The sequence below is a fragment of the Gossypium hirsutum genome, chromosome D09, assembly GCF_007990345.1.
Source record: "Gossypium hirsutum isolate 1008001.06 chromosome D09, Gossypium_hirsutum_v2.1, whole genome shotgun sequence".
NCBI classification, from domain to species: Eukaryota; Viridiplantae; Streptophyta; class Magnoliopsida; order Malvales; family Malvaceae; genus Gossypium; species Gossypium hirsutum.
This window is the reverse complement of record NC_053445.1, coordinates 44,224,385-44,279,311: the sequence shown is the minus strand read 5'-3', so window position 1 is coordinate 44,279,311 and position 54,927 is coordinate 44,224,385. Positions and strand designations below refer to the sequence as shown.

At 31.5% G+C, this 54,927-nt stretch overlaps 5 protein-coding genes and 2 pseudogenes across 10 annotated transcripts; 3 read left to right on the top strand and 4 right to left on the bottom strand.

Annotated features, from left to right (window-relative positions):
- Positions 1–4,428: 4,428 nt before the first annotated feature.
- Positions 4,429–6,311, bottom strand: LOC121220927 (uncharacterized). Its single transcript, XM_041100816.1, has 2 exons — positions 5,633–6,311; positions 4,429–4,511 (listed from the first exon to the last, which is right to left on the bottom strand). Exons 1-2 carry the CDS (start codon positions 6,249–6,251, stop codon positions 4,465–4,467), a joined length of 666 nt encoding a protein of 221 aa, XP_040956750.1. The 5' UTR covers positions 6,252–6,311; the 3' UTR covers positions 4,429–4,464.
- Positions 6,312–13,684: 7,373 nt separating this feature from the next.
- LOC107908726 (F-box protein PP2-A15) lies at positions 13,685–18,414 on the bottom strand. The gene is made up of 3 exons (XM_016835983.2): positions 17,809–18,414; positions 17,169–17,287; positions 13,685–14,472 (listed from the first exon to the last, which is right to left on the bottom strand). Exons 1-3 carry the CDS (start codon positions 18,118–18,120, stop codon positions 14,010–14,012), a joined length of 894 nt encoding a protein of 297 aa, XP_016691472.1. The 5' UTR covers positions 18,121–18,414; the 3' UTR covers positions 13,685–14,009.
- Positions 18,415–25,633: 7,219 nt separating this feature from the next.
- Positions 25,634–26,309, top strand: LOC121220776 (ATP synthase subunit a, chloroplastic-like; annotated as a pseudogene).
- Positions 26,310–27,582: 1,273 nt separating this feature from the next.
- LOC121202877 (G-patch domain-containing protein 1) lies at positions 27,583–29,691 on the top strand. Of its 2 annotated transcripts, none has more exons than XM_041100814.1 (2): positions 27,583–27,941; positions 28,027–29,691. In XM_041100814.1, the coding sequence occupies exon 2, from the start codon at positions 28,124–28,126 to the stop codon at positions 29,570–29,572; it is 1,449 nt and encodes a 482-aa protein (XP_040956748.1). In that variant the 5' UTR covers positions 27,583–27,941; positions 28,027–28,123; the 3' UTR covers positions 29,573–29,691. The 2 variants fall into 2 exon arrangements, with proteins under 2 accessions (XP_040956748.1, XP_040956749.1); XM_041100815.1 differs by having other exon boundaries at positions 27,607–27,941; positions 28,069–29,691.
- A 2,000-nt stretch (positions 29,692–31,691) lies between these two features.
- Positions 31,692–37,105, bottom strand: LOC121220926 (pyruvate kinase 1, cytosolic). Of its 2 annotated transcripts, none has more exons than XM_041100812.1 (16): positions 36,544–37,105; positions 36,331–36,427; positions 36,145–36,242; positions 35,751–35,906; positions 35,440–35,517; positions 35,143–35,274; positions 34,931–35,011; positions 34,778–34,849; positions 34,599–34,688; positions 34,224–34,368; positions 33,881–33,969; positions 33,142–33,237; positions 32,874–32,941; positions 32,645–32,744; positions 32,143–32,205; positions 31,692–32,045 (listed from the first exon to the last, which is right to left on the bottom strand). In XM_041100812.1, the coding sequence occupies exons 1-16, from the start codon at positions 36,610–36,612 to the stop codon at positions 31,893–31,895; spliced, it is 1,587 nt and encodes a 528-aa protein (XP_040956746.1). In that variant the 5' UTR covers positions 36,613–37,105; the 3' UTR covers positions 31,692–31,892. The 2 variants fall into 2 exon arrangements, with proteins under 2 accessions (XP_040956746.1, XP_040956747.1); XM_041100813.1 differs by having other exon boundaries at positions 32,143–32,202; positions 36,544–37,093.
- Positions 37,106–45,080: 7,975 nt separating this feature from the next.
- Positions 45,081–46,891, top strand: LOC107908723 (iridoid oxidase-like; annotated as a pseudogene).
- Positions 46,892–46,930: 39 nt separating this feature from the next.
- LOC107908722 (protein PSK SIMULATOR 1) lies at positions 46,931–52,292 on the bottom strand. Of its 4 annotated transcripts, XM_041100809.1 has the most exons (4): positions 52,186–52,245; positions 50,179–50,245; positions 49,167–49,254; positions 46,931–48,935 (listed from the first exon to the last, which is right to left on the bottom strand). In XM_041100809.1, the coding sequence occupies exon 4, from the start codon at positions 48,868–48,870 to the stop codon at positions 47,254–47,256; it is 1,617 nt and encodes a 538-aa protein (XP_040956743.1). In that variant the 5' UTR covers positions 48,871–48,935; positions 49,167–49,254; positions 50,179–50,245; positions 52,186–52,245; the 3' UTR covers positions 46,931–47,253. The 4 variants fall into 4 exon arrangements, with proteins under 4 accessions (XP_040956743.1, XP_040956744.1, XP_016691469.1 ...); XM_041100810.1 differs by lacking the exon at positions 49,167–49,254 and having other exon boundaries at positions 52,186–52,236; XM_016835980.2 differs by lacking the exon at positions 52,186–52,245 and having other exon boundaries at positions 50,179–50,897.
- Positions 52,293–54,927: the final 2,635 nt, after the last annotated feature.

The window sequence follows — 54,927 nt, the reverse complement described above, 5'->3', positions numbered from 1 at the left end:
AGATCCGTTAATTTTCCCTGAAACTAGACTCACATATCTTCATACCATAAAATTTTCATAATTTTTGGTTCAGCCAAATAGTACAGTTTATTCTTTAAAGTTTCCCCTGTTTCGCTGTCTGACAGTTCCGACCACTCTTCACTAAAAATTAATTATCTCATTGTACAGAATTCGGATGATGTTTTAGCTTGTTTCTTCTAAAAATAGACTCATTAAGGATTCTAACCATATAAACTATAACTCATAATCATTTCTGTACAATTTTTAATGATTTTCCAAAGTCAGAACAGGGGAACCCGAATTCATTCTGACCTTGTTTCACAAAATCTATTATATCTCATGATTTACAATTCCATTGCTCACATCATTTCTTTTATAAGAAACTAGACTCAATAAGATTTAATTTCATATTTTATTCATCCTCTAATTCAATCTATACAATTTTTGGTGATTTTTCAAAGTTACACTACTGCTGCTGTCCAAAACTGCTTTAGTGCAAAATGTTGATTTCCATTTTGCCCCAAATTTCACAGTTTATACAATTCGGTCCTTTCTCAATTAACCCCTCAATTAATCTAATTTTCTCAATTAGTACTTTACTAGACATTATAAGTTGTTACACAACTATTGAAATTCAGAATTGCCACATATAACTTTATCTTCAAACTCTTTTACTATTAGGTCCCAAACATTCACTTTCTATTCAATTCTTTCAATAAAATCAGCATATGAACAATTTAAAGCTCTAATTTCATGCTAAATCATCATATACTTCCAGCACATATTCATATCAACTTTCAACTTCTTTCATAAAATCAAAAACTAATAAATTTAACAAGTGGGCCTAGTTGTAAAAGTCATAAAAATACAAAAATTTCAAGAAATAGTCAAGAATTGAACTTACTTGTAATAAAAATATGAAGAACCAGCTTGAAGAAGCCCTTCCATGGTGTTTTAGCTGATGAGAATTCAGAAAAATGAAGAGAAATCTAGATAATTCCACTTGGGTCCTAACTTTATTAAGCAAATTTTGCAATTTTGCAATTTTGCCCTTAATTCTCCTTACTTTCTTGCTGATTTCATGCCTCTGCCGTCCAGCCCAAATAGACCTTGGGTCTATTTTCTTTTAAGCCCTCTTCCTTTTATCATTTAAGCTATTTAATCATTTCCCAAAATTTTGCATTTGTTACAATTTAGTCCTTTTTGTTCAATTCTTGACTATTTCTTGAAATTTTTGTATTTTTATGACTTTTACAACTAGGCCCACTTGTTAAATCCATTAGTTTTTGATTTTATGAAAGAAGTTGAAAGTTGATATGAATATGTGCTGGAAGTATATGATGATTTAGCATGAAATTAGAGCTTTAAATTGTTCATATGCTGATTTTATTAAAAGAATTGAATAGAAAGTGAATGTTTGGGACCTAATAGTAAAAGAGTTTGAAGATAGAGTTATATGTGGAAATTCTGAATTTCAATAGTTGTGTAACAACTTATAATGTCTAGTAAAGTACTAATTGAGAAAATTAGATTAATTGAGGGGTTAATTGAGAAAGGACCGAATTGTATAAACTGTGAAATTTGGGGCAAAATGGAAATCAACATTTTGCACTAAAGCAGTTTTGGACAGCAGCAGTAGTGTAACTTTGAAAAATCACCAAAAATTGTAGAGATTGAATTAGAGGATGAATAAAATATGAAACTAAAGCTTATTGAGTATAGTTTCTTATAAAAGAAATGGTGTGAGCAATGGAATTGTAAATCATGAGATATAATAGATTTTGTGAGACAAGGTCAGAATGAATTCAGGTTCCCCTGTTCTGACTTTGGAAAATCATTAAAAATTGTACAAAAATGATTATGAGTTATAGTTTATATGGTTAGAATCCTTAATGAGTCTATTTTTATAAGAAACAAGCTAAAACATCATCCGAATTCTGTACAATGAGATAATTAATTTTTAGTGAAGAGTGGTCGGAACTGTCAGACAGCGAAACAGGGGAAACTTTAAAGAATAAACTGTACTATTTGGCTGAACCAAAAATTATGAAAATTTTATGGTATGAAGATATGTGAGTCTAGTTTCAGGGAAAATTAACGGATCTTAATTTGGAGCTCTGTAGCTCCAGATAAAAATAATTTAGTGACTCTGAATCGGATAAACAGCTTTGAATATACATGTTAGTTAATATTGAAATTATGGTTAATGTTGTTTAAGTGTGTTATACACGTTAAGGATGTGGAATGGAGAGGAGGAGGAGGAAAATTGGGAAATATATGAATGATTCGTGTATAAATGGTCATATGTTTGATTATAACTCATAAACGATGAAATATGAATGATGCTTATTTTTGTGCATTATTGGTCATGGTTTAAGCTCATGTGTGAAAATAAAGTTTCATAGTATGTGTGTATGGTATATTCAGTATATGATTTGGCATGAAATAATACCATGAATGGTTTATGAATTAACACATGTTGGTAAGCCTGATATATGAATAAATGATCAAATTGAGCGGAACGCCGGATTTGAGTACTTCTGATCAAGTGACAAACGAGTAGAAAATATTATAAATTTAGTAAGTATAAGTTAAATGTGAAGTTAGGAAAATTTTTGAAATAGTGAATAGTGTACTAGGAATAAATATTTAAATAATTAAAATAAAAAAAACGAGGTATCGAGACCTCGAAGATTTTAAACCGAGCCATAAATATTTTTAGAAATATTTATAGAGTGTCATTGAGTTGGTATTAAAATTTCGTTATGTAACACCCCTTACCCGAGACCATGGCCGGAGTCGAGCATGAGGCGTTACTTGACTTAACTTAAAAGTTCGGGGCATAAAAATTTACTTTCAAATTTAATTTCATCGTTCATAATAAAGCTGTCCTCCTGTACAGCAGTCACTAAAATAATTATAATTCAAGCTACAAAACTCGAAATTTAGATCCGTAAATTTTCCATAAAACTAGACTCATATATCTATTCATCATAAATTTTTCAGAATTTTTTCTTTAGCCAATTAGTACAGTTTATTAGTTGAAGTCTCCCATGTTTCACTAATCGACTATCCTAACCACTCATCACTAAAATTTAATTATCTCTTATTAAAGGCTTCATATGGTGATTAAACTTATTTCTACTGAAAATAGACTCATTAAGGAGTCTATACATATAAATTATAACTCAAAATTCCTTCTGTACAATTTTTAATGAATTTCTAAATTCAGAACAGGGGACTTCAAAAACATTCTTGCCCTGTTTCACTAAAATTCAAATATCTAAAAGTATATAATTCTTTTGCTTACTCCACTTCTTTTATATGAAAGTAGACTCTTTCAGCTTTAATTTCATATCTCACTCAACTTCTAATTCTATTTCCACTATTTTTGGTGATTTTTAAAAGTTACATCAATGCTGCTGTCCAAGAACTGCTCCATTGCAATTTTTTAAAAAAAATTCAATATAACCCCTTTATAATTGTCTAACCTTCCCTGCAAATTTCAAATCACAACCAATTCCAGTATTTCATCTACTTCATTTAAATACTAATGAAGTTCAACCAATCAACCATTTCAAACTAAAAACATGTATATATTTCGATATCTAACGCAACCATAACATTCAAATTTACTTTTCACTTCAATTCCCTATACATGCCATATAAATCCAAAAAGTTGCTTAACATAAACTACCGGAGTATATCTGGATAGTGTGATTCTTGATGTAGATCCGATCCTCCGAATGTATAAATACGTTAATCTACAAAAACAATAAACACACACATGTAAGATTATAGAAAAGCTTAGTAAGTTCATAGGCATAAAACATAAATCTTACCAAACACTTGTACACTTATACAATATACACCATTACTAAATTTACCTGTCAACCACAATCTTTGGTGAGTTCCTTGGTATAAACTCACTACTACTTATTCTTTTACCATAATTCCTTTGGGCCCATTTGTCACTTACCATCCTTGATCAAAATTAAGGAACGGTTACGGAAAATTGAGTACTTCACTTTCACTTTGACATATGACCTCTTATCAATTGTCCTTGATCAGATAAGTGTAGCTAGGCTACCACTTATCACTTTGCCACTTGATCAGATAAGTGTAGCTGAAGCTACCACTTATCACTTTATCACTTGATCAGATAAGTGTAGCCACTTATCACTTTGTCTCTTGATCAGATAAGTGTAACCACTTATCACTTTGTTTCTTGATCAGATAAGTGTAACCACTTATCACTTTGTTTCTTGATCAGAAGTACTCAAATCCGGTGTTCCACTTAATTTGATCATTTATTCGATTTTCACATTTTTATTTTATTCTCATTTCAACAATAAATACATTTCATCATACATTGTATAATTCATGAAATTAACATTTAATCATTAAATTTCAGCCATATGAACTTACCTGGATCGATTTGCAGAATTTGTAAAAGTTCAGGGACTAATCGGCTACTTTTTCTTTTCCTCGACTTGTTTCAGGTTCTCGATCTAAAATGCAAATTTATTCATTCATCAGCATTTAATTCAATTCTAATTCATTTCACAATTTATGCCCTTTAATTTTCGAAGTTACACTTTTACCCCAAACTTTACAGTTTTTACAATTTGATCCCTACTCAATTAACCCCTCAATTGATCTAATTTTTCTCAATTAACACCTTTTTCCAACTATTTTAGACTACTACATAGCCTTTCATACTCAAAACCGCAACACCAAACCTTAATTCCCAACTTTTTCACAATTAGGTCCCTAAAATCAATTTCTATCAAAATTACTTAATAAAATCATCATATAACAAAATTAAAGCTTCAATTTCATGTTTATTCATCATAAAAATCCAACAATAATCAATGGTAACTTTCAAAATCAGCCATGGAATCAAAAACTAATGAAATAATTAGTTGGACCTAATTGTAAAAGTATCAAAATCACAAAAATTAGAAGAAATAATCAAGAATTAAACTTAAATGATTCAAAAATATGAAAAACCAGCTTATTCCAGACCTCCTATGGCGTTTTTGCTGATAAATTGTGAAGAGATCTCTAGATTTTTCACTTTTGTCTTTGTTTTAAATGTTTAATTTGTTAAGTTTCCAATTTTGCCCCTGTTTCTCCTTACATTCTGCTGATTTTTCTTACCCAACCGTCCAGCCCATATAATTTGGGTCTAATAGCCTTTTAAATCCCTCCACTTTAGTCACTTAAGCTATTTAATCACAATTTAACAAATTTTACACTATTCCCAATTTAGTCCTTTTTAGTTAATTAACTATCCAAACGTTAAAATTTTCTAACGAAACTTTAATACCAACTCAATGACACTCTATAAATATTTCTAAAAATATTTATGGCTCGGTTTAAAATCTTCGAGGTCTCGATACCTCGTTTTTTTTTATTTTAATTATTTTAATATTTATTCCTAGTACACTATTCACTATTTCAAAATTTTCCTAACTTCACATTTAACTTATACTTACTAAATTTATAATATTTTCTACTCGTTTGTCAGATTTAGTGATCTCGAATCACCATTCCGACACCACTAAAAATTCAGGCTATTACAACTCTCCCCCCCATTTTAGGAAATTTCGTCCCCGAAATTTCGTACCTGGAAATAAATTCGGATACTGAAATCTCATCAATTCCTCCGTTTCCCAGGTTGCCTCCTCAGATCCATGTCGATTCCATAACACCTTAACTAGTGGTACACGTTTATTCCTCAACTCTTTAACCTCCCGAGCTAAAATTTTCACCGGTTCCTCTGAATAAGTCATGTCAGGTTGGAGCTCTATTTCCGTATAAGGAATTACATGTGATGGATCTGATCTATACCGTCTCAACATAGACACATGAAACACATTATGAATATTTTCAAGTTCCCGGGGCAAAGCCAATCTATAAGCTACCGGACCGATTCTTTCAATGATTTCATACGGCCCGATAAATCGTGGGCTGAGTTTTCCCTTTCTGCCGAACCGCAAAACTTTCTTCCACGGTGACACTTTCAAAAATACACGATCACCCACACTAAACTCTATATCCCTTCTCTTCAAATCTGCATATGATTTTTGCCGATCGGAGGCAGCTTTTAAACAATCTCGAATAATACGAACTTTTTCTTCAGTTTCCCGAATCAAGTCCACTCCCACCAGTTTCGATTCACTTAATTCAGTCCAATATAATGGAGTTCTACACTTTCTTCCATACAGAGCTTCAAACGGTGCCATTTTAATACTAGTTTGATAACTATTATTATAAGCAAATTCGGCTAAAGGTAAATACCTTTCCCAGCTGCCGCCGAACTCAAGTATACAACACCTTAACATATCTTCTAAAATCTGAATCACTCGCTCTGACTGCCCATCTGTCTGGGGATGAAAAGCTGTGCTGAAATTTAATTTGGTGCCCAGAGCCTCCTGTAATTTACTCCAAAATCTCGAGGTAAATCTCGGATCTCGATCCGAAATAATAGATATCGGTACCCCATGTAACCTCACTATTTCAGACACATATAACTCCGCTAACTTTTCAAGCTGATAATCTGTTCTGACTGGAATAAAATGTGCCGACTTAGTTAACCGATCAACAATCACCCATATCGAATCTTTCTTCTTCGGAGTTACTGGTAATCCAGATACAAAATCCATCGTGACATGTTCCCATTTCCACTCTGGAATCATAATGGGCTGTAACAACCCTGTCGGCACTTGATGCTCAGCTTTCACCTGTTGACAAATCAAACATCTTGCTACATATTCACAGATTTCTCGTTTCATTCCAGGCCACCAATACATTTTCTTCAAATCACAATACATTTTTGTACTCCCCGGGTAAATAGAACACATACTACTGTGAGCCTCTGATAAAATATCATTTTTCAAGTCTAAATTATTTGGAACACATATTCTATTACGATAATATAACATACCATTTTCATCAATGGAGTATTCTGAGCTTAACTCATTTTGAACCAGCTGTCGTTTTAGCATCAATTTTGGGTCTTCATCTTGTAATTCCCGAATCCGTTGAAAGAACACAGGTTTAGCTTTTAATTCCGCTAGTACAGAACCATCCTCATTAATAGATAAATGAGCACTCAATTCCCGTAATGCAAATAATGATGATTTCCGACTAAGTGCATCTGCTACGACATTTGCTTACCTTGGGTGATAGTCAATGACAAGATCATAATCTTTCAGCAACTCTAACCATCGTCTCTGTCTCAAATTTAACTCTTTCTGAGTCATTAAATACTTCAAGCTTTTATGATCAGTATACACATAACATTTCTCACCATATAAGTAGTGTCTCCATATGCTTCCCGACAACTGAAACCGCACGAGAAGAATTATCCTACACATGATTTGGAATTGGCAGCGATCGTTCCCAAACATTCACTTTCTATTCAATTCTTTCAATAAAATCAGCATATGAACAATTTAAAGCTCTAATTTCATGCTAAATCATCATATACTTCCAGCACATATTCATATCAACTTTCAACTTCTTTCATAAAATCAAAAACTAATGAATTTAACAAGTGGGCCTAGTTGTAAAAGTCATAAAAATACAAAAATTTCAAGAAATAGTCAAGAATTGAACTTACTTGTAATAAAAATATGAAGAACCAGCTTGAAGAAGCCCTTCCATGGTGTTTTAGCTGATGAGAATTCAGAAAAATGAAGAGAAATCTAGATAATTCCACTTGGGTCCTAACTTTATTAAGCAAATTTTGCAATTTTCCAATTTTGCCCTTAATTCTCCTTACTTTCTTGCTGATTTCATGCCTCTGCCGTCCAGCCCAAATAGACCTTGGGTCTATTTTCTTTTAAGCCCTCTTCCTTTTATCATTTAAGCTATTTAATCATTTCCCAAAATTTTGCATTTGTTACAATTTAGTCCTTTTTGTTCAATTAATTATCGGAACTTTAAAATTTCTTAACGAAACTTTAATACTAACTTTTTAACACTCCATAAATATTTATAAAAATATTTATGGCTTAGTTTAAAATCCCCGAGGTCTTGATACCTCATTTCGATTCTAATTATTTTAATATTTATTTCTAGTGCACTATTCACTATTTCAAAAATTTTTCTAACTTCATATTTAACTTATACTTGCTAAATTAATAATATTTTCTACCCATTTGTCGAATTTAGTGATCTCGAATCACCGTTCCGACACCTCTGAAAATTCAAGCCATTACATTTTTTTTTTCGTCGGATTTGTGGTCCCGAAACCACTGTTGTAATAGCCCGATTTTAGGCTTAGTCGGAACAGTGGTTTCGGGACCACAAATCCGACGGAAAAAAAAATGTAATGGCTTGAATTTTCAGAGGTGTCGGAACGGTGATTCGAGATCACTAAATTCGACAAATGGGTAGAAAATATTATTAATTTAGTAAGTATAAGTTAAATATGAAGTTAGGAAAATTTTTGAAATAGTAAATAGTGCACTAGAAATAAATATTAAAATAATTAGAATCGAAATGAGGTATCAAGACCTCGGGGATTTTAAACTGAGCCATAAATATTTTTATAAATATTCATGGAGTGTTAAAAAGTTAGTATTAAAGTTTCGTTAAGAAATTTTAAAGTTCCGATAATTAATTGAACAAAAAGGACTAAATTGTAACAAATGCAAAATTTTGGGAAATGATTAAATAGCTTAAATGATAAAAGGAAGAGGGCTTTAAAGGCAAATAGACCCAAGGTCTATTTGGGCTGGACGGCAGAGGCATGAAATCAGCAAGAAAGTAAGGAGAATTAAGGGCAAAATTGGAAAATTGCAAAATTTGCTTAATAAAGTTAGGACCCAAGTGGAATTATCTAGATTTCTCTTCATTTTTCTGAATTCTCATCAGCTAAAACACCATGGAAGGGCTTCTTCAAGCTGGTTCTTCATATTTTTATTACAAGTAAGTTCAATTCTTGACTATTTCTTGAAATTTTTGTATTTTTATGACTTTTACAACTAGGCCCACTTGTTAAATCCATTAGTTTTTGATTTTATGAAAGAAGTTGAAAGTTGATATGAATATGTGCTGGAAGTATATGATGATTTAGCATGAAATTAGAGCTTTAAATTTTTCATATGCTGATTTTATTGAAAGAATTGAATAGAAAGTGAATGTTTGGGACCTAATAGTAAAAGAGTTTGAAGATAGAGTTATATGTGGAAATTCTGAATTTCAATAGTTGTGTAACAACTTATAATGTCTAGTAAAGTACTAATTGAGAAAATTAGATTAATTGAGGGGTTAATTGAGAAAGGACCGAATTGTATAAACTGTGAAATTTGGGGCAAAATGGAAATCAACATTTTGCACTAAAGCAGTTTTGGACAGCAGCAGTAGTGTAACTTTGAAAATCACCAAAAATTGTAGAGATTGAATTAGAGGATGAATAAAATATGAAACTAAAGCTTATTGAGTCTAGTTTCTTATAAAAGAAATGATGTGAGCAATGGAATTGTAAATCATGAGATATAATAGATTTTGTGAGACAAGGTCAGAATGAATTCGGGTTCCCCTGTTCTGACTTTGGAAAATCATTAAAAACTGTACAAAAATGATTATGAGTTATAGTTTATATGGTTAGAATCCTTAATGAGTCTATTTTTAGAATAAATAAGCTAAAACATCATCCGAATTCTGTACAATGAGATAATTAATTTTTAGTGAAGAGTGGTCGGAACTGTCAGACAGCGAAACAGGGGAAACTTTAAAGAATAAACTGTACTATTTGGCTGAACAAAAAATTATGAAAATTTTATGGTATGAAGATATGTGAGTCTAGTTTCAGGGAAAATTAACGGATCTTAATTTGGAGCTCTGTAGCTCCGGATAAAAATAATTTAGTGACTCTGACTCGGATAAACAGCTTTGAATATACATGTTAGTGAATATTGAAATTATGGTTAATGTTGTTTAAGTGTGTTATACACATTAAGGATGTGGAATGGAGAGGAGGAGGAGGAAAATTGGGAAATATATGAATGATTCGTGTATAAATGGTCATATGTTTGATTATAACTCATAAACGATGAAATATGAATGATGCTTATTTTTGTGCATTATTGGTCATGGTTTAAGCTCATGTGTGAAAATAAAGTTTCATAGTATGTGTGTATGGTATATTCAGTATATGATTTGGCATGAAATAATACCATGAATGGTTTATGAATTAACACATGTTGATAAGCCTGATATATGAATAAATGATCAAATTGAGCGGAACGCCGGATTTGAGTACTTCTGATCAAGTGACAAAGTGATAAGTGGTAGCTTTAGCTACACTTATCTGATCAAGTGACAAGTGGAAAGTGATAAGTAATAGCTTCGGCTATACTTATCTGATCAAGTGACAAAGTGATAAGTGATAGCTTCGACTACACTTATCTGATCAAGTGACAAGTGAAAAGTGATAAGTGATAGCTTCGGCTATACTTATCTGATCAAGAGACAAAGTGATAAGTGATAGCTTTAGCTACACTTATCTGATCAAGAGACAAAGTGATAAGTGGCTACACTTATCTGATCAAGAAACAAAGTGATAAGTGGCTACACTTATCTGATCAAGAAACAAAGTGATAGGTGGCTACACTTATCTGATCAGGGACAAGTGATAAGTGATCATACGTAAGACCATAGTTATACTATGGCAAAGTGAAAGTGAAGTACTCAATTTTCCGTGACCGTTCCCTAATTTGATTAAGGATGGTAAGTGACAAATGGGCCCAAAAGAATTAAAGTAAATGGATAAGTGGTAGTGTATTTATATCAGGACGATGTTGTTATTCAAACTAAAGTGATATTTTCATTGCTAAATTGAGAATTTCATAAATGTGTTATTGAATGGTATAATCAATAAACATTGAGTTAAATGGTAAATACGTATTAGTTCTGAATTTGATGTCATTGAATTGTACGTGAATTAAATGGAAATTTCTAGTGATATGATTTAAATTATGAGCATGAGAAATTGCGAATTGAATGAAATGGAAATGAAGCATTAAATTGCATGAGTATGTATCGGGTCTCGCAGGCCCTAATTATTATGATTATAATATTTTGAGGATATATTGTGAAAAGTTATAGAAACATGTTAATTATTTTGAAAGTTTTAATTTTGATGAAATTTTATAACTCGGTTAAATACGTTTACAAGTGTATGTGTTTTGGTAATGCCTCGTACCCTATTCCGGTGTTGGATACGGGTAAGGGGTGTTACAATAGTCGTAATGGGAGTTAAGAGTAGGCTGTGGTCGAGAAGCAAAGGCGCCATTCCAATCCATTTTTGAATCGTCTGTCTTCAAAATCAACCAGAATATACCAGAGCACCAAAGATAGCTCTATTATGAGTTTATGACCACACCATACGAAGAGAAAGCGAAAGTGTGGGAGCAGAAGAGAAGAGTTAGTAAAGAATTTCTTCATTTACATGTCTCTCTATACTTTGGTGCTGTGGGGTTAATTCCTACATATGAATCTACATAATACATGAACCGATAACTTATACCTTTATTTTATGGCATTTTCCAAGCAGAATATTTTTATATATTAAGTAAATATAATATGTATCTATTTTTATAAATTATTATAATATAATATTCTAACTTAATAAATTAAAAAATAGATAAAATAATCGGTTATCATATTCAACATGAATAGTATATTAATCAAATTTAAAAATAAATTAAAATACTTTTTAATAAAAAAAATGATGTTGAATATTAAAATAAAAGAAATTGAGATTGATATATTAAATAATGAGATAAGGTTTATACTTGAAGATAATAACATTTAGGGTTCTAAAACGAAAATAAAAATACCAAATGAAAAAGTTCCATAGTTTTTTATATTAAAAAAGAATAAATAAATTTTATAATAAAAATATTTTAATAAAATACATAATTAAATAATATTATATTTCTTACTTTCAAAATGAAATAATGTAAATTCATACTACCAAATGCTCCTTCATGCATCATCCAACCATGCATTTCTTTTAAGCCTTTTGATTTTTAGAAATTATAAGTGAAAAGCATTTAAAAAAAATTAATTTTATCAAAAAGTAGTATGAAGAATTAAAATATTCATTGTAGATATTATGTGTAGCATTATTTCTCAAACTAACTTTTTAACCCATAGCCATACCAAAAATCTAAAAATTCTAACTGTTCACTTTTCAAAACTCCCCCTCATTTGTAGTATTTATTCAAATTAAATTTTAGAAAAAAAATTATTAATTTCTTGAAAAATATGTAACAATTGTTACTATAAATTATTTTTAATATTTTTTTATTATAATTTAAGTTGAATATTTAAGGGTTCGAGTGCGTTGAAGCGCATTATGTTCGAGAAGAGATAGTTCTAGACATTATATAAAAAAGAGCAGATATGATAATAACATAATATTAATGTTAAAAAAGTTGAATATTTATTAATACCAAAATAGTACTAATAATAATAATGATGACATATAATTGGAATAGATCAAAATTAACTCATATTTTTGTATTAAAATATCACAGTCGAAAATAGACATTAACTCTTTATAGCACTTTTTAACAACAATGTTAAACAATTGAAATATTTTACCATATTCTTAAAACTTTTTTTCTATTACACTTTTCAATAGTATTTTTCAAAAACGGGTGAAATTTTTTATTTGAATTGAAAATTGACTTAAGAGGCAATGGGAAATAAGGTGTTAATGTGGAATTTGTTATATAAAATGAAAATTTGAGCTGAATAAAATGTTGACATTCACTAGCATGCCACTATTTTGACTTTATGAAAAACTGAATTAATTTACTTTTATAAATGTGTTGAATTGATATATAAGTATGATATTGTTTGCAACTTTGTGGTTAATTCTCAACCCATGTTGGAATTATCTTGTGATAATACACAGACCCAACGCCTCACTCTATCTCAGGTATTAAATGATAATTTATGGACACAAGCCTGCTTCAAGCAGTCACAGATTCAATATTAAATCAAAACAACCTAATTGCACAACAAATGTAAATTTTTAATTAATGCTCTTTCTTTTTAACTGGAAAAGATTCAAAACAGAGGAAGGAACATGGTCTATCCCAGCCTGGCATGACAGTTGTCCGTGGACCAGCCTTTGGTAAAAAGAGGACAGTAGAGCTAAAGGTCAGGGTTTCATCTAGGAATGCAACTCACTTCACACTCATTACATCTTTAAATACCAAAACGGAACCAGCTGCTATCCAGGTTATGGTATTTTGTTTTCTCCTGTCAAAATCCTCTAACACCACATGCAAGATTAAATTGGAAACAGAACCATCGTATTCCTACGTGCAAAAATGGTTCAACCAAATGCCAATTTGTCCAGGAAAAGCATTTATACCAACATCACTATTGCAGTAAAACTAGATAGAACCATAAACTCCAGATACGACCCAACACCTAAACAACCACAGACCAAGTTGCAGGGATGCCACAATTTTCATAATTTATACCAACACTCATTATGGTGATAACTACAGAAAATAATTTAACCAATATTGCAACAGTTAAAACACTCAAAGAGATAAGAACAGATCAAACAAGGCCTCCAAGTACCACGAACCTTTCTAAAAGCATAAGTAAACAACAAAGACAATAAAAACTGGGTCGATTAAGATATAAGAAAGGAATTAGATTACCTCATTTGCATCACAACTAAATTACAAAAATTTTAACAGAAAGCTTCTGGTGAAAAACAAGATCATAACCAACCATAATCTCTTAATTTTATGTGCAGTGGTGTAAAAGAGGAAACAAAACTGGATCAAATACATGGTAGTGAAACTTGCGTAATCATAGATGACACATGCCTACTCTGAAAATCAATTAAGATGAAATCCTCTAAAACAACAAATGCCTTTAGAAGTATAACCTGTACGTGAAACCCCACATGGGAATTCCGGGGATCACTGATGTCAACAGTAACTCTGATATGCTTCTGGCTATTTCAACATCCCTTTTCTTTTACGCTCTTTTAGGTCAGTGGGGATGATAAATACAGAATCTACACAAAGTCCTCCTTTAGAATGTGTGCAATCTATCTGTTTCACAGAAAATCTGACTTCAGTAACTGGTTCAGAGTCGTTGACAATAAATTCCCCAACCTTGTAGTCTATCCAGCATCCGCGCTTGTGGTTTCCATTATCATAATCTTGTTCAGTATCATCTAAATAGTGCTCACATGATGCTAGCTGACCATCACAAGTAGACAACTCAAATGTTACAGGCTTTATGTCCCAACCATGGGTGTGCTCAAAACTAGACACTCTTCTTCCCAACCTTTTGGAAAATCTTCCAAGGTGAAGCCTGAATGAAAGAGTATAGATATCAGCTGGAAGAGGGAACTTTACTACCCCATCTACCTCAAACCACCATATTTGCTGCAAATAGGCCACAGTATGGAATCTGGAAGCAGAGCAAGATAGAGAACATAAAATTTGTTGACAAAGAACGGCGGAGAGGAGAAAAAATGTGGAAACAACATTTAACCACTGGCCATTGCAACATGAAAATAAATTATTCAATGGAATAAGAATCTGAAAAACGACTGCAGCCCGGAAAATTTTCCTGTTTTACACAGACTCTTAATAGAAAAATAAAAAAGTTCAACAAAAATTTCACAATTAAGCATTATACTATTTTCATAAGTGGAACAGAATCATTAGTAAATATTCTGCTCAACTAATGAAGCACCATGAAAAAAGACTAAACTCAGTACATATAGTATAGAGTAGTGGAAAGAAGTCACTAAGAATGGGAAACCAATTCTCTTGTCACACTGTAATGTGACCATAGGATGGAATAAAGATCAGGATTCGGGGAAATCTTAGAAAATCCTACTACTAATAAATGCATTTAGTACTCTGGAAAGTCGATCACCCTAAACACACTAGAACAAATATGCATGTAAAAATATGCACCCATTTGATACATAACCACATGCGTAAAAGCATCTTTACCAGTGCCAGAAGAGCATAAAAGAAACATGTAAACAGCAATCACTCAATACCGAACGCCATGAACATACTTGTGGGATAAAGATCAGTATTAAAAATCATTATCACTCTCCACCAGATTTACTACACCTCAATCATTCCAATCAATAAATGAACAATTTCTGGCTAAAGAAAAGAAAAACGTTCAAGCTAAGTAACCAATGAAATGATAAGATGAGAGTACTAGAACCTGGAAGCCTGCCTCAGCAATACAATTTTGTTTCTATCAAGCTCTCACTCATAAAAACTACAAGTTACACTCAGAGCAGTTCGGTAATTGTCTCAAGATGATGAGATCATATCATGCCTAAATAAAGGATATAAGGTTTTATAGAAATTTGAAGGGCTACCTCTCAATCATATGGCCTAGGCATTGAAAATATATAAACCAAAAAAATTTGCTCCATGTAAGGCATCGATGGATTTATCATCATTTGGATGAAAGAAACTCGAAATCAGCCTGCCTTATCACAATGGTAGATGTAGTTAGTAGAGTTGAAGGTCCATTTCAAAATAATATAGATTTTGGTGGTAGAACTTTTTGAATAAATCAAAAGATAAAGACTAATAAGTTGAAAATCATAGCTATTCTTTTCGTCAAAACATTTTAACCATGCCTTGCCACTGAAGCAAAAGGTATAATAAAATGTTTCGGGAAGAAACTGCTTCCTTCAATTAGTCAGTCAAATAGTTGACCACTAAATCCCAAAATTCTCACGTTTGAATGTTTTAACATCTGGTATCCCTTAATAACTTCCACCATAATCAAATGGGAATCAAACATAAAAAAGAAGATAGAAAAAGTCAGTATGGTTATGCAACAAAAATAAAATTCAAGTCTACACAGTGTTTTGGGACTATAATCCCATTTCCTGAGGGCTAAATCTTAGAATTAACAAAATTGAAATGCAATATCCTCTAGGGAAAATGAAGTTTTAAGCATATATAGCATGAGAGAATAGTCTAGAACTGTATTATGAGAAAGAGCAAAGCATCCAATGTGGTTGCACGCTTGCCCGATTATAATCATCTATAAGGCAAGCACAAACTTCTGTGAAGAGATTAATTTTCAGAAGGCACTAAGCAAGAGAAGAAGACAATCATTTCTCACAGAGATAAGAAAACAGTTAGCACGCTGTCTCATTGTATAGGCAACTGGTCGATGCTTATTAACTCTTATCCAGCATTAATGGGAAAATTAGTTCCAGCAGGTAAACACCCTTAGGAGCAGCATATAAAGGGAGATAGAAATCAAAAGCTTAACATATCAGCATTTGTACACTTCTTCATACATTCAACGAGTTTCACCATCAAAATAGCACTCCTAACCCAAAATACATAGATCTCAAAAAGATAAAGCTATCGACATGAACCAATCATAATGGAAAAACATAAATATATGTACAAGGTTCTCTAGGTACACAAGACTTCTCAATCTCTGACTACAAGAACTTCGACAAAAGTGAACTTACACTACACAGCATTATCTCAATTCATTAAAGCTCACAAATTTCTTATTGCAAGATCCAAGCATATAAACTGAATTACCTTTCATTGAAAACCTCTTCCAAAATCCAACCAATAAAACATCCCTCGAGATTAACAATTTGGCAATGAAGAAAAACATAATCTCTAAACAAGATTTAGTAAAAGATACCATTATCATCTAGAGATTAATGATGAATCAGCAACAAAGATGCAAACTTTCAGAGATTTTAGTCTTTCTACATAATACCATTTGTATAAAGAAAACATCAACAAAAAGCCAAAACCCTAGAAAGCTGCAGTTAAGCAGCACCCGAATGCATTTCCTCCCACCAAAGAATAAATGAGACATGCAATTGACAATGTAGTTCACAAAATGTCCCATTCCAACAAATATATAGCTTAACCATCTATGTGCTCCATGTAGACGCAAAATTGGCATAATTAATTCCATTTTGTGCTTCTTCAAGTAATCAAGACAGAATTCTAACAAGCTGGTCGAAAACCATACTAGAAACATTTCAAGATACAAGCATCTCAATCCCACATTAAGGCAATGTCAAAATCAATAAATTGTACCAGTAAATTTAGTATTGAAGCATAATAATATAAATGTCTAACCTAGATTCTTCTGTAGAAACCCAATTCCAATATCTCCGATCATCAATTCCAGTTATTGCCATCCCTTTGGCAGATATTGCCATGCATACCCTCCCGGTCACTCTGTCCAGCCATACTTCCTACATCATCAAATTTTCAACCGTCATTAGTCTTCGATTATTCATGTCTAGCCATTATTAAATTCAAAATGAAGCACTGAAGCAAAACAAAAGGAAAAAAAATCATACATAACCACCTCCAAGACCCTCCCGCACGCCAAATGCTCCCCAAAAACACCCCTTTTGCATGAACAAGAGTTGTTAAATTTGTTCTCTTCAAAAAAGAAATAATAACATTAACCCACCAGTAACAACTAACTACCCAAATCCCCATTCTTCCCAGAAAATTAAGATACAAAATATCTTAAACTCACTCAAAAAGCCAAAAACAAATTCTAAAAGAAAAAAAAACAAAATATATTAACCAAAAAGTTATGAAAACAGCCACAAAGCCTCAAGTTCAATCCTTCCCAAGCATAAAACGAAAGTAAAAACGACCAAATGAACCCAAAACTCAAACACCCAGAAATAAATATTTAAAAAAAGTAATAATGAAATTAACCAGAAAAAGGAGGAGGAAACAAACTCTAAAGACGACCCACCTTATTTCCATCATCAAAAGGTACCGGGCGAGAGAGAAGGGCAAAAATATCTTTTTTGGACAAATTCTGGTACCTTTCGGGTGGCACTAAATCCAGCAGATCTTGATAATTACTGGGTAATTTCATTTCCCAAACAGAATCCGAAGACGCAGCCCCTCTAAACGCTCGATTCAACCTCGCCAGGTTGCAAATCTCCGGAGGCGTCAAGTAAGTGAAAACGCAGGCCACACAGCTCTCCGGTATGTCCCCTAATCCCGGTCCCATCGCCGTCCCATTGCTTCCTTCCGTTAAGTTGGATAAAGACGCACCCATCGAATCTTTTTTTCTCTTCCCTCCCCTATTTTCTTTTTTTCCCTTTCGTTTCTATTTATAAAAATTCACTTGGAAATTTGAAGTTGATTTTGTTTTGTTTTTTTTAATTAAGTTGGTGGGAAGACCGAAAGAATGAAGAAGAAAGAGGATGTCTTAAGAGTGGAAAATTTCTGGACGTCTTTTATAGTTGGATTCTAACACTGTTCAATTGTCGTTTTAATTACCCGACCCGGATTTTATTTTACGCTCTTTCTTTTTTTCCTCAAAATTTTATATTTGGGTATACAGTATAGGGAGATGATATACTTTGAAAATAATATTGATTGTATCGTTTGACAGATGATTCAGGCAAACCCTCTTTTTCTTTTTGACTAAAATATTTTCTGTCTCTCTATCTTCAAACATTGAACAACAAAGCAAATGATGCAGTAAAATGGTTTGAAGCCATCCTACTTGTTCTTTTCCATTCACTTTGGTTCTTCTTCTAAAAGCAACACATGCGGTTGAAATTTATATATATAAATATAAATTTCCTATCAACCAACGTGATTCATGCAATGCAAATCTTTTCTTACTTCATTTATCATTAAACAATTCACTCACGTTCCACATTTCTTTCTTTCTTTTATATATATATATATATATATATTTTCTTTGCTTTTATAATAAAATAATGCTTGAAAAAACATTATTGACAAATAAATATTTTTTTTAGATTTGGTGGGTTCTACTCAAATTTATGGTGGCTTAAGTCTGGACTATCAATCAAATCGTAGTTATAGTCATTTAAATATATCTAATACTTATATTTAAACACTTTATTGAAATGTCCTACTCTTTTAAATTATAATTAACATTGTTAACATAAAACATTTCCTTTCGCCCATCATAAAATCTATTCTTTTCTTTAAAATATAATTAACAAATTATTAAGTATAAACTAACTTAATCTTTCTTAACGAATAACCATAAATTTCATAAAGAAATACGAAATTGGTTTTTAATACTCTTTACTTTCATCCTAATTAACTTTTATGTTTGATGTATCCATGATTAATGAAGAAGATCTGGGCATATCATTTATAAATTAACTCATTTGAATTTATTTTAAAAAGGTATGCATGTATTAAATATTATTTTTTTAGGGTTATTATTATTCAAGGGATTAGAGTTTTTTTTTTTAAAGTTTAGAAGAAAAAAGGATTGGAGTTGAATTTTTTTAAACATGAAATTCGTGTATTTATTCTATACATGTATATTAGAGGACAATGATTAGAGATCAAAATCCTGATGACACGAAAAAAATCTTTTTCAACTTCTTAATTTCAATAATTAAATATCAAACCTGATAGACACAAAAATATATATACAATAATTTAATTTTCTTTTCTTTTCTTTCTCTCTATTGAAATGCATTTAAATAATTTTTTTATTAAAAAAATTATGATAACAGCTTTGAAAGCGCCAAAATATGAAGTAATCTGTATTTCAGCCGTCCAAAAATTATAATAAAATTAAATATGATAATATTGTACTAATTTTACGAAAACCACAAGCTATATATCTCTTAAGCAACTCCCATAAGAAAAATAGACATCCAACTTCAAATCAAATTAATTGACAAAAGAGAAAGAAAAAAGTAGAAGCCAACCAATGAAATAATTAGTCAAAATATGAAGTAAGGCGAAATGGGGTCATTAATTGCAAATCACTTCACGAAAATGATACCTCCTCACTTCTCTCTATTTTGTTAATGTTTGATGATTTTCTTAGGTCACACATAAGTAAACATCAACGGATCGTGATAAGTTGTAGGTTGGACTTTCTTTCTTCTCGTATTTCATTTTCTTTAAATACATTTTGTTTTGAAGAAAATTTATTTTGAATGATCTGTTTTCAACTGAGCCGTTTATTATTTATTCGAAATAATATTTTATAATGTAATTAAAATTAGTATTTTTGTGTTTTATAATTGTTAAATATATATTAATAAAATTATATTTAGAATTAATATAGTAAATATATCACCTTGATTTGAAATTTTATATGTATAATAAGTATTATTATTGGTTTACTAAAATATTAATTATACAGAAATTTATGAATGTGTCAATGTTAAAGGATTACATATGAATATGTAAATCGAAAATTTATATTTACTAATAAAGAGATGCATAGGTGATTATAAATGACACATGCACACCAATTGATTACTCTTGTTGTTTTAAGCTTGTACAACAAAATCCCTCCAGACCGGTTGTTTGGACAATGATTTAGTTAAAATATCAACTAACTGATCAGCAGTTAAACTCGAATATTATTTAACTATAAATTTTTAATTTTATAGCATCATGTCTAAAATAAACCTTTTACCTTCACAAAAATACATTTTAACCTCACTTATCAAAAACAACAATAAACTAACTCTAGACCTACCGAAATCATATTGTCAATTTTATACTAAATGGAAACACACATCGGCTTTATGGGTAGAACATGACTTCACCATACAAGTGCTTGAATCACCATAGAATTAAAGGCTAGTGCGCATGCATTGACGAATCATGATAGATATTTAGATAAATTGATCTTTTAAAAAAGGGCTGTCCCTTATACTATCTCGTGTAAATGGAAATTCCCAAAGCTGCATTTTGGTAAAATTTTAAATCCACTGGAAATGCCACTCACTCTCACATCAACCTTTTGAAGTGGTTGAATGAGCAATAGATGGGTATTGTGAATAGATAGGGAGGGCATTGCTTGCTTTATTCATTGTATCGATGTCGAAATTATTTTGTCTGGTAACACACGCAAAAACTGTTGGGTGAATGAAGTTCACACCATCTTTGTTTGTCCCTTTCACATTTCTTAATAATCAATGGTGAAACAAATTCGGGGGTTTTGATTTCAGTGGTTGATGAGGACATTGGCCCCATGAGTAGCTGTAACCAGTTGAGCGTTTCTGCAAGTGTGACACTATCAGGCTGTCATGATTTTCTTTACCTACAAAACAAAAGTCCCAACCCTATTTCAAGCACGTTTCTTTAAAAACTTTGTGGTTACCTATTTTTCGGCTTTCAAATTTTCAACTCCATTTTTTCAAATCAGGTTACCTTCACCAATAAAACCACACTTGCTAATGAATTCAGCTACTCATCTAAATTTGTTGGAAATTTATGAAGGTCCGAGTAAATACATTAAGCTTGAAACTTAATTTTGGCTTAAAATTAAGTACATTTAAAACCCGAATTCGGCTCGAGTCTTTTCTATGTTTCTAATATATTATATTGTGTTCTTTTATATATTATGTAAATTATAATACATATAAAAATTAAATTTATAATAATATATAATTTAATAATGTAAACATAAAGAAAATGTTAAGAAGCTTTGTATATAAAATTTTAATAAATAAAAAATATAAAAAATATTTAATATTAAATATTAAATTAAAAATAGTAAAATTATTATTTTTAAATATGAGCGGGTTTAAAATCAATCTAGATTAGTCATTTACAAATTTGAATGAGCTCGAAAAAAATTGTAGACTCATATTTTGAGTTAGATCGAGTTTAGACAAATATAAAATATAAAATATATTAATATCATACTTAACTCCACTCAATCATTGAACACTTTTTTTTTATTTTTAACTAACATTCCACTATAATACATAAATTCTCAGTTATATATATATATGGCTTTGGTGTTTATATTTTTCATTGTTTCAATGGATATTTTAGTTAAAAATTCACCTGAACTAATAAAAAATGACATGCAGTAAAAGAAAAGATTTCATAAAAAATTATTAGAAAATTTAAAAAAGAACCATAAAATGAGAAAAAAAATAATTCCTAACAAATTATAAAAAAATAATCATCAAAATCCAAAAATTTGAAAGAAATTTTCTAAACTTTCTAAAACTAACTTGATTTTTTTAAATATCACATTTTCATATTATTAACTTTTAATTATAAAAAATATAAAATTACTCAAAAATGCACATCCATATAAATATGCATTTGGACAGTGGTTTGTTTGGATTCTCTCTACACATAGATTTTTACTAATTACATATTTTTATAATTTTAGAAAATAATAATTTCAAAATAAATTTTCATTTTTATTTATATTTATATTTATATTTTAGAAAAAATTGACAGGATGAACCTAGACATCATGTCCAGGTTTATTCTCAACATGCATTCTTTAATAATTTTATATTTTTATAGATTTTTTTGTTATGATTCTTTTTTGCATTTTTAATGGTCTTTTTTTTTTTTACTTTTAAGCTCTTGCAACGTAACATCATTTGATTCACTGAAGAAAAAAAATGAATGAAAATGATAGATGAATGCAAATATATATATACACCGCAGATTAAAGTCCAAAGAGATTAGAGTGACTAAAACATGACTGAAATATCAAATTGAAAATTTCTATGTACAGCTAAAATAGACATTAAGCCTAATGAATAACAATAAAGGCCATTGGGCAAGGTTTTGACGTTGGTGGTGGTTCCTCTCAATAATATTATTTTTAAGATTTAAACTTGTATTTCGTTTTAAGAGAGTAATATATATTATCATTGTACCCAATAATTATTAATTAAAATAAATAAATAAATAAATAATACTCAATGACACATCTAATAAAATTAGACTGAATAAGTAAAATATATAAATCACCTCTACTATATTAGTGATGCAAAAACAAATCTATGAAAATCAAACTTTTTACAATCGAATAATTACAAGGTTGGAATATCAAAATTCAACATTTGATCATTTAAATGAGTATGCAAGAACATGGTAAATGTGTAATATAGAACTTGTTCAAGTGTGAGCATATAGGAATGATGGTGGCAAATGGGAATATTACTGGTTGCAAATGCTTAGGGCTACGTCAGACCTTAATTATTCAATAACACTAGCAAAACAGAAAGAAGAATGCGATAAACAAGGTGAAATAAAGAACACATGGGTGATGGGGATGCTAGCTTGACCTTGGTTGGTGTTCGTTGGGGGCCGGCAGCTTAAACAAGCAAACTCCAAATAAGTGTTTCAATTTTCAAATTCCTACCAAGTTATATTCACGTCTAATTTGTCTTCTTCTCTCTGTCTCCTTTTATTTGCCAAGTTCGTGCAAACAAACCCTATTATTCCACCCTCCAGATTTTGCATTAACATGTTTTCTTAACAATTTTGTCAAAATATGAACATATACATGTGATGGAGTTTTTTAAGAACATAAATGAGATTAAAATCTTATTTATTTAATTTTAAAAACATTTAAATACCAATTAAAAATAGGTAACCTTTTTTTAATATCGTTTGGGGTTAAAAAACTAAACTATCAAATAATTATTATTTAAAATAATAAATGCTAATATTTCCTGGTTGAATGTTTTTAATTTGTTGATATATACCTTAAGGTCTAAAGTTCGACTTCTAGTATAACGTTTTCAAGTAATTTCATTTAAGAATTTTATATAAACTGTTAAAAGATATAATTGTTTTTTTAAGTAATGATGTTAAGACTTTTTCATGAAATTTACTTGATTAGAGATTTTATATTATTATTAGTGGGATCATATTTTGGAATTTTAATTTGGGAATTCTTCTCACAGGGTCTGGATTTTTTTATCCAAGTTAGACCCTGAACTTGATAAATGTTTTCAGATTTTTTTTTATATATCCAAGTAAATCCTCGAGAACCCTAAAGTTCAGGCTTCAATATGAGAACAATTGTCAAGTTTAAGATCCAACTTAGACAACAACAAAATAGTTCAGGCCCCAATGTGAGAACAATTGTCAAGTTGAGGGCTTAACTTTAATTTAAAAAAATTCTGACCTTAATATAAGAAAATTTACCAAGTTTAGGCCCAAATAATAATTTAACCCTTTTCATAACTAGGGTTCAAATATTGCCATATATCTTTTATTATTTTATTACCCCTAAAAAGATATGTTTCACTCAATTTACCATGCTTGCAGAATTTTTAAACCTGAGTAACGATTAATTTTCCTTAAGGAAAATTTTATTTGATTATGTTATTAGTTATTGTACTTTTATTTGATCAACTTTTGCCCGTGCACTTTTTGAATTGATCAATTTTAGTTCTTATACTTTTTTGAATTTTAAAATTTTAGTCCTAACTCAAGCAGTAACAGTTATATTTATTTGGTTAAATTCAATTACTAATCTTATACTATGCATACATTTGTACATTTGGTCCAGATTTTCCAATTGAATCATTCAAAGTACCTAAACCTTTCAAAATTTAAAATTTTAGTCTTGATGCAAATGAAAGTCATTAATACATTAATTGAATTTTTAGTGAGTAATATGTGGAAATAACAAGTTGACATGGCATTACACATACAATAATATGTTTGGTGCATCGGATTTTAAAAATAACAGAACTTAATGAATTTAACAGCTTTCAATTGGTGAGAACTGGAATTTTAAAACTTAAAAAGTATAGGGATTAACATGACCAAATTAAAGTAAAGGGAACAAATTTTGTAAAGTTCAGGGACTAAGAGCAGAATTTAACCTTTTGACTATTCTGTTTTGATTCACAAAAATACTCCAGGATCATGCCATTTCTTGTGCATTGGGAATGGGCCTATTGGTTAAAATGGAACATACTGTTTCTGAGACCCATAGTCTTTCCCCTTCTCGTGGACAAGGCCACCTATAGAGGCCTATTGGGTAGAAAACGGCTTTTGCCCAAAGGCCTATATACAATTTCCAAATGGTTGGTACCAAAAACAGATGAAGCCAGCAGATTTTTAAAGAGTTAGTTCAAGAGAGATCAAACAAATTATTTTTACTATAAATTCTATTACGTGGGCACATTAAAATCACAAATTTAGAATATAAATATGTGTTTAAAAATAATATATAATAAGTAATAAAATTTATTGTTTGAAACTAATTAATAACACATGAAATATATACGTTATTAAAATAAATAAATAATGGGATTAAATTGTTTATCACGGTGTCGAGTTAACTCTGTGATACCAACTCAATCAAATATATTATTAAGACATACAACTAATGGAAGTAATAGTGTGCATAATAAAATAAAAATGTATAAAAATATTAAAATAATGCTTTAGTTGAATGATAAATTAAAGGATTTAGTGATGCAATTAATATAGGTTCAAATCCTATAATATGCATGTTTTAATTACATTTTTAAATGAAAAAAAACTAATGTACCCTTGAATAATATAACTTATTTTAATTACGAGAAGTCATTCACATAATTAAACACTTAAATTAGTGACCCGGTTGAGGGTGACTCCATCTAAGTAAAATACTTAAAATAATAGTATAGATACATTTATATATATTATTATATTAATATTTTTAAAATATGATTGAATACGCCATTAATAATTAGATCTTATTACATGTGATTCCTATCTAGAGTTATTTTAATTCAAAGTAAGTTATGACCATTCAGAAACATTACGTAAAGTAAGAGACCAAAAATTAAATGAAAGGTTAAAATGATTTTTTTTATAAAGTACTAAATAAGTCAGTATATTTTTTATTAAAAAAAAGCTATAATCAGGTTCGGCCATTATCGCTGTTCGGGATCCACAAACCATTCCAAGCTAGTCAAAACTTCTTCGAATATGTTCTTGAATTCATTCGAGATGTAAGTAAAACTCAGATTGGAGAAGAATATGATCCATGGGTTTTCTTTATTGGAACTATGTTTCTATTTATTTTTGTTTCTAATTGGTCGGGTGCCCTGTTACCTTGGAAAATCATACAATTACCTCATGGAGAGTTAGCCGCACCCACGAATAATATAAATACTACTGTTGCTTTAGCTTTACTCACGTCAGTAGCATATTTCTATGCGGGTCTTTCAAAAAAAGGATTGGGATATTTCAGTAAATACATTCAACCCACTCCAATTCTTTTACCTATTAACATTTTAGAGGATTTCACAAAACCCTTATCACTTAGTTTTTGACTTTTCGGGAATATATTAGTTGATGAATTAGTGGTTGTTGTTCTTGTTTCTTTAGTACCTTCTTGTACCTATCACGTTTCTTGGATCATTTACAAGTGAGATTCAAGCTCTTATTTTTACAACTTTAACTACGGCTTATATAGGTGAATCCATAGGTTATCTTCTTTATCGAAATTTAACAAACTAGAAAAAAGCAATATTTCCTTTTCAACGAAACCAAAAAATTGAAAATTGAAAATTGAAAAATCATTAAAAGTTTAACACTTGAGCACTCTCTGAAAATTAAGTAATAAAACTAGAAACAACCTTTTAGGTGACGAAAATAAAAAAAATAAAATAAAAGCAGCCTAAGTCCTAACTGTCTAGTTTACCCTAATTTTTAGGTCTAAATATCTAACGCTAAAGGGCATCAGGGTTTAGACTTGCCCAACCCATTGTAATATAGCATTCGCTTTCGCTATGATAGATTCGATTTCTCTATATATTTTATAATTATAATTGTGTGTAAAATATTTTTATAATTATAACCTATTTTATAAATTATCTTCAAATTTTTTGTTGAATTATAATTATGTGATATTTAAATTATGTCAAATTTCCATTTTATGCTCAAATGTTTTTTTATCAACCTATTTTTTTTAAGTTGGTGTCTTTATTAGTTAAACTATTAAGCGTGGGTTTGGATATACGGTGCGGTACGTTTGACTTACTTTTTATCTCATGTTATAATATCGCTATAGTATCTAATCTCACTGCCACGTCATTTTTACACTAACCGCAGGTAAACGCACCGTCTATCCAAACCCACTGCAGGCTTCATGGGTTTGATCAAAGTTTTACAGGATTGATGGTCAAACCAGTCAGGCCATCAGTTTTTAGTTTGACCGATTGGTTTGATTCAATCAAATAAATTATTAAAAATTCGTAAAAAAAAACCAGTTAAACCTATTTTTTAGCTCGATTTAACCAAATTGTATTGGTTTGTAGGTCAATTGTTCAAGCCTTATCTTAAGACCAGTACCATAGCTGATATTTGGTCCAATTGGTTTGACCTACTAATCCGGTCGAATTCTAAAATAATTGGTTTTGATTGATAGAAATAACTTTTTTGATCCTGTTAGGTGAAATTCAAAAAAGAAGTATTCATTAGTAGAATAAATTATGAGCATGATTGGCATTGACATATAGTATAAAAATTATATGAAATGAAAGGATGTTTTATTAATTAATTTTTAAAAAAATTACATAAGACATTAATGTAAAATGGGGTAACAAAGAAGGCTTAATACCTACTAAACCAAAAAAATTAGATAATAATAACACCCTTGTGATAATGTATTGAAACTTGATAATATCGTAAATATTGTTGTGAGTGTAGAGTATAGAAGTCATTTTCCTCGCCTAGTTTTGAAATCCTGTGGGTTTCAAGATTAACTTTTTCTTTTTTTTAATAATGAATCTAAAAAGCCGGTTAGTAGCGGAAACCAAAACCGAAACCATGGGCCAGTTTTTGAAGCTCAGCACCACGAAATGTAAAACTTTCCCAATCTAAAACCAGCTGCTCCGCTCTCTGTATCCTCTCTCTTTCTTCTATATCTCTTCTATCTATTCCTTTGCCTTCTATTTCTCTTCACCTTTCTTTTTCTTCTGTTACATTATTCAATTTCTTAAACAATAGCTTTCGCAGCCTTTTCCTTTTTCCTTCTTCTTCTTCTTCTTCTTTTTCCTTTTTAACTTCTGTGGGTGTTGAAGAAGAAAGCTTTCAGCTTTAGGTGCCTGGTGATTGTTACAACTCTGTTGTAGTCAGTTGTTTTACTGGGTATGTGTCTTTTTCCTGTTCCAACACTTGTATGAATCGCTTGCTTGTTTGGAATTTGTATCTTTTGTTTCTTTTTATAACTCAGGAAAATAAAGTTGTTGTGGCCAATGACAATTACCCTCCACAGGGGTGTTTGAGATATCCAATAATTGCTGTACAAGCTTTTAAATTTGCCATTCTGAATGGATACTAGTGGTGTGAGTGGTGGGGTGTTTTCTGGGATTGGTTCAGGTATGCTAGGTCTTGAAATGCCATTACACCCCCAACATCATCAACACCAACAACCCCCTAGAAACCCCCAAACTGCCCCAAACTTGCATCATTTGCAACAAAACCCACAAATGGTTGGTTTCCCTCATCAAGAAACTGACCACTCACTGCACCAGCAATCTGTCAAACAAGGCGGCTACCCTTTTGGTTCCAAAGCCAAACAAACCTCCCCCCTTAGTGATGAAGATGAACATGGTTTCAATCCTGATGATGCCTCTGCTGATGCTAAGAGAAAGGGTTCTCCATGGCAAAGGATGAAATGGACGGATAGCATGGTTAGGTTGCTTATAATGGCGGTTTATTATATTGGCGATGAAGGTGGATCAGAAGGGAATGGATCAGACCCTACTGCCAAGAAAAAGGCTGGTGGGTTGTTGCAAAAGAAAGGGAAGTGGAAGTCGGTTTCGAGGGCTATGATGGAGAAAGGGTTTTATGTTTCACCCCAGCAATGTGAAGATAAGTTCAATGATTTGAATAAGAGGTATAAGAGGGTTAATGATATACTGGGTAGAGGGACAGCTTGTAAAGTGGTGGAGAATCAAAGCTTGCTTGATTCCATGGATTTGTCTCCCAAAATGAAGGAAGAAGTGAAGAAATTGTTGAATTCTAAGCACCTGTTTTTCAGGGAGATGTGTGCTTATCATAATAGTTGCGGCCATGTTGCAACTGCTGGGGCTCATCAATCATCAGTGGTGGCTACGGAGATATCCCAGACTCAGCACCAGCAAGCTCAATGCCTCCATTCCTCTGAAAATGCTCAAATTGCCGGTAGAATTGAGACAGAGGCATCGAAACTAGCTAAAGTGGGGAGTGAAGAAGAGGATGACGATGAAGATGAGGACGATGAGGACGAGGATGATGACGAAGACGACGATGATGAGGCAGTGGATGGTCACTCAAGGGGCCAAAATGGACATGGGAAGGAAGATGATGAAGATAACAATGAAAAGCCTTCACATAAGAGGCCCAGAAAGGGAGCATTTTCAATGTCACCGTCGCCCTTGATGCAACAATTGAGCTGTGAAGTAGTGAACGTGATACAAGATGGGTCAAAGAGTGCTTGGGAGAAGAAGCATTGGATGAAGATGAGGCTAGTGCAATTGGAAGAGCAGCAAGTGAGCTACCAATACCAAGCATTCCAGCTGGAGAAGCAAAGGCTCAAGTGGGTTAAATTCAGTGGCAAGAAAGAAAGGGAGATGGAGAGAGCAAAGCTGGAGAACGAACGAAGACGGCTCGAAAATGAGAGAATGGTGCTGCTTGTTAAGCAAAAGGAATTGGAATTGGTTGATGTTCAGCAGCAACATCTGTCTCAGCAGCATTCTTGTAGCAAGAGGAGAGATCCGTCTAACATAAGTGGATGAAAAATAGAGATTTTAGTTTTAGATTTTAGATATAGATACTTAAATTACATGAAAGTTTGTTCTCTGCTTTTGTATTGTCAAAATTTTTGTTTATGAACAAACATCTATGTTTTCAAACATATGAATTCTGTGTTTGAATTATTGTTTTCAATCTTGTATTGCAAACAGGTGTTTTGGCTCACATGAACAAATTTTACCATAACAATTTTAAACTTCTTGCTAACAAGGGTGTCAAACTTTCTTAAATTTCTAAATATATTTGGTATATTACCATAACGACTCCTCCTGGAAAATAATAATAATAATACAATGTAAAAAGGTCGGTCCAAAATCTAGAAAAGGGATAAAATGAAGTGAGTTGAAACATTAAGATTCCAACCTAACTCCTCCTGCTTATAATGGAATAAAAAGGGTCGGTTTAAAATCTAAAATGAATTAAGGAAAGTCGGTTTAGATTTCAACTTTAGAATCTAGAAAGCAGCAAAATTAATAAAGGGTTAATAACACCAAAGTCCCAAATTATGGCCTAGACTTTTAAATTGGTCCCAAATTTCAAACATTTTAATTGAGTCAACAAAGTTTTATATCATATCAATCAAGTCTTCATACGATCTAGCTGTCAATATGGACATTAAATGTAAGTCTGGATATGAAAAAAAGCATATGCATATTGTATAAACAATTTAGCTCTGACGTGATATTATCAATTCTTTTGACAAAACACTTAATTGATATGAGATTAATAGTATGTGAACTAAATTAATCAAAAAATAAATGCAAGAAATCTCAAATAAAGTTTCATATTTTTTTACTTCTAAATGAACTCTTATCTTGGCTCTAATTTCTTTTATCTTTTAAAAACCTCCCTTATCTACTGTAGAGATTAAGCTCAGTCTATGAAAATGATTATATTTAAAGCTTGGCCCTTGAAAGCAACTATTGAGATTTTTGAGTTGGACTTTTAATAAAGTGATGACAATAAGTGCATTGAAGTCTAATGCCCTTGGTCTATCATGGACAAGCATTTTTGCCTTAAAGATTAGACGAAAAGAGTTGTGCTTGAAATATTTGACTTTGCAAAGTTAGGATTATAGGTTCAAGTATCTAATCCGCCCCTTGCCCTTTTGTCCTGAGAGAATACGTTTAGAATTGGAAATCTGCTTCTAAAATTGGAGGAGGTCAATTTTAATTGAATGGAAGAAATAAAATGGAATGGAGTCTTGCGCTTAATGATTAAATGTGGATGACCAACTTTAAGTTTAAATGCCATGAAAGTGAAATGATAGAGGCCAAGTTCCAATTCAAAAGAATGCCAAAAATTCTTGCTACCGAGGTGAGAGACTGGGTCATAGGAGCAAAGAAAGCATCTTTAGAGCAATACTGGGAGATATCGAAGGAAAAATGGTAGGGGGCCAATTTCTCCTCCAATTATGTTCAATTGTTGCTCACCTAATGGAAACTAGGATCCATTAACAAGGGGTGTGTGAAGACTAGCCTCCTTAAGTTTAGGGTGGTAGTTTAAGGCTTAGACAGAGCAAAAAGGACTCGAAGTCGTGTAACATGCTATTGAGTGTACTTGATTACTCTTGAAGGATCATATTGAAGCTTATGTTGAGGAGGTGCCTGAAGCACCTCATCCATGGTTTGATGAGTTGCTGAAGATGTTGTAGCTAATACGGTTGCTTAACATCACATCTTTTTTGTTATGCTTAATGTTTCCAATCCTTTGTTTTGTTTCAAGCTTCACTAATCAATGAAAATGGGGACCTAATGGTTAAAAGGATTATATGCATTTACGTGGCTCTTTCGTGTAGATGGCTAAGCCATTTGATCGGTGATGATTCCTCCTTGTCTCTATTATTAGAAGGGTTAGTGAGTTTGTTCGATTTTGTGCTTTTAGTGCACTTGTTTCATTATCATGCTTGTAATTTTTCCAATAAATTGATTAATAAAATTCTATAATTAAAATTATTGTTTTTTTATGTATTTGTTCTCAATGGTTTTTGCATAAAAAGCAAAACGAACAAGTAAATATAATTCACGAGCAAATGTTTTTTGCTTCGAAAAGAAAACAAATCCAATCCATTCATCAATTTGGAACTGAAGGGGATCATGTTCATGCAAACAAACATTAATTTGGGGTATGTTTAGATTAATTATCAGATTGTAGACGTGGGTGTTATACAATCTCAAATCCACAGTTCACAAAAACCTGCAGCTAAATAGCTCGCAGTTGCCACCAAAAACACTCCCCCCCCCCCCAATTCACCCACTGCAAAAATATCCAAGGAGAAAAAGAGACGATAATATCTGATTTCATTTAATCTTCAAGCTCGATAATCTTCACCACAGATGCATCTCCGACCTTTTGGCATACCACAACTCGATCATGTGGCTTTACAACTCCTGAAGCCTTCCCATAGTCGAGAGCTACCTTCAACACTGACTCATTTGTTGCACTTGTTGACTCCGCCTGCAATACGACACAAGTTCTGAGTCAATCTAATTCTCTACATCTACGAGTTTCTTTCAGGGTTGTAATAGAATGAACATATAAATGTGGTACTCACAGGATGTCGAGGATCAGCAAGCATAGGGAAAAGACATCTCACAATCAGGGATTGCCTTGCCTGCTAGGATTCCCAAAAACATCAGCAGATGCTTATTTATACAAGCCATGAAATAAACGTTCCCTAAACACATGGTGAACTTCCACAAATTTAACTATCTATAGAAATTAAAGTTAACAACTATGAACATTCCGACTTCCAAGACTTCAGCGACAGGATTATACACAAATTCTTCTTTCAGATGACTGCCAGCTGTTACCAATGGTTTCATGGTGAATTAAATTTCTTTTAGGAGAGAAAGCTTTTTCCGTATTTGTGTAAAGTAATCATCAACAAATTCATTTCCCAATTCAATTTTTACAGAAAAGCAAGTTATAAAACAATTTGAACTAGAACAAGGAATCAGTTAGCACTTCACTAACACTGCACAACAATGTGAAGACAACAAAATGAACTTTTAAGCAGTTGCTTGAACATCCAGGATTCATGATAAATGACATACCTCAAAGGCCCCACTGAAGCTCCACTTCAATTGATTTGTCTTAAGCCGAGGGATAACAACTGAGAGAACTGGCATGGTTGGCCTGTACTTTGCAATCAATCTGGTATATATATACAAGGAATACATTTAGAAACCCTATAAATAAATCAAGGACAATGTTGCGCAGGCCCCAGTAAAAAAACTATTGAAATTTGAATGATAAAAGAAGCAAGTGGAAACAATAAAATACCTTGCAGCTCTCCCTGATGATGTGAAGCATATAATAACTGATGCCTTTACCTTTATTGCTGCTCTTACCTAAACAAGAAATTCAAGAGGTCAAAAAAACACTTGCAGATGCATACTTGATTTACCAATAATTAAAGTTGGTAAAGGCCACTACATTACAATGATAAAAACATTATTCACAATAGAATCATTAGGATGAATAAATACCACCACTACCTTACAATGATAAAAACATTATTCACAATAGAATCATTAGGATGAATAAATACCGCAGAGGAAGCAATGGATTCCAAATGGGTCATTGGTTCTCCAACATATTTGACTGTTTTCTTGAAATATAGGTCTTGGTTGAAAACCTTCTCTGCCTGTGAAATTTATAATGAAAATGAGAGAACTCAGATTGAAAATGCTTACAGAATGGAACAGTAATACATATTTCACTTTTAACATTTCAAGAACAATAAGTGATCCATCTCATTGGCATGCTCAGCAAGTTAATGGATACTTGATTTCAATAAAAGTTTATGCATGAATTATGGGTTATTGCATAAAAATTGCATCCAAAGGGCAGGATTTTGGTTACTAAGATAAAAAGTTCAAGTTAAGAACAGGTGTGGATCTCATCCAACGAAGCAGGTACTTTATTCATCCACAGGGATACAGCTCCCCAGGAAAACCTGAACAAATGCAGTGTATTTTACAACAGAAAGATGGTTACCAAGCCCCAACATGATATCAGTGAGTAAAAAGCGGAGTCTCATTAGCAGCTCACGTGTTTTACCACAAAGGCAGTGTGTGTTACCACAGATAGATGGTTACCAAGCCCCAACATGGTAACAGTAAGTTAAAAAACAGAATCTCATAGCAACTCGTGTCTAAAACATACTATGTCTGGAATATTTTAGGACTATACATAGTCACTCAAAGGGCATCAAGGCCATAGGTATCCAATTTGGAGCTGCATATGTCAAAAGATTCAACTATGCACATTTATGAGACAGAATTTACCTCTGCACAAATTTTGCCAACAGTAGAAATGGTTTCAACAGGGTACAATCCACGCAGGGTCTCCGCACCAAGAAGAATAGCATCACTTCCTGCAGCAAAGAAAATGGGGCACTTAAAAAACTGAGGTTGCAAGTCTTGTATGTTGCTGGGTGTAAACATTAAATAATAGGAACAGACTTAAGTCTTCGATAGAAACAGTTTCAGTCCCAAATGGAACAAACAAAATGAGAACATTCATACATAAAATACCATCACGTATAATATGCAATTATAAATAATTTGAAAGACATAAACAAAAAGAAATTCTAAGCAGTAAATGTCCACAACAAGCACAGTAATATACCATCAAGAACAGCATTGGCAACATCAGTTGCCTCAGCACGAGTTGGCCTCAAGTTGTCAGTCATACTGTCCACAACACGAGTGACCACTGCAGGCTTTCCAGCCACGTTACACTTGTAGAGGGCAGCCTTCTGAAATAAGAACACCTGCAAAGAAAAAGGAAGTTAATTAGCAGCAAAGCTCTAACAAATTGCCATGAACACACAAATCCACGTATCAAACTAAATTACACAATTAAAACAAGCACCAAGAATCAAGCTTCCACATCATCTCCCCTATGCAGATTTGATCTCTGGTATTTATATAGATGACTTGCATACTTTATAACAAAAACTTTGAGTCAAAAATCACTGCTGGTTTAAGTTTAGAAACTGACCTTCTCAGGTGGGAGATCAATGCCCAAATTTCCACGAGAAAGGATGATACCATCTGCTTCTTGTAGGATCTCATCAAAATGGTTTAAACCCTAGAAATTCAAAATAATGTCACATGCATATTCATAGCTTCTGTAACTATATAGTCATCATTCTCAGTAAACACAACATTTTACTGCACCTCTATGTTCTCAATCTTGGCAAAAATTTGTGTCTGGTAGAGGTCACCCTGCTTCGAAAGGAACTCACGAGCCTACAAAGAACATATAAGAGCAATCAAAGAACTGCATAAACTGCATAAAGAACCACAAGGATATGCAAATATAACACTTACATGACGAACATCTTCTGCATGTCGCGTGTATGATAGAGAGAGGAAGTCAATTTTGTTTTTAACTCCCCAAGAGCTTATAACCTGAAGTAAGCATCACTAGGTCATGAAAGGAACTTTGGGAATTATCAAAGCAACAAGCTACAACCTTACTATTAGAGAAGTTTCTTTCACCATTACTCTTTAAATGGACATAATATCAATGGCAATCTTACCTCCTTGTCTTTATCAGAGAGGGTAGGCAACTCAATACGAATTTGAGAAGCATGCAAAGTGAACAATGCACCAGTTAATGTTGCAGTGTTCTTTATCACACAAACCACATCATTTTCTTGTACCTCACTAACCTGCACAGTTTCATTCCCAGTTTAGGCAATTGAAGATGTATAGGAAATTGTAATTGTGAAGATCAAATTCCCTAATAAACCAACCAAATAATAGGTAGTACAGTAACAGCAAATGAAACACAAAAGAAAAAAATATACTCGTATTTCTAGTTCCTCATTCCTTACCTCCAGCCATACAGATGTGGTTTCACTCCCAGTAAATAGGTACTGACCAATAAAAATAGTGTCTCCCTTCTTCACTGCCTGCAAAAAACCAGATTGAGTGGTTTGTCAGAAAGATTGCTCGTAAAAAGGGTGACAACCACAAATTTGACATTGAATTGACATGCCTCCCAACCCCTAATTAATGAAAAGCTGTCCTTGAAGTTTAACATGAGGATCAAATAGCAACAAAAGAAGGCTCATAGATACTTCTCACAGCCAACCAAATGGGATACACAAACTGCAAAGAGAGGTAGAGAGGGCTAGCATTAAACCTTTGACAAGCCATCAAAATTGATAGGCAATAAGTTAGAAGATGCCTCCTGTCCTTCATCTGGTGTCAAAATAACGGTAGCATCTGCCTCAAGTGAAATCGCTTTCTCACTTTTATTAACAACCTGCAACTCAGGGCCCACAGTATCCAACATAACCTGAAAGGCAATAACCCAAATATAAATCGCTTTATTTTCTGAAATTTCGTAGTCCCCATCTGTACAGCGGTAACCAACTACCCACTTTTAGCCACACTAAAAAAAAAGTATTTTGTTTTCTGCTGAACACAAAGATTACATCGAAACAGACATTTTTTCTAGGAAACAAACAAACAAACAGGAAGCAAACAAAAAGATACATAACTAACAAAATTCGATCAAAATACAAATAACATACCGCACAAAGCTTTTTAGTGAGTTTAACGGCTGCCTTTAAATTCTCTAATGTTTCCTGATGATACTCCGGGTCATGCCACGAGAAATCGAACCTAGCCACTACAAAAAAAAAAAAAAATTACTTCCAACAACACAGTAATAATTAATAACTTAAAAAAATTTAAGTCTGTGGCAGCGGATAGAGTACCAGACATTCCAGCCGTAAGGCAACCAGAAAGAACCTCAACGGATCGAGACCTTGGACCTAAAGTTCCCACTATCTTCGTCATTGCCGGGAAAAAACTCTGGAAAGAAGACAAAGAAACCATTCAGAATCCAAACATACATGGATCTGTTCATAGGCTCCCTGAAAAAAACTCCTAAACAGATTGACTTGAAAAAAATCGAAAGCGAAACTTACAGCCTTTGATGGCTCCAGGATTGAAGCCATCCTGATTGGCTCTTCCAGAAGCAGATGACTCGACTGCATTTTTCTTCTTCACAGTTTAAACCAAAAAAAAAAAGGGAATCAATTAGGTTCCCTTGTTGAGAATCCTCTGAGCTTTAGCGTTAAGAGAACGAAGGGTTTATATATTTATATATATGCTTTTGCCCTGGTAAGTAAAAACTAAAAACCTTGAAACCAAAGAATAACTTCCTTTTTCTTTTTATTTTTTATTGAAGGCAGGAAACCTGGTTCCAGCAGGCAGCGCACTGTTTAGAAATAACAACGTTGGTAAAGAAGATGGACCGATTGGGTTTTCAACGACTCACGAGTTTGACATTAGGGTTGGTATTGGTAAAGCATGGATCGTACGGTTTCTTGGCGGAGGGGTTAAAATGAAGTGGCATGGCCATTCGAGGCCGTAGCGAGTGTATGAAACGAAAGGGCAGGATTGGATGGATGGAGTGAGAAAAGTGATTGGATGTGTTATATAGTAAAAAGAATGGAAGCACGTGCTTTTTATAGAATGGCGGCATGGCGTCGAAGGTGGAAAGTTAGCTCCGCACAAGGAAACCGAAACAACAAGGGTCAAATCCAGTGGGCTTGTCCTTTTACACGTCTTTTAAGAATAAATTATAATTGCTTTATAGAACGGGCGCTGGCCGTTGGGGGGAGGTGTTGAGTGGGTGGGAAACGTTTCTTGAGTAAAATATGAATCTAGAAGGATGGACTCATCAGACTGTTTAGATCCAAAAGTTATTGTCCAATCAAAATCAAATATTTGTTTAGAGGCTAGGAATGCCCCTGCCAACCTACTACTTACCTTCTTATAAAATAAGCTATAATGTTTTTGTATGTTAAAAAGTAAGTTTATGTACTTTTATTTATTTATTTATAAAATAAGCTATAAAATATTTATTTGATAATTATATAATTAATTTAAATTTAATAAAAGGATTTGACAAAATAAAACTAAATAGAAGTATAAAGAATAAATTCTTAAATTTTTTAAAATACGGGCACTTTAAAGACACAAGTTAGAGTTAAATGTTATCTGTACTTAGAAATGGTAGTTTGATTAGGTGCTTCGATCTTGAGTTTAAAAAAATAAATAAATATTACACCTCACTTAAAAGTACCATATTATATTTTAAACTAAATTCAGATGTCTAGCTCATAGTACAAAAATGATCATTTTAATGTAATAAAACATTGTGCTCATTTTAAAATGTATAAAACCAAAATATACTTCAAACTACGGTAGAGAAACTCATATGTCAAAAGACCATCACAAAGAAAATTTCATTGGTAATTTCACGTGTGATGATTTTTCAGACCAGAAATATTAAAAATATATACGAAATAAAACCCATGTTCAATATTTTATTTTTATAATCATTAATATACTGTAAGAATAAAAACTTCATATTTTATCTTTTTTGTAATTCTTTTAAAATAAAAATACCTAAGTTGAATATTAGTTCACAGTGAAATGAAATTATAGTTTAACATGGATATAATTTTTATATCTAATAAAATTATTTAATATTGAAAAATAAAATTTTATTTTGATATCAAATTAATAAAATAAAAAAATCATGATTTAAAAATTTCTCTAAATTTATAAACTTATACTTTTATGCCGATAATAGAGTAAACAAATTATTTTTAATGGTATGGGTTTAAGATGGTCTTCCAAGTATGATTCACTTTAGCCGCCGCCCTCTACTCCTTTTTTTTTTTTTTTTATTTGCCAAATCTAGTCCTAATCTACTATTTGAAGCTTGCAATTATTTATCTACTTTACCTTTTCTTTTTATTGTAAAAATAAATGAGTAAGATATGGATTAATGTGATATTTATTAGTATAAATCAACGCGATTTTACTCGTTGAATTTTATAATTATTTTTTAAATAATATATTTTAATTATTATAATTAATATAAAATAATATTTGTTATTTGAATGATTGAATATAATTAAAATATACTAATCTATTTAACAATTTCAATATTATAATTATAATTTTTACTGTATCAATGTAAAAGATAATTATGTAGCTAATGCACAACAACATTATTCAAAATAAATATTAATAACATAGTTAACATGTACCAATTATTTTGATAATTCGAATGTGGTACTAAAATTTCTAATAATTATTAAATTATTTATACAAACTATAAAAAAATAATATATCCATATCATATATTAAACAGTTGATTGAGTCAGTGTGATGAGTCAATGGGCCATCAATTCAGTTGAGTAATAACAAAAAATATTCTTATTTTTATATATTTTACAAAGAAAAATAGTAAAATATGCACATATAATAAAATTTAAACTCAAGCTTCTATAATTTTTAACATCTGTACTTCACTATTCAACCAAAGTTTTAATTTATTATTTATATCAATTATGTATAAATATATTTGTTACATATTATATTTTCACCCACATCACAAATGTGTCATAATCTAGTTGTAAATTAAACTTTTCACTATTTAATTTTTCCCTCTTTTTAATAGTCTATAAATTAGTCATAATACTTTGTAGATAATATATAAATATGATATATTAGATTACATTAAATATAAAAATAATTTTTATATAAATAGTTAAATTTTGTTATATAAAAAATTTTTAAATGGGAACATAATAATCATATATAAGGTACACAAGTCCACTGGACTTGTGATAATTTTATATTCGGATATAAGTAAAATTTACATTTCAAAATTTTATATATTATCAATTTGATTATAAATTATTTATTTAATAAAATAAAAAATTGAAATAGGAAAATTAAATGTAGTAATTTGGATCATTATTATATTTAATAATTAAATAATCAGAGACTTTAAAACCCTCATTTAAAACATTTAACTACTACGTCCTTATTCACGCCACGGTTATAAATAGGTGATTGCTAAAAATCATTTTCATCATAATTTATAGGTTTCTTAGCATTTAGCTTCTTCTTTTCTTCTCTTTTCTTAGCATGTATTTAATAGGGAAGGAAAAGTCGGAAGGTAACATTGATGTGATCGTCAGAGGCGAAGAAAGTTGGAAGTAAATATTGGAAAGTCATCACAATCTAACCATTGCCATTTATCAAATTCATAGTTGTAGTATGTGAATTTTTGAATAAAATATTTTCAATTATTTATTGATTTTAATTTTTTTAGCAGATTAATTTCAAAAATCGGTTTCTCCATAAGTTTTATTAGCATTATTATTGCATTCCCATTAATATTTTTACACTTTGTTTATGGTAATCTTTTTTAAATTTTATATATAAATAAAATATTGTTTAATACATTATTCATAAAATTCAAAAGAGTTGTTAGACACAATATTTAGACTACCTATAATCCTTCCTCAACTCATAAATAGAAAGATAATGTGCTTTAGTGCGCTCGAACTTACGTCCTCCTATATTAATAACAATACTCATATTAATCTTATTAAGACTCAATTAACAGAATTTTATCAATAAATTAATAATATCACACATATTTTTGTTCCACATAATAAATAATAATTAATACAATAAAAGCTGATTGCGGTTTTTCTAAAGGATCTCAACCTAAAATGATTTTTACCACCAGGTCTATGTATACAACTAACTCTCTTATTTGTTCATATCCATGTAAAATAGAATAAACATTTCAAAGTTTAATTAAATAAAATAATAATTTATAAAAAAATGATATTCTATTATTTGTCCACATACACATAAAATAAAATAAATTATTTCAAATTCTAAATTCAATAAAATAAAATAAATTCCATTATAAGATACCTGATCATATTTTTTTAAAAATTTAATATATTTTAATTAATAAATATATTTCACTCGTGTATTAAACTACTATTAAATTGATTCTAAATAAATATAGATATTTTGTTTTAATATCAATTATCATTTTTTTAAAAAATTTAATTGTCAATTATTATATTTTGATTTCTCAAAATGGGTTTGGATGAGCGATTGAATGCACTGTAGTACATTTAGTTTATTTTTTATCTCACGCAATAGTATTTAATTTCACTACCACTATTATTTTTACACTAACCGCAGATAAACGCACCACCCATCCAAACGCACCCTTAATCATATTTTTCAAAACTAAAAAGTTAAAAAAATATTATATGGAATAATTTAATAAAATTTAATTATTAAATATAACCAAAAACTTAAAAATCACATGATTCTTATTTCAGGTGAGTAATGGAGGTAGTGACTGTTGTAAAGCCAAAATAGCCAATTCCGAATTCCCAAAGAAATGTGTAATTATTCGTAAAACTTTGGGGCTTCATTGTTCTCAAATGGTCTCTCAGGAATACCCATATTAAAAGGGCCAATTTTATATTGTGACCCCAAACTTTGGATAGATTTAAAGATTTGCTGTTGCTCTAATGGATGCCAGGTCCGCAACATCTCGTAGCTAGTTGCTTCACTTCACAATCTTTATTCTCTTATTGAATTTAAATGTGTTAGAAATAGATTCAACTTATTGAAACATGAGCTATGGAAGATGGTTGCTGCGGTGTAACAATGACATTAGTGATACTATGGGAAGAGTTTGTAGTTCACTGATATTACTCTTAGATTAGAATTAAAATTTACAAGTAGGAAGATGTTACAAGCTGAAAACTTATTAGTGGCATGTACCACTAAATTGCTTACAATTTGTATCACTGTTTATTATGAGATTTCCATGAACAGAAGGGTGAAACACGATGCCATTAATAACATTTTGTTTGGAAGCATTCTGCAAATACTTCCATTTTCTATAATATTCTTAACAGTGAGTAATAATACTAATCCAAGTTCATTAGATATCATTTGCAACATTTTGTATTTACTTATAGATGGTATCAGAAGAAGGGAATAAAAGAATCACCGGAGCTTGAGTTTTTTTATCAAGAAAGTTCCAAATGATGTGATGAAACTTGGTGGATATCAATGTTACATTTCAGATTATATAGGTCTCAAGTTCAGGCTCTACTCGAAATTTGAGGTTCAATATTTGAATTGAGCTTGATTGAATATCAATTTTAAAATTCAAGCTCGACTCAATTCTAGTTTAGCTGAAAATAAAGAGAAAAAACAAGAAGCAAGGCTTGACTTTTACTAAGCTCTTAATCACTAATACTAAGGCTCAATTCATAATAATTTTTATAAATTCTAACCCTATAATTTTGGGGTGTTACAAAATATATTTGTTATATAATTTTTTTTCTTGCTTTTGATCCAATTGTAAATCTGCTCCTAACTTTTTTCTTCAAAAAATTTAAATTTGAAACTAAGAGATTATCCAAAAAAATTTCAACCTAAAACTTGTATTACACGGTGAAAAGATAAATTCAGTAAAACAATTTTGTTGGAAACCAAAAAAGATAAGAGGAATAAATACATGATACGCAATATAATTTTAAAGGACATTGTCGTTGATGGGTTAGCTGAAATGTGGATCCTAGAAATCGGAAATTGTAACCAAATTCAAACCACCATGAAATTAATAATAACACATCCATTTATTTTCAATGTCCCTACTTTTCTTTTCTTTTTTTCTTGAATTACAAAAAGAGGACAAAACCCTAACAGTTACATAACTAACGTCATTCAAATCTAGATCACACCTGAAATGATGAACAAACTAACCATCAAGCTAACATACGAGATTCAAAAATAATTTCGCAATTATAAATCCACCATATGTACATTACGATAAAACAAATCACAATATAAATAATAATGATGCTAAATTAATTTCCTCATATTGCAATAATGTAATTTGAAATTAATTTATTATAAAAAATAACACATTACGATTTATTTTCAATGTCCCTACTTACCATTAATATAAAATAATGTGACAATTATAAATCCACCATATGTATATTACTATAAAACAAATCACAATATAAATAATAATGATGCTAAATTAAGTCTCCTCATATTGCAATAATGTAATTTGAAATTAAATTATTATTAATAGTAACACATTGCGATTTATTTTCAATGTCCCTACTTTCCTACCATTAATATAAAATAATGTGACAATTATAAATCCACCTTACCTATATTACTATAAAACAAATCTATAAATAATAATTATGCTAAAATTAAATTATTATTAATAATAACACATTCCCATTTATTTTCAATGTCCCTACTTTCCTACCATTAATATAAAATAATGTGACAACTATAAATCCACCATATGAATATTATTAGAAAATAAATTACAATATAAATAATAATGATGCTAGCCGGTTGAGTTTTAACTCGATTGATATAAGTATTATTGTTAATGGAGATTACACTTTTACAATTTAGTCTTTATTCTATAATTATCACTCGATTCATTTTAATTTACTAAATAATTTAACTCATCACTATAAGAAATGACACATAAGTTTTTACTTCCGAACTTAACCATATCATTTTAACAATTCAATTTTAAAACCAATTGTTTTTCCGATGCCATTAAAAATTAGATTGTTACACTTATATATTAATTCATTTTACAAACTTCTCTTTAGAGAGGCAATTGTTATACCCCTACCCACCCATGTATAAATAGCATGTTCCACAAAGAGAGCAACATTGTGATACAATCAAGAACAATGGTCTCATCATATCTAATATAACTCATATTTAAATTTTTCAAGCTCGTTAACCCCAAAAAATGTCACATCAAGATACATTCAGACCACATCCTAATCCAAGACTAAATTAAACTCTAACAAGAAAACGATCATGCAATGAGAGACTTGCTCAATACCCTCCTCCACATATAAATACCTCATCTTGCAATATAAGTGGACACAAGATTAACTATATAGCCCACACTTATCTCAATCAAGATAAATAGTAATCCTTTGTGACTCTTCGCAATACTTACAGTGTGAACCATCATCATCCTTAATAACTTTCTACATCATCTATAATGTGAATTACATCATTATTTAATGCTATATATAACTTAATTATTATAACATAAATGCTAACAAATTTTAGTAAATAACTAATAAGTTAAAGTGAATATTACAACCATTCCCAATGACATGAATATTTTTATTGTAGGACAACTTAGAACATGTAAGATTCCTGAAATCTCTTAATTTTGACAAACTTGGTTTAGGATAGGTTTTTTTATTATTATAAAAATAGCATTAAAATATTAATTAATTACAAAAATGACTCGTATGCTGTAGTGGAAGTCGGTGCCGCCTGATCAACCAGCGGCACCACCTCCCATTTCCCCCTAATCATTATCAATAATCAATTAATTTTTTTTAAAATTACTCGAATGCATTTTTTAAAATACTCGTAAAAAATACAAGTATTTATAGTGAAGAAAAAAATTTAATAATCGGCGGCACCAATCAAATTTTTTAAAAAAATATTTGTATTTTCAGATGTACACTAAAAGAGAAAATACAATTTTTTTATGCAATGCACAGTTAACATGTAGCTACAAATCAATGGCACGTTTAATTCCCTTGAACGGATTAAAACTGTAATGGTATAGTTATTTTGTAGTAATGAAATAGAACTGTAATAGAATTGAATATGCATAACAGTGGTTTTATTGGATGTAATGAAAATAGCAAAAAAAATTAAAAAAAAAAACTTGAATGATGAATATACCCTTTAATAAATTAAATTAATTAATTTATAACTTTCTCCTCAAACATTCTCTTTCCCTAGAAGAGTGCAGACAAAGAAAAACCCAGAAAAATGTTGAAACCAAGCAATTAATAAAAAAAGAAACGTAATTTTTTAAAAAAAAAAAAGAAGAAGAAATTAACGATCAACATATAAGAGTAAAAGACATGTCATCCTTCTACTACTAATGAGATTGATCATTTTAATTTAGAAAAAAAACCGGTCATGGTGGATTAAATCGAAAGTTTGGGACTTTGGTAGTCCTTCAACCAAAGTGTGATGAGCAACCATAGAAAGACCAAAGAAAACTCTTGAGCCCTTTTATCCGCTTAATCTTCGACCTAAAAGCTTATGAAAATCGATTTTTTTTTAGATTTTGGCACCGGCCACTGCCTTCTTCCGCCTTCATAGTAGCCCAGAACATCCTAAAGTTTCCATTTTAAAAAAATAATAATAAACAGGCTCCGCCTTACACATTGGTAACAACCATAAAAATGACTTTTTTTTTCTCCACTGTGAACACTCATATTCTTTACAGGTATTTCAAACAAAAAACATACAAATATTATTTGACACAGGCACTAAAAAAATTTTCATATATAATATTTGAAAAAGGGATGACAGTAACCGTAGCAAACTCAAACATGCCGAATCTCTTAGTTTTTATAGTAACTGTAGAAATTTCGTATATAATTTTTTCCAACTTATTTTCGTAATTAATTAATATTTAAGATTATTTTTATAAAAAAATCCTTGGAGATAAACGTTAGGTGCGACTACCCATAACATGCCGAATCTCTTAGTTTTCACATAGTTCAAGTCCACCCACGTTTATTTATAAAGTAAGTTGATCTCATCTCAGTTGCCATGTATAATTTAAATTGATAAAAGGTGTAGCAAGAAACAGACTTTTCCACCCAGGAAATGGAAATCACCAGTATTTTGCTTCTATGTTTGATTCTTTTCTCGTTTTCAGCTTTTATTCAGCTCTCACGGGGAAAACAGTTTCGGAAACTTAAAAATCTTCAACCACCAGGACCTCCAGGGTGGCCAATATTAGGCAAATTTTTCGACCTTGGAGTTGCGCCTCACCAGACCCTACACAAGCTCAAGCCTAAGTATGGACCAGTGCTTGGGTTGAAGCTTGGGTCAGTCAACACTGTGGTGATACAATCTGCAATGGCAGCCTCCGAATTTTTCAAGAAACATGACCATGATTTCTGCGATCGTAAATGTCCCACTGTGCTTACTGCTCATAATTACTATCAGGAAACGATTGCATTTGGCAGATACGGCAAGCATTGGCGCATGCGTCGCCGCATTTGCTCAACGGAGCTCCCGATGAACCAACAAACCAACGAGGTAGCTCGTCTCCGAAGAAAGTGAATCGATGACATGATCCGATACATCGAGGAAGACGCGGCAGCGGCGCAAGAACGGGGGGAAGAAGGTAAGGTAAATTTGGCTCGCTTACTTTTCCTCATGTCGTTTAACCTTGTAGGCAACCTGGTTTTGTCAAGGGATCTTTTAAATTTGGGATCCAAGGATGGGAAAGAATTCTTTGACGCCATGAATGATGTGATGGTTTGGGTCGGGAAGCCAAACTTGGCCGATTTCCTACCTGTGTCAAAATGGTTGGATCCCCAGGGAATTAAGAGGAACATGGTGCGAGCCCTGGAAATTGTGAGCAACTTTGTGAAAGAGAGGGTCGATGAGCTGAAGCTCGCTGAGGAACAGGAAACCAAGGACTTGTTAGATGCATTACTGGAGCATACAGGTGAAGGAAAACAAGGGCCTGACTCAATATCGAATCAGATTGTTATCATAATCATACTGGTAAAACTGACATAAGTATATTTAATTTTTCTAAGTTTTTCATTTATTTGGGGACTTTGGACGAAGGTGCTCCAAATAAAATGAATAATTGTAGTAACGTGGCCTAGACCTACCGTAGTTCCATCATGATTCTTGCATATAAATATATATATTTGTGTAATGTGCATTATTGTTGTGTAGGAAATGTTTTTTGCCGGCTCAGAAACAACAAGCAGCACCATCGAATGGGTGATGGCAGAGTTGCTCCGTAAACCTGAATCGATGAAAAAGGTGAAAGAAGAGATAAATCGAGTTACCGGACCACAAAGGAAGGTTGAAGAGAGTGATATCGATAATCTGCCATACTTACAAGCAGTGATAAAAGAAACGCTAAGGTTACACCCTGTGGTTCCTTTACTCCTTCCTAGAAATTCCATGCAAGATACCGACTACATGGGGTATTTCATACCCAAAGAGACACAGATTTTTGTCAACGTATGGGCAATTGGAAGAGACCCAGAAACATGGGAGGATCCCCTGGCTTTCAAACCCGAACGATTTTTAGGGTCGAAAATAGACTACAAAGGGCAGCATTTCGAGTTGTTACCTTTTGGATCAGGGAGACGAATTTGTCTAGGCATCTCATTAGCTCACAAGGTGGTTCATCTTGGTCTGGCCACCTTGCTACATTCCTTTGACTGGGAGCTCGGGAACAACATAAGTCCCGAAACGATTGACATGAATGAAAGGGTGGGGATAACAACTAGAAAGCTCATACCTTTGGAAGCAATACCGAAGAAACGAGTCATGGATGCAAGATGATCATGAGCATTAATGGATGAATGCATCGTATTGTTCATGTAATGCGCAAGTGATGTTAATATTTCTATGAATAATGTTTGTTACAAACGGCTAGCAACCCAAATTCATAAACTATATAAACAAATAAAAGGTATCCTTAACTTGCAAATGAAAAAGTACGTTGACATTGGCTTGTTGCAAACGGGATACAATGAGTTTGATCTAATAATCAATGGAGTACCTCAAAATTGGAAATGATTTCTTCTGTGTTCGGGACATTTGAAAGAAGCCTAATGGAAGAATTCAGTATTGTTTCAGAAAGTTGATTGTTTTCTTATGTCATCCCATTTGAGCAAAAATCGTGTACGGCCAGTACCGGTAGAGTCTCATAAAGCTAGTCTATTCCGTGTTCTCCCAATCCTACAGACATAATTAAGGCCCAGAAGAAGCTCAATAATAGCTGCTTCTGTTTTTGCACGATTTGCAAAGTGTAGCGTCTGTACCAAAAGTACATCAGATTGGGAAACCTTACACTGTTCCTCGAAATTGCGGTCTGACTGCCACCTAATCATGTTGTGAGCAAGAGGAGCCAACCATTCCAGTATCCGCACTAATGCCATTCTCAGTTCTGCTGCAGAAGAAGCACTACGGATTGATGAAGCCAAAGTCTTTGCATTGGACTTCAGTTTAAGGCGCAGAGCATTTCTTATACATGCAGGTAACATATTGTAGAGCTCATCTCTTGCATCGAGGCAGATCATGTGAGGTGCTGAAACTAGTTTCTCTATCAAGATAATGATGTTCGCATAGTGGAGAGATAATGCAGCATCACCAAGTGTCAATGTAGGAGCATCCAACAAGCGCTTGGTATTGAAGACGCGTAATTTAGAATAAATTTTATCAGTGCAAGACAACGACCCCATCTTTGAATAGCTTAGCTTGTCCATGTTTACATTGTAAGCACCAATGAACCTGAAAGATCCAGTGCCAATCGGCTTGCGGCTGTTTAAAATCCGAGAATTACTTCCAACTAACACGCATCTTTTGAAAGGACCAATTCCAACATGACCGGACTGTTTAGTTTTCAGATGTGGGTGCTTGCCGTGTAAGGCAGTTGATTGATGATGAGAGTGTAGGTGCTGGCCACTGATCTGCACTGACTTTGAAAATGACTGGCCAAGAGGTTCAGAGTTGAAACTGCATAGATTATTATCAAAAGGATGTACGGAAGACATTAGAGTGGAAAACGAATTGCAGCGGGAAACAGAGGCACTACTAACAGATACCATTTGGTGGGTTCTAAACACATATTTTATCTTCTCAAGTATTGTCCAAAGTGATCTCAACAAAATCCGGACAACATAATCATATGTCCGAACCCACGGAGACATGTCACGTAGATTTTTCACTTCCTGACGCTGCAATATTACCTTCTTTTGCCACTCGACTGCTTTCATCCCATCCCCCTCCAAGTTTCTCTGAATCCTTCTAAGAGTCCGCTCATGTTCTGCCAACACTTCCAACTCTCGAGTCAACCGCATCGTAACCAAAACGAATCTCTCCATCTCCTGTACTTTCCTCTCCATCTTCTTCAAGCGATATTCCCACCCGAGCCACTCAAAACTGTTCAAAATCGGATCGCTTATGAAATATTCGAAACGGTGATATACGGGGTTATTGCATTTCTTCCCAAGCCTGGCCACAGATGTTGCCAGATTGCCAAAATTCTCTATTACCTCGTTCAAAGCAAGATCCATAAGGTAATTTTCATCGTTGGAGACAAGCCTTCGAATACCAAGTGAGTTAGCCATTTCTTTCCTCAACTTGAAGATCTCCCTATCATCCAAACAATGCCATAAATTCACCACTTTAGACATCAAACTAGAAACTTCGAATACCAAGATTCCAAGCATCTTGCCAGTTATATCCAAATTACTACTGTTCCTTGAATTCAACCGTGAACCACCAAACCACGACTCAGCCACCATCTCGCCCCCCCTCATCCAATAAAACTTCAGGTTTAAGTACTAATCAAAGATTCCCAATTCCAAAAAAGTCGTAGTCCTCCCTGTGTGGGACAATAAAACAATGGCACAGATTACACAACTATTTCAACTACAGTTGAAACAACTCATATATATATGTATGTATAACATGAAATACAATTTGCCAAGTTAGACCTTTTATAGGAAGTAGAAACTCAAAACTCATTAATAACAGAAACCCAGAATTTATAAGAGCAAAAAGAACAACAATTTAAAAAAAAAAATTGCAGTCAGATGATAAGAAATAAACTTACAGGGGTAAAAAGCATAATAATAGACAAAAAAATAGATCCCCACGAAGCATCAACAGTGAACTGAAGGAGGACTTGATTAGGTTTCCAACTGGGAAAAGCAGGGACCAATAAGGAGCAGAAGGAAGATGTAACACCCCTTACCCGAGACCGTTTCCGGAGTCGAGCACGAGGCATTACTTAGCTTATCACACTAATTCCAAGTATAAAAACTTGTTTTGAAAATTAATTTCACTAATTACAGCAATCTGTCCAATCGTGCAACAGTTACTAAATTAATTATAACTCGAGCTACGAGACTCAAAATTTAATTTGGTAAATTTTTCCTGAAACTAGACTCATGTATCTTCCTACTATAAAATTTTTAGAATTTTTGGTTTAGCCAATTAGTACAGTTTATTAGTTAAATTTTCCCCTGTTTCACTACTTGACTGTCCTGACCTCTTGCCACTAAAAATAAATTTTCTCACTATAGGATTTTCATATGATGTTCTCACTTGTTTCTACAGAAAATAGACTAATTAAGGAATCTAAGCATGTAAAATACAGTTCAAAAGTATTTTTGTACAATTTTTAATGATTGTCTAAACTCAGAACAGGGGACACCAAAAACAGATCTGACCCTGTCTCATTGAAATTCACATATCTCAAAATATAAAATTCCTTTTGTTAAACCGTTATTTTTCTATAAAAATAGACTCAATAAGCTTTCAATCTACATATCATTCACCTTCTAACTCATTATATACTATCCTAGGTGATTTTTCAAAGTCATGTCACTATAGCTGCTTGAAATCTGTTTTTTTGCAAATTTTTACTCTTTCATGATTTCCATGCATGATTTATCACCTAAACATACATAGTACCAAACACATTCATACTTAACCATTTTAATCACATACACATCTTCCTTTAGCAATATCATATATACAAACATTCAAAATGACTAATTCCTATACATCACTTAAGTATATATATTACTTAGGTACATGCCACGTTATCAAAAGAAAGGTACATCATTAAAATTTCTCTGAGGTCGGGATTACTCTGGATGCTGGACCGAACACTGGTTTTCTACTAACCTGCGCACGGAAACAACCGTACACTGAGCATGGGAATACTCAGTGGTATTACCATAATTCAAATTAATAACATTAATCGATAAATTATATACATTTAATTTATGTCTATAATTATTCGTTAATTGTCTCGTACTTTAAAACAACTTGATAATTAATAACAATAAGCAATATTTCAATCTTGTATTTAATTGTATTCATACCTTATTTCACTATCTCAATTCTATTGGATTTTTCAACATCTCATTCTAATAACTCATTTCAATTCATACAAATTCAATCAATTTATCAACTCATTCATTATCATTTCTATTTATATTCAATTTATACTTTTAATCATTTAATAAACATTTAATATATTATACCCATAAATAAATTTCAATAACTTGTATTCAATTAAATTCACATATAATTCCACTATTTCGAATCATTTTATTTTCACTTCTCATTTCTCAGCAATAGTTATTTCAAATTGCTTATCTTTACTTATATTTTTACATCATCTCATACTACCAAAATCATTTCATGAACCATATCGTTAACTATTTCTTGAACCCTTGGTTCATACATTTCATTTCCATATCTCAATTTAATATCTCATTTCGATTCATATTCAAGATCATTCAATAAAATTTATATTGTCAGAATTATTCATTTACCCCTATTAACTTGACTTGGACTTTGGCGAATACACGGATCCAACCAAATACACCAGAATGGCACCCAGTGCCTCATCGGATAGTTCGAAGCAATAAAGTGACACCCAGTGTCTCATCGGCCAAGCCAAAGTAAGTTGGTACCCAGTACCTCATCGAATCTATCCGAAGTAATAGTATGACACCCAGTGTTTCATCGACTCAAGGTCGAAGTATCCCTGAACACTTCCAATCCTATGGCATGCCAACTATATCCGACTCAGACCGACTAGTTAATAGGGTATTCAAATCATTTTTTTATTTCAAATTCACTTTCGATTCAATCACAATTCAACTCAGATTCACTTCCCACTTTCAAATCAATATACAATTCAATACCAATACATATTTCAAATATTCGCATACAATCATACTTCGATTCAATTCAAACCACTTTTCAATCAATACACAATTCACATATTCACATATATTCAAATCTCATATCTCGATTTCTAATTCACATATCAATTCACAATTCACATATTCACACATAATCATAATTTAATTCACTTTTATTCAATTTATATTTTAATTCATTTTCCAATCAAACTCAAATCACTAATTATTTTTCAATCAATATGCATTTCAAATACTCACGTATTTTCTTCATTCAATTCAATTTCATTCAATCCAAATCACTATTATCATTTCTATTGCTTACCTAATTTTACTTATCTGCATGCATTTTAATTAAAATATAACAATTAATAATTAAACTCGAATTATGGTAATACTAATCGAAATTTTCTCGAATCACTCCTTGTCCACCTTCTCCTTTCCTTTCTCGGACAATGACTCTTGCACGACATTAGCTACGTAATTAAACAATTAAAAATTATTAATACACAATTTCATCAAAATATTTCCATTTATACCTAAACTTTACCTAAACTCTAATTTAATCCCTTATCAATACTAATTTTATTTTCCCAATCTAAATCCATATTCTCTTTAAATTGTTACTATAAACTCAATTTAGCTCTTCAATTTCACCATAAATCCATAATTTCGGGATTCTTTCAATTTAGTCCCTACTATTCAAAACTTACACTTTATTTTACAATTAAATCCTTTACTAACTTCTAACTTGAAATTCAATCAATTTAACCCCTAATTCTTTCATTTATTCAATATAATCAATGTCTAGAAGTATAATAACTTCCAAAATTTCAACATAAACCATGAAATATTTTGTTCTAGAACTCTAAAAACTTAAAATGTATAAGAAAAAGACTTAATTTGACTTACCAATTGAGCTTGGAACCTCAAATCTTCAATTTCCCCTTTTCTTTCTTTCTTCTCTTCCTTTCCTTCTTTCCTTCTCTGTTTCGTTTGCCTATTCTGTTTCTATCTTTCTCATTTCTATTCTCTTTTGTTATATATATATAATATAATATAATATATTAATAATAATAATATAATATAAAAACATAATCATTAATTACGTGTATATATATAATATATATTTTAAATTAAAAAATATCTTAGATTTTTAAGGTTAAACCGCCTCAACTTTAGGAAAAGGCATAATTACCTATTTGGTCCTTTTAACTTTTCTTTAATCTATAATTAAATTTTATCTCTATTTCAATTTAATCCTTTTTCATAATTAACCACAATTTAGACAAATTCACTTAATTAAAACCTAATTAACTACACAAATAATTTCATAAATATTTATAATAAATATCTATGAATCCGCTTTACCGAAACAGAGTCTCTAGAATACATTTTTTTAAAACTTTGTCCTTTTTAATCAATTAACCATCGAAACGTTAAAATTTCTTAACGAAACTTTAATACTACCCTAATGACACTCCGTAAATATTTATAAAAATATTTACAGCTCAGTTTATAATATCAATGTCTCGATACCTCGTTTTCGACCCAATTTACCTAATAATTTCTTTTAAATTATAAAATTCACTAATTTTAGAAATATTTATAAAATCACGCTTAACTTATAATTATTAATTAATAAAATTTTTTAACTTTTTCATCGAATTTAGTGATCTCAAATCACTGTTCTGATACTACTGAAAATTGGGCTGTTACAGAAGAAAAAGAAGAAGAAGAGGGCATGCTTATAAACGTGAAAAAGATAAAGGAAGAGACAAAAAGAGGGAAAAACTCGAAATCGGTCAAACCGAAGTTAAAAATGGAAACCAAAGTGCGGAGAGTTTTGGGTTTATGCTGGTGGATATCAAGGAAGATGCACGCACTCAAACTAAATGTTCACGTTCAAAGCTGTTGTTTTGAAGGATCCTTTCATTTTGGTTTGGTTTTATGCCTTGTTTTACGTTAATCTCGAGTGAACATTTTTAAGAGTATATGCTTTTTCAGAAGCATTGGAAATGGATCAAAAAATCTGTTTTGATCAACTCCAACGTATGCGATTTTTAATAAAGTATATAAACATTAAGCAAATGTGACCCTAGCTGTTCCATCATATAACTCTTTTACTAAATTTGAATTTTATTTCTGGCAGATTTCAGTTTCACCATGGTTAGTTTTATGATATAATCCAAATTTAAATATTTATTCATATTTAAAATATATCACAAAATTAATTTGTAATATTTTACATCAATTTTAATTTGATAAAAGTTTCGTAGAGTTGGGCTAAGACCAGGTTAGAGATTACCGCTTGACCCAAATGAAAGGGAGAGTCCCAGCTTCCCACTGATATGTTATGGCTAAAACGATAGAAGAACTCCTTGCGTTTTTCCCTTCTCTTCTGTATCTAAACAAGTCTTTTAACCTGTTGGCCACAATTTTTTTTTTCTTTTACCCTTTTTTTTACTTTTAATTTATATTTGAATAAATTTTTGAATGGATAAATCTCAAAATTACACATGAATTCTGATTTAATATATAATTTGATACAATAACTTTAATTTGGTGCACTCACACACATGAATTTTGATTTTAATTCAAATGTATAAATGAAACTTTAATTTTGATTCAATTGTATACATTTAAAGAAATAAATATATTACTTTAAAATTGTATCTTTTCGATAGCTATCCTCAAGCTCACATGTGTTGAGTGCCAAGTGTGGGCTCGCTTCGAATCAACTTTTCATTCAAGTTAATTTGAGTGTGTGTAAAATAATGATCCAAGACTCTTTTTATATAAGGAGAGTTTAGAGAGTTTAACTATAATTAAACTTAATCACTTTACTATTAAATTATTATAATATTAAATTAAATTTAATACTAAATTTTATTAAAATAATAGAATATTTATCTACAAGATAAATATTAAATTTATTAAGATAATTACTTTAATATTAAATTAATAAAATACTATTAAGATAAGTATTAAATTTAATTTAATATTAAACTATTAAAATATTATTATTTTTGAAATAGTTAATTTGAAATCAAATTCTTTGTTAGAGTCCCAGTAGGAGTGTAGGTGCGACACCCTTACAATAGCCTGAACCGGTTTGGCTACTGTCGGTTCGGTCTGGGTCAGTGATGACCCAACCAGTTTGGTCTAGCCGCCGATTGGACCGTCGGCCCTGTTTCACATATCGGACCCGGTTCAACTAATTTTTGGGTCTTAATCTCGTTTTTGAGCTCCTAGACCTAATTTACAATATTAGTTCCAATTTTCAAGTTCATTTATCCATTGGATCAATTGTCTGACTTAAAATTTAATTTTTAAAAATATTATATTAATTTTAATTAATTTGATTAACTTAATTTTACTTTATCAAAATTAATTTTTTTTCGCAAATCACTTAGATTTTTCAAATTAATTTTTCAAGAAAATTCTTTAATCAAATTCTTTAATTGAACAATTCTCACGACTATCTAATTCAATTCCACATCGAATAAATCGACTCAATTAAATTATTTCCAAAATCATAAAATTTTCTTCTAATTCAAATGCAGTCCAATCGAATTTTTGTTGAGCTAGCGGAAGGACCAATCAGACATATACAATTAGGCTCTAGTAATTGCGATTATGTCCAGAAATATC

Excerpts from the sequence above, each read along its gene's own strand:
- LOC121220927 (XM_041100816.1), bottom strand. The coding sequence starts at position 6,251 with ATGGCACCGTTTGAAGCTCTGTATGGAAGAAAGTGTAGAACTCCATTA. Across the intron at positions 4,512-5,632 it reads GTATCCGAATTTATTTCCAG|ATCGAGAACCTGAAACAAGT; the intron begins GTACGAAATTTC and ends TTTGCATTTTAG.
- LOC107908726 (XM_016835983.2), bottom strand. The coding sequence starts at position 18,120 with ATGGGTGCGTCTTTATCCAACTTAACGGAAGGAAGCAATGGGACGGCG. Across the intron at positions 17,288-17,808 it reads CTTTTGATGATGGAAATAAG|GAAGTATGGCTGGACAGAGT; the intron begins GTGGGTCGTCTT and ends TTGATGATGTAG. Across the intron at positions 14,473-17,168 it reads GTTTCTACAGAAGAATCTAG|ATTCCATACTGTGGCCTATT; the intron begins GTTAGACATTTA and ends CTCTGCTTCCAG.
- LOC121202877 (XM_041100814.1), top strand. The coding sequence starts at position 28,124 with ATGGATACTAGTGGTGTGAGTGGTGGGGTGTTTTCTGGGATTGGTTCA.
- LOC121220926 (XM_041100812.1), bottom strand. The coding sequence starts at position 36,612 with ATGCAGTCGAGTCATCTGCTTCTGGAAGAGCCAATCAGGATGGCTTCA. Across the intron at positions 36,243-36,330 it reads CCTTACGGCTGGAATGTCTG|TGGCTAGGTTCGATTTCTCG; the intron begins GTACTCTATCCG and ends TTTTTTTTGTAG. Across the intron at positions 33,970-34,223 it reads TGCCAATGCTGTTCTTGATG|GAAGTGATGCTATTCTTCTT; the intron begins GTATATTACTGT and ends TCTTTGCTGCAG.
- LOC107908722 (XM_016835979.2), bottom strand. The coding sequence starts at position 48,870 with ATGAGGGGGGGCGAGATGGTGGCTGAGTCGTGGTTTGGTGGTTCACGG.